This window comes from Oryctolagus cuniculus, chromosome 5 (genome assembly GCF_051225735.1).
Source record: "Oryctolagus cuniculus isolate XC-2025 breed Fujian yellow rabbit chromosome 5, ASM5122573v1, whole genome shotgun sequence".
Classification (NCBI taxonomy): domain Eukaryota; kingdom Metazoa; phylum Chordata; class Mammalia; order Lagomorpha; family Leporidae; genus Oryctolagus; species Oryctolagus cuniculus.
Genome location: NC_142871.1, coordinates 87,775,300 through 87,847,388, shown reverse-complemented (window position 1 = coordinate 87,847,388; position 72,089 = coordinate 87,775,300). Strand labels below are relative to the sequence as shown.

Here is a 72,089-nt window from a genome sequence, read left to right as displayed (position 1 = left end):
AAATAAGCCAGGCAGAGAAGAACAAATGCCACATGATCTCACTGTTGATGAAAGCGTATGCTGCTTCATTTAGCTAGAATGAAAAATTTCATGAGACCTATTGCACAGCAAGGTGGCTGTGGTTCATAACAACATATTATATATTTCAAAGTGTTAAGAAGGTAAATTTCAAATGTTCTCATACAAAGGAATATGAGGTGATAGCCATGTTAATTAGCTTGCTTTAATCATTGCACATTGTAGATATATAGTGTCCATCTGCACTCCATATACACACAATTATAATTTGTCAATATACAAAAAATATAAACAGACTCAGAATATTTAAATAGACAATAAAATAAAATTGTATTTATTTTAGGAATACCTTGAAAAGGGGGGAGAGTTTTTTCAAGTGAAGTCTGTTATTTTAAAGCAGTAAAGAAAATAATTTTCATATTCTTTTATCTGTTATGACAATAAAAATATTGCCATAACTCTAATTTTGTGATAGGAAAATTCAACCAAAATTTGACAAATCTAGTTTTAAAAGAAAGTTACAGATTAATTTATCTTTTAAAGGTAGTTATCTTAAAGGGGTGGCAAATGTTACTAAAACTGGTAAATTAAAGGATCAGTTACCCTCACTACTAAATTTTCCCTTAGGAATGCAAAGATTATTCACACTAAAAATTAATACATTGCATCAATAAATCTGGTAAGAATGTCTATGTGATTACTTCAATAGGTTTTTGAGAAGTCTAAAATGGCATCATTTAATATCCATTCCTGATTTAAATGTGAAAAAAATAAAGTTGGAAATTTGGATATTTTCTTGGGTCGGAATATCAGCCTTGATCCAGAAGGTAATGCCCTATATTCAATGGTGAAACAGTATAAACTTTCTTAAACAGCATGAGGAATAGATGTTCATGATCATTATTGTTAGCATTTTCTAAATATCTGAATAATAAAATGATTTTAAAAGTGAAATGATCAATTATAATTTAAAAAGTGATTGTATCTTTATTTCAGACTATAAGATTCTATGCTTTGCAAAAAAGAAACATTCCTAGAAATAACGAAGATATTAGATAAAATTATCAGACACAAAATAAACTGCTACAAAATAGTGAAAACATTACATTATAAATAGCAATGAAACACAAGCTCTACAGGGGGAAATAATCCTGGAATACCACATAGCAGCTTAAAGTTATATATATAAAATGCATAAACACACACACACACACACACACACAGGGTTACTTCAAATAAGATTTATAGGGACTCAGCATTGTGGACTAGTTGGTTGAAGTGCCACCTGGGATGTGGGTGTATCATATCAAAGTGCCTATTGGAGCCTGGCTGCTCAACTTTTGATCCAGCTTCCTGATAAAATGCTTGGGAAAACAGCTGATGATGGCTCAAGCATTTGGGCCCCTGACACCCACATGGGTGACCAGGATGATGGGATTCTGGGCTACTGGCTTTATACTGTTCCAGTGCTGGCAGTTTGGACAATTTGGGGAGTGAACAAGTACACAGATTTCTCTCTCTCTCTCTCTCCCCCTCACTTTCCATCACTCTGCTTTCAAATTGATAAATAATAATAAATAAAATGGGATTAAAATATCTATTTTAATGCAAAAAAACTTTTAGAAGACAGTTCAATTAAAATGAAAATAAAAATTTACATTTTTCCTGCCTTTAGTGTAATGTACTTTCATCATGATGTATCTAGGTATAGATTTCTATATATAATTCTGTGCTTATAGCCAGGCCTCCTGGATAAGAAGCTTCAATAATACCATTTATGGAAGATCCTCAGTCATTATCTCTTCAAACGTAGCCCTCACATCTAACTCACTTCTCACTGAGGAACTCTGATCTCTTTATATCTTCCATTACTTCGACTTCTGCTTCATAGGTTTTATCCCATTTTCATTCTGTGCTGCATTATATATATTTCTTTAGATTGGCTTTTGCGTTCATTAATTCTTTACCTCTATTTAAGCTCCATTGAGTTTTTTAACTGTAACAGGTATATTTTTACTTTCTTGAAGTTCTACTGCTTTCTAAATATCTAGTCATTTCAAAACTCTTTGTCTTCATTCATAGTTTAACATCCCCATACTTTATTTCATTACATGTATAAAACATACTGAATTTATAATTCGCCTGATGATACCAATAGATGATGGGTACATTTTTTTGTGTTTTTTTGGTGGTGGTGGTAGGGGAGTGTTCATGGTACTTTATTCCTCATGTCTATTAATAATTTTATTAAATCATAAATATCAGTTTATGGAAGTCACATCTGAGTAAATTCTTTGAGCGTTGGTTTGAAGGTAGATTTCTCCAGAGATGACCTGCATTGTTCTTCAGGTCAATCAGGGATGCTAGCAATTATTTTAAATAAATTTTGGATTTGAGATTCTTCATATAGTCAGAGTAGAGTGAATTTTGGCCTTAACTCAGATAAGGGAAACTTGTTCCAAAATTTCAAGGGAGTTTTTTTCTCCTCTCCTAGCACCAACATCTGAGAAAATTTCCCTTGCTCTTCCTTAGGGAGCAGAAGAAGGATGTGTTTATTTATAGCTCACCATAACACAGATGGTATGACTTTGCAGGACATCAACTGTGTATGAGGATGGGCGGGCCCTGGTCTGTGTCTTCTGTCTTTTATTGCTTAGCAGACTTTGAAAACTGAAGCTCCAGTTAACCTGTGGAAAGCAAACCATTCTGAGTTCTTGGCTAATCTTTCTGTATTTCCTCTTTCCCTTAGTTGTTGGAGTCTGACAATTTCTTACTTCCTTAACAGGTTATAGATATGTTTAAAAGTGTGCTTTTAAAATTACCCTTCATTTGAAGTTACTGTTAGCTGAAATGTCTGTCAGGATCTCTATTTAACCATATGGAAACAGAAGGTCTGAGATCTGTTTTACAGAAAAGATGCTTCCTAGTATTTTACATCTTCTGGATACTTGTACAATTTTTGGCATGACTTTGGGTTATGTTTATGATGTTGGTGTTCGCTGTTGTCTCATTGTTTTTGACTTATACTATTAGTTACCAAATGTGAAGTTAAAAGCTTCTTGGGAATTTGACTAAGTTCATTCTTTTGGTAATTTGTTTGGAGTCTGCTGAGATAGACATAGCATCAAAATACAGAATCGGTGTTGTGAAAATCTGGGAGGAAAAAAGTAGCTTGGACATATACAAGATGACCTTGGGGTATTGTCGCTCCCCCTCTTCGCGGAGGAACGACACTAGACCCTGTGCTGTTCTTTTGTCTGCTCAGCCCTTCCCGGGTTTGCTGCTGGTTCTTCCCGGGTTGGCTGCCGACCCTCCACCTCCGTGGAAGGGCGGTTCCCCCTGCCACTTTCCCCACTTCCGCGGGGGAGTGGCACACCTCCGGCCGGCTCTCTTGGGGGCTGCTCAGATGTTATCCGGATGTTCCCCTTAGATGTTCCTGGTGCATGTTGTCTCTCTCCTCCTTTATAGTCCTCTTCCACCAATCCCAACTCTGCTACCCACACGCCAAGTATGCTGCTCTCCTCCAATCAGGAGTAAGTCCCACAGTTTATTGGTTGAACTGGAGGCAGCTGTGTAGAAGCTGTTTCCTCCTCTCCCAGCGCCATATTGTGGGAGAGCAGATGCATAGAATAAGTCTTAATTCCAGTAACTCCAGTAATTCTAGTCCGAGTTGCTCCCCACAGGGTATCTTATAGCATCAGAAATTAAGGAAGTACCCAGAAAATAGAATCCACAATGATGGAGGTATGTTAAAGGAACTCGGGAATTAACTAAAAATCTTCAAGTGGCCAAAGTGAGACATCTTGAACAATAAAATAAAGTAGTATCAGATTATAACTGAGAGTATAAAATAAATATCCTTGCATACATGCTGATATAAGTAGATGATTACATCATCTAGTGAATAAATAAGAGAAAATAGATAGAATAATTTAAATGAGTACTCCTCCCTCATGGAAGTAAGCCTAACACTCATTTCTTAAATATAGTCAGCACAAAATGACTCCTTTCTAAAGTACAAAATGAAAAGGGGGAGAGGGTAGTCATTTTACAGTGGAGAAACCAGAAACTTCAATAGATAAGAGATCCTCACTGGACAGCAGTGAACACCAGCAGTGTGGAAAGGAGAAAGGAAACTCCATACAGAATCCTCCCCCATGTTGAAAGAGGGGAGAGGAATGCAAACAGCATTATAAATGGCTTCTTACTGCTCCACGCTGCCCACACCTTTTTTCTTTTAATAGCCAAGTTCAGGATAAACCAAGTCCTGTAAAAAAAGGCCATCAACTTATGAGGTGATTGCTAACTCCTGTGTGAGGGCACATCAAAAAGTCATGGAAAATGGCATTAGGGGCCGGTCTGTGGCATAGCAGGTAAAGCTGTCACCTGCAGTATTGGCATCCCATATGGGCACTGGATTGAGTCCCGGATGTTCCACTTCCTATCCAGCTCTTTGCTATGGCCTGGGAAAGCAGTGGAAGATGGCCCCAGGCATTTGGGCCCCTGCATTGTGTGCGAGACCTGGAAGAAGCTCCTGGCTTTGGATCGGCACAGCTCTGGCCATTGTGGCCAGTTGGAGAGTGAACCAGCAGATGGAAGGCCTCTCTCTGTCTCTCTGCCTCTCCTTTCTCTGTGTAACTCTGATTTTCAAATAAGTAAAATTTAAAAAAAAACATATTAAAAGATAAATCTATTTTTATGAGAAAAAAAATAAAATCCATGCAGTGTTTTCATAAAATGCAATTTTCTTGAACTCTCTGAAGACCCCAAGTATATGCAGCCCAAGTAGACACGGTTTCAATTTTTTTTTTGCATCAGAACAAATACCTTTTCATTCAGTTTTCCATGAACTTTTTGAAGTCATTGGTATGCAATTCTGTTCTTTGATTCTAGCTCTGTTCATCCTATTTTCTAAGACAATGAAGTGGACAATTTATCCATTCTCCCAGGCTTTGAAATGGATCACAGAAGGAATTTTAAGCTAATGTCTTATACCCTTAGCCCCAAATTCATCTTCTGTGGTAAAGTCATGCTCTTCAGATACCTCCAACAAGTTTAAACAACACAATGAAATAATTCTCTAAAAATAAAATCACTTTTATTGTAAATCATCTTTCAAAATTCCTATCTCCTCAGTTTTGTATTTTAGATTTTTTCTCTTGGATTTTATGTTTAACTCAGTATCAGACCACACTCCCCATTTTCTATAGATAAGTTCCCAAAAACAATTGAAGTCACCACTTAAGGAAGAGGGTCTATCAACTTCATATGCCAAACCTCTTGCCATATCTGTACCATTGTCTGTTACTTTTTTTTTTAAGATTTACTTATTTATTTGAAAGGCAGAGCTACACAGAAACAGAGAGAGAGAGAGAGAGAGAGAGAGAGGTCTTCCATCCACTGATTCACTCCCAAGATGACCATAATGGCTGGAGCTGTGCCAATCTGAAGCCAGGAGCCAGGAGCTTCTTCTGGGTCTCCCACGTGGGTGCAGGGGCCCATGGACTTGAGCCATCTTCTGTTGCTTTCCTAGGCCACAGAAGAGAGCTGGATTAAAAGTGGAGCTGCTAGGTCTTTAAATGGTGCAGTGAACACCTGCATTGAACAGGACTAATACCTGCTAACACTAACTGAAAGAATTAAAAAGGGGATGGTCCAATATTTTCCAATATTGGAAAATATTCCAATATTTTCTTTAAATATTTTACTTATTTATTTGAGAGATAAAGTTATGGACAGAGAGGGAGAGACATAGAGAGAGAGAGGTCTTCCATCTGCTGATTCACTCCCCTAGTGGATACAATGGCCGGAGCTGGGCCTATCTGAAGCAAGAAGCCAGGAGCCAGGAACTTCTTTTAGGTTTCCAATGCGGGTGCAGGGGCCCAAGCACTTGGGCCATCTTCCATTACTTTCCCAGGCCATTAGCAGAGAGCTGAATTGGAAAAGAAACAGCTAGGACATGAACTGGCACCCTTAAGGGATGCCGGCGCTGCAAGTGGAGGCTTAGCCCACTATGCCACAGCACCAGCCACCTGTTACTTCTTATGTTTGTTGTATCTATCTACCCACCTATCTCTCCAATTATTATTTAGAATCATTCATTTCCTAATTACTCTTTCTTATGTATAGTCAGCATTTTCTGTCATAGTGATAGGTGAAAAGGCAAGATATCTCTTATTAACTTACATACATGTACATACTCATACCCCTTTCAGCTTTCAAATTATTATTCTCTTTCTGTTAAAAAGATTATCACCTCCACTGTCTCAACTGACTCTTACTGGGCTTCCTTCTTAAATAAAACCCTCTCTATCTGGTCAAAACTGACCTCCACGTTAATAAACACAAAGGGCAATTTTCAATCTACATCTCATGTAAAATATCAGGAACATTTAACATCAGAATCAACTTTCAATTTAAAACACCTTGCACCAGGAAAACCAAGCTCAGGAGATTTGGGACCCAGATTCCTTTGGTTCTCATCTCTCTCTGGCTCCTCCTTCTCAGTCACCTGGAAGGAAAGCTCATTCTTACCCTTTTACACATTAAAGGTTAGAGTTCAATGAATTGCAGTTCCATCGCCCCTTCTCCCACTTTTTAAATTTCTCCTTGGGAAATATCATCCATGATGATGGCTTAATTTCAGACTTAGAAATACTGCAACCGCATGTTGCCAATGTATTTCTCAAGCAGATACCTCTCATCCAAGGACCTGGCTCACTTATTGTGACTGCTTGGCTCATCTATTAGACATAGCAAACATTCCTCAAACTCAAGATTGAATTTATGATATATACTCCAAACTTCCTCTCTGTACAGTGTTCCTGTTGTGATGAATTAATTATATGAGATCTCATCCATCCAATTAATAGATTTATAAATCAAAGAGTAATGGTAACAACAGTAGCTGGCAATCATCAAATTCTTGTCTTGGAGCAGATATTCTGCCAAGTCCTTTACATTCTCAATTGTACTCAGTCCTCAGAATAACAAGTTAGACACTTGATATTATTTTTTCCTATTTTATATATGAAACAACCAGGAAATAGGAAAGTCAGATAAATTGTTTGCTTTATTCTGATTGCTTATGTTTCCCTAAAACTTGTATATATATATTTTATTTAATAAATATAAATTTCCAAAGTACAGCTTTTGGATTACAGTGGCTTTCCCTCCTCCATAACTTTCCTCCCACCTGCAACCATCCCATCTCCCGCTCCCTCTCCCATCCCATTCACATCAAGATTCATTTTCAATTATCTTTATATACAGAATATCAATTTAGTATATATTAAGTAAAGATTTCAACAGTTTGCACCCACACAAAAACATAAAGTATAAAGTACTGTTTGAGTACCAGTTATACCATTAATTCACATAGTACAACACATTAAGGACAGAGAACCTACATGGGGAGTAAGTGCACAGTGACTCCTGTTGTTGATTTAATAATTGACACTCTTGTTTATGGTGTCAGTAATCACCTGAGGCTCTTGTCATGGGTTGCCAAGGCTATGGAAGCCTTTTGAGTTTGCCGACTTCGATCTTATTTAGACAAGGTCATAGTCAAAGTGGAAGTTCTCTCCTCTGTTCAGAGAAAGGCACCTCCTTCTATGATGGCCAGTTCTTTCCACTGGGATCTCACTCGCGGAGATCTTTAGTTTTTTTTTTTTTTTTTTTTGCCAGAGTGTCTTGGCTTTCCATGCCTGAAATCCTCTCATGGGCTTTTTTAGCCAGATCCGCATGCCTTAAGGGCTGATTCTGAGGCCAGAGTGCTGTTTAGGGATCTGCCATTCTGAGTCTGCTGTGTATCCTGCTTCCCATGTGTGATCGTTCTCCCCTTTTTAATTCTTTCAGTTAGTGTTTGCAGATATTAGTCCTGTTTATGTGATCCCTTTGACTCTTAATCCTATCAGTGTGATCAGTTGTGAACAGAAATCGATCATTTGGACTAGTGAGATGACATTGGTACATGCCACCTTGATGGGATTGAATTGGAATCGCCTGGCACATTTCTAAGTCTACCCTTTGGGACAAGTCCAATTAAGCATGTGCCAAACTGTACATCTCCTCCCTCTCTTAGAAAACTTATATTTCGAAATCCTAACCCCAAGATGGCATTAGGATGTGGGGCCTTTGGGAAGTGAATAAGTCTTGAGGGTAAAGTCCTTATGTTTGGGACTAGTTATCCTACAAAAGAGACTCTAGAGAGCCAGCTGGTTCTTTCCAATGTGTGAGGACAGAGAAACAAGGGGTTATCAATGAACCAAGAAATGGGGCCTCACCTTATATTGACTATGATGGCACCTGGATCCTAGGCTTCCCAGCCTTCAGCACTATGAGAAATAAATTTCTGTTCCTTTTAAGTTGACAACAACAACAACAACAACAAATAAATTGAAGATTAATTTTGGATAACTTCTACATTCTCACCTATGTCAAAAATCAAGTTCTGTCAACATTACTTCTTTAAAATATTTAATGTTCATTGTCGCTCCCCCTCTTTGCGGAGGAACGACACAGGACCCTGCGCTGTTCTTTTGTCTGCTCAGCCCTTCCCGGGTTTGCTGCTGGTTCTTCCCGGGTTGGCTGCCGTCCCTTCCACCTCCGTGGAAGGGCGGTTCCCCCTGCCACTTTCCCCACTTCCGTGGGGGAGTGGCACACCTCCGGCCGGCTCTCTTGGGGGCTGCTCAGATGTTATCTGGATGTTCCCCTTAGTTGTTCCTGGTGCATGTTGTCTCTCTCCTCCTTTATAGTCCTCTTCCACCAATCCCAACTCTGCTACCCACACGCCAAGTACGCTGCTCTCCTCCAATCAGGAGCAGGATCAGCTCCTGCAGGTTACTGGTTGAACTGGAGGCAGCTGTGTAAAAGCTGTTTCCTCCTCTCCCAGCGCCATATTGTGGGAGAGCAGATGCATAGAATAAGTCTTAATTCCAGTAACTTAGTCTAGTCCGAGTTGCTCCCCACAGTTCATCAATTTATCTCACTTGTATAGCCCCATCCAAACTTCTTTCATCTCTCAGCTGTGATGTATCAATAATCAATAAATTCAGCTTCCAGTTTCTTCTCTTTTTACACCCCCAGCTTGTGTTTTTGGAGTGAACTTTCCAAAAGCAAAAGTGATCCCATCACCTCATTGCTTCAAACCTTCCAATGACTTGACAATGCTTTTAGATAAATACCAAAATCTATAGCATGATTCCATCTGTGTCTCTTTGTCCAGCTTCACCTCTCATCATCTCTGCCTCACTCTAAATTCCAATGACACTGACTTAATTCCTGTCCTTGTAGTGTCAGGCTGTCTTGGTGGCAGTCTCTGTCTCAAACACTTGTCCTATCTCCTTTAATCCTCATTGAATTCTACTCTCCTTGAAGATTACAGTTCATGTCATTTCCTTAGGAAAGTTCTTTCCTGATGAAAGTTTTTGTTAAAAGCTCTCACCACAGATGTTTCTTCCCTCTAGAACTCTTATTTCTGTTAGAAATTATACATTCATTGCACCATTATTTATTGTCTCCCCAAGCACCCAGTATTTTGCTCAGTATTATATATAACCAAAATGTAGGACAATTCCTGGTAATTCATATGTGTTCAATAAATATTGCTGGATGTGTGAATAAATAAAGAAGGTTCCCACTCAAATGCTTGGTTCCTCTTGTACCAGTGGCATGGACTGGAATAGGTAGCAGTGAAGGAATTTTTGCAGTATCACCAAAGGCTGGCTTTACAAATTTCAAGTTTTGGCTTTTCAAATTTTGAAGTATTGGTAGAACATACATAGCAGAAAACCCAATTGAAAGCAAATATGACTCTTTCAGTAAGAGTATTTTCCACACAGGGATATGGAACGTCCAGCCCACAGACCCTCATGGCCCTGCCAAGGCAACCACAGGTGGGATGTGAAATTCAATAGATCTATAGCAGACTAATTTTTAATTTGATAATTTTGTATGGCCCACAAATGATGTTATAAATATCCAAATGTCCCTTGGCAGAAAAAAGGCTCCCCACCCCTTGAAAAAGAGAACAAAGATGGAAAAATTCTTTTAGCTTTATTGAGATCAATTAGTTTGTTTTAGTATTCTGAATTCATGACTAAGAAATTCAAATTCATTTACAAGAAATTCCCATCAATAAGTTAAATGTGATAAATGTGACCCTACTGAAATTCATATGCATGAAAACTAACCCCCAGATTATATGGTATTTTATATCAAAAGAGGCATTTGTGGGGCTGGCATTTTGTCTAATGATTAAGATGATGACGTTACCATATCAGAGTGCCTGGTTTGGATATCCGATTCTAGCTCCTGACTCCAGCACATCCTGGGATGCAGAAGTGATGGATCAATTAAATGGGCTCCTTCCACTTACTTGGGAGACATGGATTAGTTCCTTGGTTTATGGTCCATTTGGTCAAGCCCTCTCTTCTCATTCTCTCCCTCATAAATAAAAAAATTAAGTAAGTAAGTTAAGTAAGTCAGTCCTACCTTTCCTGCTACTGGAAGAAAGACTCTCTTTCTCTTTTTTTTAAAGGAGCATTTGAGATAAACTTGTCAACTTACAAAATGCACCATTAACCATATTCAAGTCCCAAGGTTTCTACTTTCTCTTAGAGGTAAGGTAGTTAGGTAGATTTTAGCCTATGTTTGTAACAGGTGACCAAAGCAAATGGGAATCTCTGTGCACTGGAATGAGGAAGAATGTAGAAGCAAGCCAGACCAGCAACTACGTGTCTACAATTGTTTTTGTTTCATAACTTCGTTAGGTGAGTTGCAGCCGTCTGCTGGGAGCAACTGAAGGGAATCTTCCCTTCCCTGCATCAAAGGGATGATATGACCGTTGTGAAGTTCTTGAAGAGATTTTAGGAATTCCACACCCAGGAATCCCTTTATCTGAAGAGATAACCCAGAAGGGGAGGAGGGAGGAGAAATAGCAGGAGGGGGCATATTCATATCCATTAAAACTCCAGTCTGAATACAGACTGGGCTCTCAGTTCTTTCTTGAGATGCCTGTCTGTTGTCAGGTGTATTTCTCTCCACTAAACTCTCTGCTACTCTCGGTCCCATTTCTGAATTCTTTCTTGCATGAAGACAAGAACCTCGAAGCAGCCACCTTCTGTAACCTATTTGGCAGAGCCAGCAAGGAGACAACTGGAGCAGCAGTAAGTCCTGAGCAACCTCGCCCCGAGGAATGCTCCATTTTTAGCTTTCTTCTATCCTTCCTCCTGCCTTGTCTAGTGGCAACCAAAGTCTCCTTGCCAATCTCATGGAGACAGAGGCTTGCCTCTTTTCTTTTAATCTAGTCACCTTGGCCTTTCCCTGCTCTGTCTCTTTTGGCCAAAGTCTCTTTGCTGCTCTCATGCAGGAAGAGTTCCCAACAAGAGACTGAAGCCAACTTATCCTCTTTCAACTCTCTACCTGGGTCCGCTTGGCCCTCCCTGTCTTTGCTGAACTGCCTAGTCTCTGTTCACTACCCACTCTCCTATATCTGAGATGTTGAGAAGCAGGGGAAATGTTGCATCTGGCAGCCAAGGGCCAACGCCTGGTTTCAGGCAGTCCTCCTTACTGAAGGAGACCATGTGCCTTGTTTCCCCTACCTCCTTTGCTGCTGTTTTGAAAAAAGAACTGATCATAACATGGTTCATATGAAACTTTTATTTTTACCACTGCCCAAACCCCCTGCAGGGCCATATTTTCCAAATCCCCCTTAAATCTTTCTCTAGACTAGCAAGAGTGGATCTCATAGTCCAACTGACCCAAAAGGTTCCCATTTTATCACTTGATAAATTATGAGTTTTCTGCCCACCTATTTAAGATCCCTCTGTTTTCGGTTGAGGTTAATACAACCTTGTTAAACTCAGAGTTCTCCATCACCACTGCCTCTCCACTTAGTAGGTGCTGAGGCCTGAAAGGATAAAACAGCCTGTGAAACTCTGCTGTACTTTCCAAACTGCTGTAATTTGTTGTTGCTACTGTGATCATCTTTTTTAAGTCTTTTTTGTCATCCAACTGTGATTCTCTGGAAATATTTGCAATTATATTTATGGAGCTTTCTTTTAACAAAACACTGTTGGTTCTATATTAAATGTTTTGTCTTCCAGGCTAAAGATTTTTCCAAGATTCTTAAGGTTAGCAAAATTTTGGAAAATATAATTGTGTAAAAGCATGTATGTGTTTCCGATTTGATTCCTCCAAAATTCAAAAACTACTTTGATGCAACTATGGGTTAAAATTTTGTATGTTCTTATTATTAAAAAATGGTTTTCTCTTAATTTAGGTGTTAGAGGATTGTTTCAGAATGTGAATGGAAGGAAACAGTAGGGAGGAAAGCAGTGGAGGAAGCTATAAGCATGAGAATGCATTCTTTGTAACATAAGGGTAACAGAATTTTTTGATAGAGAAAGTTTTTTGGGGGATAGAAATTGAAGCAAGAGCTAAGTATGTTGTAGAAGATTTGTGAAAATTGAATGCTGTGTAAGATTATGTTGGATGAAATTAGAAGGAAACTATTTCAAAATTAGCTCCTGTATTTTAGAGAAGTTCAGATAAGAGGATTACCTGTCTTTCTACCTCTTTGTTCATGATGTATGTGACTGGCCTAAGTGATGGGTTCATATATTGATATCACATGCTAATCCTTTTTAATCAAGGATTTTCTGTGCCGTTGTAACTGACCTCTGTAGTGAGAATTTTATGCACGTTGGGGAAAGTTTCTCATGTTTTCTGTTTGTATTGAGTTTTGACTGCTTGGAAATACTGAGCCTTAAAGGAGTTAACGTCTGCCTATTTTATACTTGAGGGATTATCTTGTTTTTTAACTTTTACTTAGTAAATATAAATTCCAAAGTACAGTTTATGGATTACAATGGCTCCCCCCTCATAACTTCCCTCCCACCCACAACCCTCCAATCTCCTGCTCTCTCTCCCCTTACATTCTCATCAAGATTCATTTTCAATTATCTTTACATACAGAAGATCAATTTAGTAAATATTAAGTAAAGATTTCATCAGTTTGCTCCCACACAGAACGTAAAGTGTAAAATACTGTTTGAATAGTAGTTACAGCATTAATTCACATTGAACAACACATTAAGGACAGAGATCCCACATGAGGAGTAAGTGCACAGTGACTCCTGTTGATGACTTAACATTTTGACACTCTAGTTTATGGCATCAGTAATCACCCTAGGCTCTAGTCATGAATTGCCAAGGTGATGGAAGCCTTCTGAGTTTGCCGACTTCGATCTTATTTAGACAAGGTCATAGTCAAAGTGGAAGTTCTCTCCTCCCTTCAGAGAAAGGCACCTCCTTCTTTGATGGCCCATTCTTTCTACTGGGATCTCACTTGCAGAGACCTTTCATTTAGGTGTTTTTGTTTTTTTTTTTTTTTTTTTTTTTTTTTTTTTTTTTTTTTTTTTTTTTTTTGCCAGAGTGTCTTGGTTTTCCATGCCTAAAATCCTCTTATGGGCTCTTCAGCCAGATCCGAATGCCTTAAGGGCTGATTCTGAGGCCAGAGTGCTGTTTAGGACATCTGCCATTCTATGAGTCTGCTGTGTATCCTGCTTCCCGTGTTGGATTGTTCTCTCTGAGGGATTATCTTGACTCTGATTAGATTTGGCCCACAGATTTGGTTAAAATGCTCAGATGAAATGGATTATTACTTTTATTTTGACCAAATTGTTTGAACCTCTGGCAAAAATTCTACATGGAATCTTCTGACTTTGGGGCTTCCAGTTGGAACTCCCAAAGGCAGAGATTCTCAACTAGGAAAGATAATATTGTCTAAGTTATTTAGATTGTGTAAAATGCATTGACAGGTTATAAAATGATGTCAAACCTATGTTGTGTTTAAATAAAAGTCTGCTCTTTTACATACTATAATGAGACATAGTTCCAGAGTGGACCCAAACCCCATGGATTTAGATTTGATAGTTTGTCCTGCACCTTATGTTGCTTGTGTGATAGTGAGGGTAACAGGGATGAATGTTCTCTCGCTTATCTCCAGCATCTGATCAGGGCATGGGAGGTGCTGAGATAGGCAACGGCTGTCCCTCCATACACATTCTTGTTAGAACCCCCAACCCTCCATCCTTTCCAGGTATCTAGCGTGTCCTGGCATTAAGGGTTAAAATCCTTGGGGGGGGGTGACTGTTGCCCTCCACATAGGGGTCAGGGTGATACACCCATGGGGAATCTCAATCCTTGGACACAGCGCCCACATGAAGGACAGGGAGATGCCCAGCAGGCATGCAAGAGGTGCATGTGCTATCTTTCTGGCTGTAGCTGGCTAAAGAGAAAGGAAAAAAGGGTAAACAGGCACTTTTGCCCTGCCAAAGCTGGCAGTTTCAGCAAGCAAGCTAGATCTTAAAGGGGGTTGACAAAGGCTTAGGCAAGTTAAACATTAAGTAGTCAGGCACTTTCTAGTTAAAATATGGGTCAAAAAAGGGAGGTCCAGCCAAAAAGAGGAAAGGTTCCAAAAAGAGACTCAGAGATTGGTTATGTGGTCAATACGGATACTAAATTCACAGTCTATGCAATAGATAAATTTATGGATTACACAGTAATCCTAGTTAAGCCTGGAAACCCATGGACCATAACCCACAGGTTATAGGGTGGAAATTTGGAAGTCCAGGAAAGCAGGATGCACGGTGAGCACTGGTTGAGTCTGAAAGCTAGGAAAGTGGGTTACATGATGAGCACCATTAATTCTAAAAGCCTGGGAAGACAGACAGTCTATATGGTGAGCAATGGTTAAGTCCAAAACCCATAGGAAAGACATCAGCTCTTTCCTTTGGGGGGAGATGCTTAGGAAAAGCTGACTTGTTGCCCCATTTCTTCTCTACTCACTTCTAGTTGGGAGATCAATGCTCTCTACCAGGTGATTCTCCACTGGGATGCTTGGTTTGAACCCTCGACTTTAATCTTTCTCTTTAACACTGCCTGGCCACAATATAAATTAGAGGAATAAAAATCATAGCGAAAACAAGACCCTAAATTATAAGATTTTTTAGCTACATTTATTCTGCTGTGGGTGCAGTAAAAGGCAGACCAAATTAAGGAGGAGATAGGACGTTTTACTGATGACCTCAGCATTTATATACAGGTTGTGTAAGGTGGCCATCATGTTTGATCTTACCTAGAAGACATAATTCTCACAGGCAACATCTTAACTCAGAAGGAAAGACAAATATTTTCAGAACATACCCATGACTATGAATTTCTAGCATCTGCCACCCCTGGTATTAGGAAAAAAACTTTAAAAATCAGAAATGTGACTGAGAACCTCCTTAGCTAACATCATAAAGTAGCCTCCATGGTCTACTTTAACAGAGACTAGGAGCAAGAGGCGTGAGCTACATAGAAGGAGGAACATAGAATAGATGGTGTGCACAGCTGATAGCTGCTTTACACAATGATCTGTCCTCAAAAGTACCTACCAAGGCCAGTAACTCCTCAGGAAACACCTGATATCAACGTGGAAAACCAGAGCCCTGGGCAAATAGTGGTTGTGACAGAAGTTGGCTTCTGAAGAAGTCCTGCCAACTCTCAAAAAGTAGGCCATTAGAAATGGAATTGACTTGCACATCAAAGGACTCCCAGGTCAGAACTAGAGACTGTTGACTCTAAACTAAAGAAGTCCTTCCCTCTGCCTGACTCCCAAGCTGACCATGACCCAAGGGGCAGAGTCTAGGGTTATTGCTGATGCAGCAGGTGAGACTGAATTCTTTTTTTAAGATATAGTGGCCACCTACTCTGCTAGCCTCCTATTCAGCTCAGCTCTCCTCCTAGTCCAGTCAGGTAATGGGAGTCAATGTGACACCTTGCCTAAGGAGAGTCAAGAATGCATTGTCTCCACATGCAAATACAGATCCACAGGTTAATGAACAGATCTGGACCTCACACACACCCAGCCAGGCATTTAAAGCCTGTCAGAGGGGCTGGCGCTGTGGCGTAGTGGGTGGAGCCTGCAGTGCCATCATCCCATATGGGTACTGGTTCGAGTCCCAGCTGCTCCACTTCCAATCCATCTCTCTGCTTTGGCCTGGGGAAGCAGTGGAGGATGGTCCAAGTCCTTGAGCCCCTGCACCCATGTGGGAGACCCAGAGGAACTTCTTTGCTTCACATCAGTGCAGCTCTGGCCATTGAGGCCAACTCGGGGGTGAACCAGCAGATGGAAGACCTCTTTCTCTCTCTGCCTCTCCTTCTCTCTCTGTGTAACTCTGGCTTTCAAATAAATAAATAAATCCTTTTTTTAAAAAAAAAAAAAGCCTGTCATCTTATTATTAAGCCTAAAACCCCTCTTATTGGCTCCTATTCACATTTAAATGGGTTAGAAAATAGGAAGTAAAGTAACAGCTAACATGGACATTGCTGCACCTATCTGAGCAGGCCCCTATGGAGAACTTAAATGATCTATCTCTAGGGGTGGTGGGGAGATCAATCTAGTAGGCAGATGACTTGTTCATCTGTTTCCCCAGCAAGGACTCTGATCTTGGGCATTGAACTAACACTCTTAGTTTCCTTGAAGAACATGACTACTGGGTTTCCAAGGAGAAAGCACAGCTTATCTGTTAGGAAGTTAAATATTTAGGGCTCATCCTTACCTCTGGTGAGCAAAGCCTAGTTCTAAAGAGTATACAGGCCATGCAGCAAATTCCTACTCCTACAACCTTAAGAGGGCTCTGACACTTTTTCTAACAGGTTATGGGTCCTTAAGTATGGGGAAATAGAAAACCCTTATATTAGACTCTCAAGAGCAAGCCAGGGGCTGTGCTGTGATGTATTGAGTTAAGCTGCCCCCTGTGATGCTGACATCCCATATGCGCACCCATTCAAGTCCCAGCTGCTCCACTTCTGATCCAGTTCCCTGCTAACATGCCTGGAAAAGCAGTGGAAGATGGTCTGAGGTGCTTGGGCCCTTGAAACCCACGTGGGAGACCCAGAAGCTCTTGGCTCCTGGCTTCTGCCTGGCCTAGCCCTGGCCATTGCAGTTATTTGGTAGTGGACCAGCAGATGAAAACTTTCTCTCTCTCTCTCTCTCTCTCTCTCTCTCTCTCTCTCTCTCCACTCTGTGTGTGTGTGTGTGTGTGTGTGTGTGTCTTTCTCTGTAATTCAGCCTTTCAAATAAATAAATAAATCTTTAAAAAAAGATTCAATCACAGTGTGGCTGGCACTGTGATGCAGAAGATTAAGCTGCTGCCTGGGATTTCAACATCCCACACATGAGTGCTTTTTCAAATCCCAGCTGCTCCACTAGCTCTCTGCTAATGAGCCTGGGAAAGCAGTGAAAGATGTCCCAAGTCATCGGGCCCCTGCACCCACATAGAAATCCCAGATGGAATTCTAGGCTGCTAGCTTCGCCCTGGTCCAGCCCTGAATGTTGTGAACCAGCATATGGAAGACCTCTCTCTCTCCCTCCTGCCTCTGTGCTACTGCCCTTCAAATATATAAACAACTCTTTTTTACAGAAACATTCAATAATACAGCCTCCACTTTAACAACCCAATCCAATCAATTTCCAAGGCCTCAATTCATGGTATCATAATGTGATTATGTTCTATCCTTACTCATTAATATAAGAATGTAGGATTAAAGCCTTTAATGCATAGGCCTTTTTGGGATACCCAATCTATTATCCAAACCATAGCACATGAATAGGGCAAACACTGTTTGAACTGGATACTTCCCTTTAGATTCTAGCCACTGGTTTTCTATCATACTGTGGATTTGCTCTAATGGGATCTTTGGTGAAAAGTAGGAAGTTCAAATGGTTGTTTCAAATACTTCTTTTTTCTAATCTAGATGCATTTTATGCAATCAATAAACTTATACCAGCTTGAGGACACATGATGGGATGGGGACATTGAGAACTCCAGGAGCCTGTGGATATCAAGATGATTTCAAGAACTACCAAAGGTCACCTACCTATGTATGAAGTACTTTATTTAGGAAACCTTGAAAGTTCCTGAATATCAAACTCTGCTGCCCTGGACTTGCTGTGGAATTTAGGTACCTGATACCCCTGTCCATTTTGGCATTCACTTTCTGTTAACCTAATGCCAGCCCACAACAGCAGTTGTGACAATATGAACTATCCCAGCTCATAGGAGCTGAATCAACTGTGGAGCAACTGTCTAAATCCAGGAAAGTCTCTGGTGCCACACCTGTCTATATCAAGTGAAAGTTCTTATCTCCCTATTGGATATTTTGGCTCCAAAATGTAGGTGTCTGAATGTGTACCCAGGGGACTCCATGTAGCAAGTCAACAGTTTGAGAATGGAGATAGCACCAGCTTTCTCCTCATTGTGGTTTGGCTGATGGTAGATATACACAGAAATTGCAAAAAAGGAAATGAGTACAAATCTTACTAATTTGTGTGCAAATGCAGTTACTGCCCTGAAGACTGAGAAAATGTGCTTTAGCCAACACACCAATTAGGTACTCAGATTAATTGCTCCTTTTCCTTGGGGATGTGGAAATAAACAAAGATTATTCAAATAAGAATAAGCAAAGGTTACTTTTTCAGTTTGCCATGGTAGGGGAATCAGCCACTGACACCAATGTTTTTGCAGAGACTCAAAGGCAAATAGAGGAGTAGGGTAAGCATTATAGTGGAACAGGGATGACTTTAGGCATGCTCTGCTCAGAGGTTGCTAGCATGGAGATGCTGTGGGTGTGATAACTAGAAATAGGGTATCCTACAGGACTGGTAGTGATACTATTTGGTTTTCTCTAGTAGGTCCTAAGTTGGAAGTGAGGACAAAAATTAGGGAATTGGTCAGTTATTAATCAAATCCTGGCCATTTGGAGGTCACTTGTTTTGCCTTTCTGGAATGTTCCTACAGATAGCTGTTTGACTCTCTAGAAGTCTAATTAACCATATATTGACTTCCTTGCTAGTTATTATATATAAGAGGGTTGGTTTACTTTGCCAGTCACTACACGTGTGGGTCAGAGTTCTATCTTTACATATTATCTTGGCATTATGGTTTTGATATAGTCTAACCAGACAGAGTTCAGGCAAGATGGAAGTCTTGTACCCGTACAATGTAACACTCTTTTTCCAGCTATTGATTTGATATGCTCACGTTCCCAGGACCAAGTTATAAGCTAAGACTTCACTCTGTTAGTATATCCAATTGAAGTACCATCGTCCTTCTTATAAAAAGAGGTGGAAGGCAGTAGACACTCCCTGTCCACCAAGGGTTGTACTCTCTCATTTTCTCTTTCCACTATGGAATGCACCTAGATGTACTGCTTGCTCTCATTTTCTCTCTTCTAGAGTAGGGTGGTCTGGGACAGACCTACCCCAGTATCACACTCTCCCACTCCCAGATGGTCCTTTCCAATTATAGGAACCATGTTCAGTTTGTTCTCTTTCTCTCATTTATGGACAATTCTTTGGCCCACTCATGCTGGATATTTCTCTGTGTGGGGCTACACAGAGAGTGTGAATGTACATTTATTCACTCACTGCTAAATAAACTCTGTCCCTATTTGCACATGAAACCAATCTCTGCTTTGTATTTCCATCTCTCCAAGAGTTAAGAACCTGGATTACAAGAACTGATATATTTATTACCCACATCAGCTTTGTGTGTTCAGTATCTCAGAGAGGACACACCCTTTTTCTACTGCTGCTCACACTCTCAGAGAAAGGCAGAAGCTTAAATATGAGGAGAGGTTGAGGTAAACTCCTCCTTGCCCACTAATCTTGAAAATTCTCACTGGGGAGTTGTCTCACAAATAATTAAGAAAAGTACTGTACACAAACAAAGAACCACAAAGTGAGCTCAAATTAAAGTGTGTATCTGGTACAAAGAGGATTTCTATGTGGAATAACTTTTGCCATGAAAACACTGACATATTATTTTGTAACCTCTAGTGATTGACTTAAAAAGTACAGTATACAAACAAGCATATATATAGAGAGAGAGAAAGAGAGAGAGAGGGAGAGAAAAAACCTAAATGCAGAGAGAGCTTGTGAGATGGGACTCCATCCATCAGTGTGTATTATTCAGAGAGATTTGGGGAAAGCCACAGTTAATTTTGCTTTGAAATAGACTATACTGGTTCAGATGCAAATATGATGGTTATTCCAAGGATAGACAATGAAACTCTTGAGCCTTGCTTGTTGATTTGTGTTTCTGATCATTCTGTTGATGGGCTGGTTTTAGCAGAGTGTGCCCTGGTTAATATTCATCGTGATTGATTTTACAGTCTGACCTCAGTCTCAGCAGGCTGATGGCAGGGAAAATGAAAGGTATTCAGGAGACCAGCCAAAATATCTGTACTGCACCTATGAAAAATGGAACCCCAAATGCCCTGATATCCATTCTAGTTTGCCTATTTTACCTGGTGTTAATTGCTTCCTGGCCTTACCCCTTAGAATGAACCTTTAAATTTCATATCCTGTTCACTTGAAGTCCAGAGTTTTAACTCTTTCCACAGTACGGAAGTGGATACTTTTTCATTTTCTTCATGGGGCTTTACTAAAGACAATTCAATTAACCTCCAAGCTGGAGGTTTGACAATTTTGATCTAACCATTTTCTTGAATTTCCTTCTTTACTAGGCTGTTGGTGGTCAGATCAGGAAATTATCATGAATGATTTACTTCCTAAATGAAATCAAGCCATGAGAGTTTGTTCAAGAGCCTTTTGTGTGTATGTTCTCAGAACTAATTTTTAAGAGAACTGATTTTTAAAAAAATATATTTTAAAAAATTTCTCTATAAATATTGTATAGAGAAATATAATGGATCTTAACATAAATTATCTATAGTTACTTTACTTTGCAATGGAACCCTAAAATCTCTTATTCTGTCTAGTACCCATCAATCAACCTTTCCCAAGTCTTCTCTATTTCTCTCCCCAGCTTCTCATAGCCACTACTTATATTTTTCACTTCTATAAAGGAACTGATGTTTTTTAAAGAATTTTTTTCTGTTTTGTTAATATACTATTGCCTTTTTGGCTCTAGATGCACCTTACACAAAATTTCCCACTGTAAATTGAAAAGAAGAAAAGTAAGTGAGCAAGTTAGTTCAAGGGCCTCTGGACCACCCTTTTATTTAGAAGGTTTGTTCCCCCAAGAGTATTTTGAAACTGCACTCCTGCCCTTCCCTGTATTTAATGAGACCTGTGGGCAAACACATGATTCACTGGAAACTAAGAGGCAGCGTTTAAATATGCTCCGATGACAGCTGGCTTACTTGTGCGAGCTGTTGCAAAAGAACTTTGCTAATGGCTCAAGCAGATGGACAGAGGGAAGAAAGCTAAATGTTAGAATGTGTGAGAGGCCAAAGGTCAAGGTGAATGAGCCTGGTGATTTCCTGAGGTCTGTGGGTGTTTTGTGTTGCAGCCTAAATTGAGGATTGTTTTTAATTTGATGCATTTTTCTAAACTTTAAGTAGGTCCATTAAACCAAAAAACAAAAATAGTCTCAGCTCTTCATTTACTTCTCAATTAAATTTTAGGTTTTAATTTCTAAGATAATAGAACAACTACTTGTAAAATATTGAAATTTATAATACATGTTTAAGGATAAGTTCAAAATATAAACAAATTAGTTTACAAAATAATCTCTTGAATTTTAAAAATACCAACAATGCCTGTACATATGTTTATTATATCCATTTGTCCTTTTCTAACTTAAAAATAATTTTTCTGTTGGGGCAGGGGAATTACAAACAAGTTTAAATATATTGCATCAAGAATAACTACATTTTGGTTCTTTCTAGAAAATCTTACTTTCCATATATTTGCTGAGATTTAAGTTAAAAACCCAATGCCATTTCTCTATTTCTTCTGATTTTGTAACTCCTATATCTTTCAGCTTTAATCAAGTTTTATTGAAGCCAAGACATTAACTAACTTTTAGTTTGACAATCAAGTCCTTTAAAGGAGATCATAAATTTTAATCGAAGATTTGTTTTTGTTTCAGAAAAGAAATTATTTTGAAAGCTAAAATACATGCACCACTTATGGAAAGAAACAAAGTAATGCTTTGTTGCAAATGGTACCTTCCCTTTTGCTCTGGCTGGAAGAAAGAAGCAAGTCTCAGGAAGAAGCAGGGAAAGTGCCTTTCTGGCTGCCCAGGTACCATGTCTTTGTTCCCACAAGAATGCCATTGGCACTGGCAGTGACATTGGGGTCAATTATTTATTTATTTTTAATTAAAATTTTAAACACCAAAACCAAAAATTTAAGGGTGTATAAAATATTAATTAAAATATTAATGTAAAATATTGATGTAGCAGTTATATATATGTGTGTGTGTATACATATATGTGTGTGTGTGTGTGTATATATATATATATATATATTGTTTACCACCTTGATTTCTGAGCACATTCAGTCAGAAATTCATTTGGGAGTCATAAAGAATGGCCAGGACTGGCCATTAAAAAGGATACTCCAAGTCACAATTAGCAACTCTGTGTTTGCAGTTTTCATACATATGGGGAAGTGCTATTTGTGCTGCCATTTCAGGAATAATTCACTATAATGAACTACATTTTCAACAGGAATGCAAAAGTGGAGGTCCAGGTCATGTAGAGCTGAACACATTCAAAATTTAAGGTAGCATCTTTTGGTAGACATGCCAATTTTCTTTACTTTGGTTTCTGGAGCTGTCGACTGGGTGTGGTTTGGAAAGCTGCAATTCATTGTCAAAGGAGCTCTTTAGAGGATGATTAGGACCCCAACAGAAACTGAGAAAAACAAAATATAACACCTGCAGAAAGGAAAAAAAAATACTAATAAAGTAAGTCACTGCTTTCTCATCATGTTCTTGTTTTTAAGCAAAAGACAATGACTGGAAACATTAAAAAAAATATTATATTTAGGCCCTGCACCGTGGCTCACTAGGCTAATCCTCCACCTGCGGCACTGGCACCCCAGGTTCTAGTCCCGGTCGGGCCGCCAGATTCTGTCCCGGTTGTTCCTCTTCCAGGCCAGCTCTCTGCTGTGGCTCGGGAGTGCAGTGGAGGATGGCCCAAGTGCTTGGGTCCTGCACCTGCATGGGAGACCAGGAGGAAGCACCTGGCTCCTGGCTTCAGATCGGCACAGCTTGCAGGCCATAGTGGCCATTTTGAGGGTGAACCAATGGAAGGAAGACCTTTCGCTCTCTCTCTCTCTCACTGTCTAACTCTGCCTGTCAAAAAATATTATATTTAATAAATGATATACAGGAAAAGAAATATGTCAGATCTGCCTATTTAATACTTTTTGCCAAATGACTTTACCCAACTACTCTTGTTAATAAAGAGGCACAGGAGAGTTGATCAAGAACTACAAAATAAAAGGAAGAAAAAATTTCAGTAAATAACTTATTTTTGACTATAATAAATTATGTTTTTAATATGTAATACAAAATACATGTTTTAAACTACTGTTACCTGGGGTGGGCTTTTACAAGAATGTTTAGTTATTGCCTTTTAATGCTTGTAAAAAGTATGTGTTCATAAATCTCTCCTGTAGGGACCAGTTGTGTTGTGAGTTGTGGGTTAAGTTGCCGCCTCCAACACTGGCGTCGCATATGAGCACTGATTTGAGTCCTGAATCCTCTGCTTCCAATCCAGCTCCCTGCTAATGTGCCCAGGAAAGTAGTGGAAGATGACCCAAGTAGGAGACCTTGCTGGTGTTCCAGGTTCCTGGCCTTTGCCATTTGGGGAGTGAACCAATGGATGGAAGGTCTCTGTCTCTCCTTCTTTTTCTGTTACTGCCTTTCAAAATATATAAAAAAAATCTTTTAAAACCCACACAAACCACATGATGCAACAGTTATTCAGAAACTATGCTTTCTAAATGATTTATAGTCACTTTTCATTTATCTTAAAAACAAAAAAAATCTCACGAGGTAGGTATCTAATCGTTGCTGTCCTGTAGTAAGGAAACTGAAGCCGAGAAGCCATCCAAGTGATTCAGTGCAGGTGTGCTGGATGCTAAAGCCCAAGTTCTCAGCCATCGAATATGCCATGGAAAGAAAAGGCGAGGCAAATATAGAAAATAGATTAGTAGTGATGCAAATAAGAAGGATCTAACATTTTTATAGCTCTACTCCTAATTTTTTAAAGATTTATTTTATTTTTGAAAGACAGAGTTACAGAGAGAGATAGAGCCAGAGAGAGAGAGGTCTTCCCCTACTGGTTCACTCCCCAGATGGCAGCAATGGCCGGAGCTGAGCTGATCCAAAGCCAGGAGCCAGGAACTTCTCCTGGGTCTCCCCGATGTGTGCAGGGGCCCAAGGACTTGGGCCATCCCCTACTTCTTTCCCAGGCCATAGCAGCTAAATCAGAAGTGGAGCAGTGAGGACTTGAACTTGTGCCCACATGGGATGTTGGCGATGCAGGCCAGCACTTTAACCCGCTGCACCACAGCACCAGCTGCTCTACTCGTTTAAAAACAAGAAGGCAAACAACCACCACCGCTATCACCAAACAATGTTGTATGTGCTTGGCCATAACACACAGATCCAAAACAGAAAAAGTTATCAAGAAAAGGAGCAGATAGAGCTCAAATGGACAGACTGTTGGTGAATCTGCTATAATGAGTTCCTGTGAGGTGGCGTATTGTAGCAGTCAGGCTATGCTAGGTTATGATGAAGCAACAAAGACCACTTATCTCTCAGGAGTGTAATGCAACAAAGGATTTGCTTTTTATTTGTGTTGAGTATGTTGTAAATCTACTTGCCTCCTCGGGACAACTGTGGTTATTTTTAGACTGTGGCTTTTATGACAATTTAACTGAGATGTCCACAAACTAAAACCCCTGACTAGTAGAGAAGTGTCAATTTCAATGCAGCCACTTCAGATGGAAACATTAAAATACTTCAAATGATTTGAGTGGGAGATGTTATCTGGAAGTGATTTTGAAAACTGAATATCCATTGATCTTCCATCAGCAGGGATGAAGTAATGTTTGCTGTGGTTTGTTTCAAGCAGTAGAATGTAATTTAACAGTTACAAACCTGTAAATCAAAGATACAAAATATCACAAAAGATGGCTCTTTTATGCTGTCATTCTGGGATGGTTGGGGGAGGAATTTTTATGTTTATGGTTCACTTATCCTAGGGCCATTGAGCGGAAGGAGTGGTGAGAGGGGTGTGAGGATTACGACACTCTCAGGGCACACCCCTTCTTAGTACTCTTCCACTACGTGACAAGAACAGCAAAGGGGAAAGCCTTGACTTCTTTCCTCTGAGAAGATGACAGCAGGTTACCATGGCTTCTGTAGTACCATAATTAAGTACAGTCAGCCCTTCATATCCATGGGATCCACATTCATGAATACAACCAAACTTAAAAATTAAAAAATACTTGGAAAGAATGCAGTTGTATTGAACATGCACAGTTTTTTCCCTTGTCATTTTCCCTTTAACAATGTACTCTAACAATAAATTCCATAGCATGCATGCTGTATTAGGTATTATAAGTAATCTAGAGATGATTTACATTATATGGGAGGATGTGCATTGTTTATATGCAAATGTTATACCATTTTACATAATGGACCTGAGTAGCCATGGATTTTTGGTACCCCTTGGCATCTTGAAATCAATATTTTGTGGAGGATTAAAATTCCAGGCAACATACACCCTATTTCAGTAATCCAGAAAGAAAATCCATCTCATGATAACTGGTAATATATAGATGTATTTTGGTCTGGATTTTTAAAACAATTGCTGTTCATGGTGTTTCTTAGGAGATTATTTTATTGCTTCTTGAGGACACAGAATTTACTTCTCTATTATAAATTTAGTGAAATGATTGGCACAAAAGAGCACAGCAAAAACTTTATGGTAGTTTAAATCAATTGTTTTCTTTGGATTTTTTAACAGGTAAATTGTTATATCTATTAAAAGTACTAAGTAGACAGCAAAGTCATGTAGCTCAAAAACTATCAGTTAGGGGCAAGTGTTGTGGTGCATTGGGTGAACCCACCACTTGGGATGCCTGCACTCTAATTCAGAGAGCTACTTGGAGTCCTAGCTCCTCTGTTTCTAATCTAGATTCCTGCTAACATGCCTAGGAAGAGAGTGAATGATAGCCTAAGTATTTGGGTTCCTGCCATCCACATGGGAAACCAAGATGGAATTTCTGGCTCCTGGCTTTGAGCCTAGCCCAGCCTCAGCTGTTGTGGACATTTGGAGAGCTAGCCAAAGGATGAACTCTCTCTCTTTCTCTCTCTGTCACTCTGCCATTTGAGTAAATAAATACATAAATAAATCTTTAAAAACTGTTAGCTAAGCACATCTACTGAGTGCTACCTAGTTCCAAGCCAAACATGGAAAAGTAAAAAAAAAAAAAAATCAGTTAACTGGACAACAAAGCAAGCTACTCCTCCTCAGGCTTTTATTTTTGTCCCTAATTTGGTGGCATCTTAATCTGTGTATGTGGAGATTTATCCTTGTGGATTTGCTTCTAAAATGCCATCTTCCCAACACTTATCTCTTTGAAGTATTCCATCATTAAAAACATTTGGGAGCCACAATTTCCTGATTCACTCTGGGGTGGGGCTCTGAAATCCATATATTTTGAATGTTTCCTGAGCGAGTCACATACTTACCTGTCTTGGGAATCATGAATTTAGAGACTTCCACATTGGTGGCATGTAGGATCGAGGAGAGATGTAACAACAGCAACACGCTATAGAAACTATTTCAGAAGAGGATGACTTTAGGCAGCCACAGTCGGCTTGGCAGGTGACAGCTGCCCAGGGCTTCTGGCTCCCACCTTCCTGCAGGAAACATGGATGAAGCACTGGCCAGCAAGGGCTCCAGTTTATGTCTTCAGCCTTTGACTTTTGTGGCTGCATGATCTTTGGAAGTTTTGAATTTTGAGCTCCTTCTGCAGTTTTCTTGTTTGAAAAGGAGCTGACGTATCTGCTTGACATCACTGTAGAGTGGACAGGTGTTGCTGCCCCTACCTGAAGTGTGCTTCCCTGCGCTGCCTGCAGGCTTGCTTCCTCATTTCCCACTGCCTAAAGCAAACTCACTCTCTTAGTGAGGCTCACTTTCATTCTCCCAATTTAATCCAAAGGGGCTCTTTTTACTCCCTAGTCCCCTTTCCTGCACTTATCACCTGATATGAGCACTATAATCCTTAGCATCTCCTTTATTTAGCTTGTTAATTCTCTCCTCCGCCTGAAGATAAGCTCCAGGAGGGGAGGTTTTTGTGGTTAGTTCCTAACTTCAGACAGCAGTAATGGTCCCTGACACACACTAGGTGTTCAGTAAATATTTATTGAATCAGCTATTGTGAACAACGTAGGTCAACTTTTGGGCTTTAACTGACACAGGAACATAGTTTTCAGGCCAGAGAAATCCTGGGTTAGGTCTGAGTCTACTTTTGCTTTCTGATTGCCTCGGGTTTTGAATCTCAATATTATTTGGAGTGGACAAAACCACAGCATGGTCCCTGTGAACACTCCAGCTTCCTGGGGACTTTTTTTTTTTTTTTTTTCAAAACACTTGTTTATTTGAGAGACAGAGTTACAGACAGAGAGAGGGAGAGACAGAGAGAAAGGTCTTCCATCCACTGGTTCATTCCCCAAATGGCTGCAACAGCCAGAGTTGGGCCCATCCAAAGCTAGGAGCCAAGGAGCTTCTCTGGGTCTCCCACATGGGTGCAGGGGCCCAAATACTTGGTCCAAGTTCCACTGGTTTGCCAGGCACTTTATCAGGGATCTGGATCAGAAGAGGAGCAGCCAAGACACAAATCAATGCCCATATGGGATGCTGGTGCTGCAGGCAAAAGCTTAACCTACTACACCACAGCGTCAGTCCCCCTGAGGGCTACTTCTAAGCAGAATGACTCAGGGTTGTTCTAGATCCCATTTTCTTTCCCTGTCTCTGCATCTGGACTCATCCTGTAAGGTTCAGGTGGCTCTTGGTCTGCCTTCGTGAAAAGGAGAACTGGGCAAAGTACAAAAGTACAAATTCACAGGTGTTGTGAGGCAGCTGTTTCAAAATGTTTGCTGATAAACGATATCTCATTGATACTCTTGATTCACCCCTTTTGCTAGTCAAACTTCTGTGGGTCCCTGAGAATCACCCTCATGGATATTTCAAGCCTCCTTGGACCCATGAAAGGAGAAAAAACAATTGAAGCCTCTCCTACCTTCTCTGTTTTGAAGACAGATGCAGAGAGATTCCTGGGGCTTTGTTGTGCCTGGGAAAAGCACCTCCCACTTCCCCCTGAAGAAAGAGATGTCCACATGGACAGAGGTCTCCCCCTGTCTTCTCACTCCCCCACTCACAAAAGTGTTTCCCAAATGGAGTGAAAAGAAAGCTGGGAATTATCGTTTATGACAGAAACGTCAATTTTGTGAAAAAATGCTGGTTTTACCAGATGCTTCTGGTCTTGGCTGCCTAATCCAATATTCTCTCAACAGCTGCAAGCCCTTTGTCGGACCCCACACCTCCTCCCACGTGCTGTCTCTGTCAGTTGGAGCCCAATTGGTGCCTGCTGCAGGCACTAAACTTTAGGCAAATAAAATAGCAGGGGTGACTCATGAGCAAGACCAGTAAAAGTAACCTTCTGTGCCTCTAAATTACAGGGTTGCAATTACGTTTCCAAATGCTCTGAGAAAGCTGAGTCAATGGTTTGGAGGATAATTTGTTTTCAGTTGGAAACCCAAGGATTTGCAGAAAAAAGAAGGAACTCATATTTAAGGAAGGTGCAATGCTATCACCTGTACCACACAATATTGAGTTCCATGCATTTTACTTAATCCTCACATGCCCTGTGAGTATTAGAGCCCCCAGTTTACAGTTGCAGAGACTAAGACTTGGTGAATTCAAGTAAGTTAGCCACAGTCATGCACCTAATGAGTGGAAGATTCTAGATTTGTATCCAGGTCTGATTGATTCAGAAATCTAAACTGTTGCTGGCCTCCTATTTTGCCCCATGCCAAGCAAAAGACCTGCAGAGTACAACAAAGATGCGTGCTTTGACCCTGACTGCTCTGAGTATTTCCAAGTACCCTGAACTTACAGGATCCAATTAAATGCTGTCATTGAAATCAGCCCTGATGGAAGTTTGTGTACCTACAAGAGGGTCTGACGTTTGCACACACTCTATCTTTAGAATTTTCAAATGCCAGTGTTCCGAGGGCACTGTGGTATACAATTTTCTCCACAGCTGCCACCATGCTGTCCTGAAACTGGCGTGCAGGACAGTCAGGCTGCATCCCTGGTTGTGTGGTAGGCCCCTGCAAGCAGGTCAAAGAGCCTCAAAATCAAGCCCTAGGATGACTGAAAACGATGACAACTGGAAAATTGAGTGCTGATAGTGAGTAGATGTTAAATCCAGCAGCCTGGGGGCTGGCGCCATGGCTCACTTGGTTAATCCTCATATGGCTGCCGGGTTCTAGTTCTGTGGCTCCTCTTCCAGTTCAGCTCTCTGCTGTGGAGGAAGGCAGTGGAGGATGGCCCAAGTGCTTGGGCTCCTGCACCCACATGGGAGACCAGGAGGAAGCACCTGGCTCCTGGCTTCTGGCTTCGGATCGGCGCAGTGCACCGGCTGTAGCAGCCATCTGGGGGGTGAACCAACAGAAGGAAGACCTTTCTCTCTGTCTCTCTCTCTCACTATCTAACTCGACCTGTCAAATAAAAAAAAAAAAATCCAGCAGCCTGCTGCACTGGGTCAGAGCTCTTAGAGCTGATGTTAGAATTAATAGCACAGTGGTTAAGAACAAGGGTTGGCCGGCACCGCGGCTCAACAGGCTAATCCTCCGCCTAGCGGTGCCAGCACACTGGGTTCTAGTCCCAGCTGGGGTGCTGGATTCTGTCCCGGTTGCCCCTCTTCCAGGCCAGCTCTCTGCTATGGCCCGGGAGTCCAGTGGAGGATGGCCCAAGTGCTTGGGCCCTGCACCCCGTGGGAGACCAGGAGAAGCACCTTGCTCCTGGCTTCGGATCAGCGTGGTGTGCCAGCCGCAGCACGCTTGCCGTGGTGGCCATTGGAGAGTGAACCAATGGCAAAGGAAGACCTTTCTCTCTGTCTCTCTCTCTCTCACTGTCCACTCTCTCTGTCAAAAAAAAAAAAAAAAAAAAAAAAAGGTTGTGGAGACCACTCTGTCTTGAATCTGTGGCTCTATCTACTCCCTGTGTGGCAGCAGTGTTAGTGTTGTGTTTTCAATCTTTGTGCCTCAGTTTCCTTAACCTTAAAATAATGAAGACACAGTCTGCATCTTGCACTTAGGTATGAGCATCTCATGAAACTATGGTTGTCAAAAGTTTAGGACAGAGGCACTTGGTAAGAATACAAGAGGTAGCTCCTTTAAACCACATATCACAATGCAAATTTTCTTTCATTTTAAAGATCTTAGTTATTTATTTGAAAGGAAGAAAGAGAGATAAATTGAAATAAAGAGATCTTTTCATCTGCCAGTTGACTCCCCAGATTCCCACAATAGCCAGGGATGGGCCAAGCTGAAACCAGGAGCCAGGAACCTCTTCAGGTCTCCCATGTGGGTGGCAGGGATCAAGTGTCTGGGCCATCATCTGCTGCTTCCCAGGGTGTACGTTTGCAGGAAGTTGGATCTCAAGTGGAGGAGGCAGGACACTGTAAAATGGGATGTGGTCCTCCCTAGTGATGGCTTATCTTGCTATGTCACAAAGCCTGCCCCTCCAAAACTATTTTAAACTTTCTTCACCCTTAGTTTTCTTTAGCACACAAGAAAATCACAGAAGGAGGACTGACACAATTGCTTCTGAGACAAGATTTTTTTTTTTTTTACTCAGAAGCATGTTCTCATGTTTCCACACCAGCTGTATTAAAAACTAAAGTTTCATAAAGCTTGTGAAAAAGTTTGCACTCTGATACAATGTTATTCACAAAGACAAATGATTTGGTTGTTATATATTTCTTTCTTTTCTTTTTTTTTTTTTTTTTTTTTTGACAGGCAGAATGGACAGTGAGAGAGAGAGAGACAGAGAGAAAGGTTTTCCTTTTGCCCTTGGTTCACCCTCCAGTGGCCGCCGTGGCCGGCATGCTGCGGCTGGCACATCGTGCTGATCCGAAGCCAGGAACCAGGTGCTTCTCCTGGTCTCCCATGCAGGTGCAGGACCCAACCACCTGGGCCATCCTCCACTGGACTCCCGGGCCACAGCAGAGAGCTGGCCTGGAAGAGGGGCAACCGAGACAGAATCCGGTGCCCGGACCGGGACTAGAACCCGGTGTGCCGGCGCCACAAGGCGGAGGATTAGCCTAATTAGCCACGGCGCCGGCCTTGTTATATATTTCACAATTAAAAATTATTCACTGGCATGATTCATTTTGCATGTTCCCTAAGACTTTCCTCTGAAAAAGGGAAAGTAGGGGAATGTAGATGTGACAAATTTTTGTTGCTACATGTTGGCTTTTTGGTCATACTACTCAAAACTAGAGAAAGAAATTTGCTTTTTATATTTTCTGGTTTCTAGTTTTAATTCCCTTCTCCATTTTGCCCCTATTGTAATTTTTTTTTCCTTTGGATGAGATCTACTTGTCTGTTTCATATCCCATTTGGTAAGAGATTTAATTGCCCTGATATTCCAATGTTACCACAGTGCTTCTCATCCCCCACCCCCCAAACTCATGGATGTGCAGTAATCATCTCTAAAGAAAACAGGAGGGGGCCAGCTGTGTGGCCCAGAAGGTAAAGCTCCTGCCTATGATGCTGGCATCCCATAAGGGTTCATATTCAAATCTTGGCTGCTTCACTTCTGATCCAGCTCCCTGCCAATGGCCTGGGAAAAGCAGTGGAAAATGACCCAAGCCTATGGGCCCCTGCCACCCATGTGAGAGACTTGGATGAAGCTCCTGGCTCCTGGTTTCAGCCTGGCCCAGTGCTGACTGGTGCAGCTGTATGGGGAGTATCTGAGGATGGTAGATCTCTGTCTCTCCTTCTCTCTCTGTAACTCTGTCTTTCAAAATTTTAAAAAAAGAAACTTAAAAAATGAAAACAGGAGCAAGACACATAGATTTATTTAACATGTATGGAGAAAATCACAGAAGGAGGATTGACACAATTGCTTTTGAAATTAAATGATTTCTCCACATATGGTTAATGGCAGTACTAGCTAAGTGGGTTGGCTCTTTAGAGTGGTCATGGGTATAGTTCATATACCCCACAGACTGTTTCTGTAGGAGTATTTTCTTTTTCTTTCTTTCTTTTTCTTTTTCTTTTTTTGACAGAAAGAGTTAGACAGTGAGAGAGAGAGACAGAGAGAAAGGTCTTCCTTTCGTTGGTTCACCCTACAAATGGCTGCTATGGCTGGCGCACTGCGCCAATCCAAAGCCAGGAGCTCAGTGCTACCTCCTGGTCTCCCATGTGGGTGCAGGAGCCCAAGCACCTGGGCCATCCTCCACTGCCTTTCTGGGCCACAGTAGAGAGCTGGTCTGGAAGAGGAACAACTGGGACAGAATCCGGGATGCTGGCACTGCAGGCGGAGGGTTAGCCTAGTGAGCTGCTGCACCAGCCTATTTTCTTTTGAATTGAGAACTATGGAAAAAAAAAGTCTAATAAGGAGGAATGAGCCCTGTGTGAGGCCTGGCTGCATGTGGGTCTAGATGGAGAGTTCCTTTCCTGAATTCTCTTGGCCATTCAGTGGGTGTGGTGTGTACGTGTTCACATGGGAGAGGGGTGGACAGAGAGGTGCACTTGCATCCTTTGCTGACAAATGAAAACATTTACATTGCTGGATTTTAGGAAGCTTATGTATTTTAGGAGCTCTATTTTATTTGCTAAAACAAATCAGTGAATCAAAAATTTGGCTTCCTATGTAGTTTGAAAAAGGAAAAAAATGTGGAAATAACCTGGTTTTGCCTGGAAGCTATGGAATTTGAGATTCCATAAAGAGTGCTATTCTAGACTTTAAAAAAATGATTTATTTATTTATTTCAGAGAGAGAGAGAGAGAGAGAGAGAGAGAGAGAGAGAGAGAGATTGAGAGATGGCTCTTCCTTCTGCCTTCTGCTAGTTCACTCCTCAAAGACCATAACAGCCATGGCTGCTCCAGACCAGAGCCTGGAACTTCATCAGGTTATCTCATGTGGATGGTAGGAGCCCAAGCACTTAGGTCATCTGCTGCTGCCTTCCCAGGCACATTATAAGGGAGCTGGATGGGAAGCAGAACAGCGGAGACCTGAACTGGCGCTCTGGTATGGGATGCTGGCGTCACAAACAGCAGCTTATCCCACAGTACCACAATACCAGCCCCTATTCAAGACTTCATTAAAAATTTTTCATCTTAGTTTTTGATAGAAATGTAAACACGAAAGAATATTAATTCCCTGAAATTTTTCTTAATGTTATTTCACAAGAGGAATAGACTGTACCTTTTAGGTATTAAAGAAAGGCAATGAAAATATTTTCTAACATAGTGGCAAAATCTGGTTGTTAAATTTAAGTGTACATCTTTAAGCATGAATAATAAGATCAGTCCCAGAAGGAATAAGAATATGTTTTGAAATAGTATTTTAGATTTGATTTACACAGAGCATTTTACCAAGTAATACTACTAAGAGAATGATTTTATTCCATGTCTCTTTAAATAATGAAACTGAATAAAAGTGTCCACATCATGGTATATAATATCCTTCCATTAGAGCCTTATTTTCTTGTCAATATTTTTATATAGAGTCTAATCTTTTGATGTGATGGAGGTTTCAAATTAATTCACAGACAGTGGTGTTTTCATTTTCTTACTTCAACATGACACACATGTTTCTAGCTCTAAAGTGATTGCCAAGAAAATACTTAACTCCCTAAATTGAGTGTTCGAAGCACCACAGTAGCTTTCCCTCTTAAATCGTGTGTACAGTTGAAGTTCACCTTGCAGAGCAATTGAAATAGGTGCTCTGTTTAGAAATGAAACTGTAAAACTTTTGGTTTTTCAAGTTTTCTGACTCCAAGTTAGCTATTTTCCTTTAATACCAGAAGAATTAAAGATATTAAAAACCGGCTGTTAGTGCATATAATTGTGGCCGCCCATCTCCCCTTTTTCTTGGAAATGAAAAGAATGTTGAAAGTGTTCCTGTTTTAAAATGTAAGAGGTGTCCAGGCATTTACAACTGTATATACTCCTCCAGTTGAATTCTTCTAAACCTCAGACCTGGCCAGCAGGTTTCTCCCAGACGATTTTCATTTTCACAACATTCACATCCAATAAACTGCACGAAACATAGTGTGAGAGAAAAAAGGGGGACAGGAAATGGTTCTGTTGCATGGTTATTACATCCTATTGCCTGTGGGTTGCTTGTTATGAGTTTTAACTATGTAAATATGACGTATATGACATCAGAATTTAATCTTAAAGCTTCTATGTGGGAGATAGAGTGTGATTTTATTGTTAGGGCTAAAATCAACTGGGTGTTGACAGGTTTCAAAAGTCACTGAGTAGAAGCTTGAAAAGAAAAAGCTCAGACTGATAAGCTGTTCTTTGATTGACAACTTCAGGCCTGACTGCCACTATTGAAAACAGTTGGGCAAAAGGTTTTTTGGGGGGAGAAAGTGTTATTTCATAAGAAGCTATACTGGGAAATATAGGAAGATTTATAAGCTGATACGGCACAAACCCCAAAGAAAAACAGGTGTGAGGTTTAGAAAATCTGGAAACTGGGAGAAAGGCCACTGTCCATGAATGATTTAATTAATATTGTAAGAGGATTTTTCTCTAAGAGAATGCTGACTCAAGTACAAAAATAAAACATCTCTGTTCACCAGCTTTGGGTTTCAACAAATCGTTTGTCAACAGCTTGTGGTGAAATAATCAGTGTTGGGGGTTGGAACAAAATGAAAATGCGCAAGCAAAAGATTAAAATGGAAAATAAACGTAGGAGGGAGAAGAACGTGTTTCTGTTGTTCCTGTTTTCATCTTTCTAGTACAGTAGACCCAATTCTAGTATGGTAAAATCCATTATGGAGACAATAAAGTAAATGCATGCTAAAGTGGCCATCACTGCTTGATTGAAATGTTATGATTGTTATACACACCATATCTTGTCAAATCTTATCCATAAGGAAGTATTCAATTCCTGTTGTGCCAATTATCCTACTATGTGCATCATAAACTTTTATAGCTTGTTATGGAATGTCGCTTGGCTATTTCTCCCTTCAAATATTGCATCATGTGATTCAGATGGAAAACATATTCTAATGTGGCAAAGTGTTAAAGAAATTTAATACTCTAGGGCTAAATGAAACTGCTATGGTTCATCTCCTGGATAAGAACAACAATTTATGAATGCAATATTCATTTCCTGAGGTGAGCACAAGCAAAAACCTCATCTGAAACTTAAGACCTAGATGTTTGGCCTCTGGAAGTTTCCTCATTTAACTCATTGATGTCATCTATGAAGGCCACTGGTAAGATCACATCTGGGGCGTGCTCACTTCTTCAACTTCCCTAATTACTTTTACAGGGAACTCCTGGCATAATTGCATCAGACATGACCAGACCACAAAGTCTATGAGGTCATCTTTTACTTTTAATATATAGTTAAAAATGTCAAAATAACCTATTTGCTTTCTCTCCATCATGAAAACTGATTAACAGTTTGGCATTTTAATTCCCAGAGGAGTCCATTCAGATCCCAGTTCTAGAGCAGTGCATGTGAAATTATGAACTTTGCATGTGTATGCTTTTAAGACCAGGGAACCCAGAGATTGTTCCACAGTCATTTTTGCAGAAAGAGACAAATAACAATGACCAAGAACCATAATTTTTATCCTTGAAAGAGAATATAAATTTTAGTATGCTAAACAAAATAAATTGAACTTATAAGAAAACTCATTTGAGTTTTATCTATGAGTACCACGGAGTAGTGGAGAAGCAAACTAGAGGACACTATTTTGAGCTTTTAATGCAACCTTATTTCATTAAAAACACTGATATTTAAATATTCAGGAATTCACAGAAATCCTATATGATAGGGTGAGATGTTCAAATAAATATCTGAAATGTTGATGTGTCCCTGTGGGATTCTTATAGAATAGGAGCCACTGCCAGCCACTATGTACACCTACAACTGGGGGAAAATGAGAGAATAACAAAGAGAAATACATTGCATGTTTTCATACAGAAAGCACCTGCTACCTTCCATAAACTCATTTCTTCTGATCACCAAGCCCACCCAAACACAGAGCTGAAAGATGCTTTGAACTTGTTAAGATCCAGTACTTAGAAAATTCAAGGGCCAGTGCTGTGGCACAGCGGGTTAAAGCCTTGGCCTGCAGCGCAGGCATTCCATATGGGTACCAGTTTGAGTTCTGGCTGCTCTACTTCTAATCCAGCTGCCTGCTAATGCTCCTGAGAAAGCAGCAGAGGATGGCCCAAGTTCTTGGGTCCTTGCACCCACGTCGGAGACCTGGAAGAAGCTCCTGGCTCCTGATTCCAGATCAGCTCAGCTCTGGCCATTGCAGCCATTTGGGGAGTGAACCAGTAGATGGATGACCTCTACTTCTTTGTAGTTGGCTCTACTTCTTTCTGTAACTCTCTCAAATAAATAAAATAAATCTTTTTTTAAAAAATGAAAAGATTCAGATAAGCGATAAGTATGTGAGAGGAAGTAAGGCAGACAGTACTATAAATCCCATATGCAGTGAGAAATGTGGGTTCCCAGTAGGTTGGAGAAGAAATTCTGAGCACAAGTAGCTTTTCAGGGTTTGTACACCAAAATATGTATCTGGGATATGGCTCACAAGATAGTAGGCACCAACCTGGTAAAATCCCAGGCTATTCTCGGAATTGTGGTTGAGGGTCATACAGCTATACTCTCTCTCTACACCCTTGAATAGAGGATGCCTTTTGTTTCCCAAGAATGGTTGGGCTTTTTGGCTGAAGATGTAACTTCTGAAAAGGTGTACCACAACCAGGTGATAATGCAAGAAGACATAGGTGCTTTTGATGAGAAGCAGTCACATCAACCATAGTGATAGGTGAGGCCACAGATGTCAAAGTTAGGTGAACTTTACATCCCTGAGGGCAGCTAGAAAGCCACTGCCTAACTTACTAGTTCCCCAAACTTCTGGGAAAGAGAATGGTGTAATAGGTGCAGTTATAGCATGAACTCAGGAGGTTGTAAAAGAATGCAAGATTTACTGTAAAAATAAGATTTTTGATGCAGCTGAAACAGATTAATAGGGGAATTTATTAACAGAGTAACAATAAGCGATGAACCAAAAAAAAAAAAAAAAAAAACCAAACAATAAAGCAAAGGTATAGTAAAGTAAGAGATGTTCTGCTTATCCTTGTCCAACATGATACAACCAAAGCCTGGGTCTTCTAGGACCTTACAAAGAAAGAGTACAACGATGCAGAACATAATCTTGACTATGTGTTTTGTTGGGTGTAGTTATTGCTAAGATAGATAAAGGGCTTTACATGCACCATCTTATTTAAGCCTCATACAATCTGATGAACATATTATTTTCTCCATTTTATTTATGTGGAAATTCAGTCTTAATGATGCAGATATCCTCCCTGGGTAGAAATAAATGTTTAAGAGCTTAGAATGCTTAGAATCCAGAATTAGAACTCAACTCTACTGAATTCCAGAGACTATGGTCATTGCCAATAGGCAATGCTGCTTCTTACTTAGCTACACATGGGTAGATGTAACTCAATTTAATATATCAGAGGGTATTGAGTTTCAAATAAATAAAATAAATCTTTAAAAAATTACAATATATTTAAATCATTCAATGAAAAGTGACTATATGCTTAACACTGGGCTAGGTTATTTGGTTAATGAAAGATGCACATCATTAATCAAATGTTTCCATATGAATGTGTTAGCTAAATTTGGTGTCCTAGTTTGAAATACAAAGTCTATGATATTTAAACATAATTATAGAATCAAAAGTATATGTGTGTTATTATTGCTCTATTATCAAAGCAGACAAAGCTTTTCAGAATTGAAGTTTACATACAACATTATTTTCAAAATTGATAATTAAGAGTCCATACTTTAGTCAGGATCCTGGACTTCAGTCATGAGGTAGCTACTGGAATCAGATGCTTGTATGTGTGTTGGGGGGCGGGGAAGGATGGGAGTGTCTCATAATTGAGAAGAATATTGGAGAGACTGGCTGAGGAAGGCAAGCAGAATGAAACACCAAATCAAAGGCAAGAAATCTATTGTGTGCTGTATTGCATAAATCAAAGAGGCGCCAGATGATATTGCTGTGGTTTTAGTTGTGAAAATAAAGAGGAAAGGAAATATTTTAGGATATAGTATGGAAAATGGACTGCTTAATAAAAAAAGAATAATATCATTTTTAAGGGTGTTTTAAATAGGAAGAAAATTACAAAATTAAATATTCAATGAAGCTATTGAAATAGTTATTTTCCCAATGAATATTGACTCTCTTAGAACTTACTAAAAGTTGAATGTTTTTTGATTATATTGTATACATAACCTATTAACAACTCTTCTACAATTATTCATAAATTTTTTCATCAAAGGCTTACAACTAATGAAATCTTAAACTTCAGTGAAGACTAACATATTTACATGTAAAATTCTTATTTAGCCATTAATATGTTTACTGTTTTAGCTTTGAGTCCTTGCTTAAAGAAAACTCATTTTCCCTTCTGCTTGATTGAAAGCATTTAACTACCCGCCTCCAAAATTTACAATAAGATCAAAATGGCATTTTATTTGCCCATCTGGAGATAACCAAATGTGTAAAGCTTGTCCGTGTGGAAGCCATCTGTTGTGAATGGATACACACATGGAAATGTAATCCTTGAACTTCTTTTTCAACTTTCTCTTTTGCTTGCCTGAGTAAAAAGCAAATCATACCCGTGACTTGTGATACAAAGTATAGGCCAGGACAGGTTGCTATCTTTTCATGTCACAAACACTTTCGTTCACCCTACTGTGAACATCTCTTGGTTTTCCCTAGCATCATGTCAGAAATTGGAGGTTAGAGTCAGGGCTCTTCCTAACGAGCTATCTTGGACTGTTCTTAGAAGGGGAGAGTCTTTGGGAATCATACCCCGTTCTTTTCCTTTGAAGGTACTTGTGGTCTCTCTAACCAACTCTGTATGTCTCAAACATGGAGAAAACACTTTCTGGCTCAGTGTTTTTTAACTTTACATCCTCACAGATTCCATTTCAAGTTGGAAAAAATCCTTTGGGTTAGAAATAATTTCAAAATGATGTTACTTGCTGAGTAGCACAAATGGATCACAAGAGACTGGACTTCTCAGAGACACTTCAGAAGCAGAAAACATTTTGCACACTTACACTGCTTTTGCCCTACTTAGCTTAAATGCAAGTACAATGTCATCCCTGCAAATAACATAAGTCAGTGTGTTAACTGGGCTGGCTTAATGCTAAGACCTACTGCACAGCAGTGAGAGGCCACATAGTCTATGCCCCCAGGCTGTTTGTATCACACTGTCTCACGGCCCTTACATAAACTTTAGTATCTGACTTTTTTGCCATTAAAGTAAAAAAAGTTGTTTCTTAAATAATTTTCATATCAGCCTTGGATTCTATGTTTTAGTTCTTCAGTCCTCTTTTCAACATTTCTCTGTGTAGTGCTCCCTTCTCTTATAGTCTTAGACCAAATACTGGTCCTCTCTCCCCTTACTGATTAGCAGCTCTTCCTGAAGACAACTTTCCCTTGACTTAAACAGCTTCAGCTCTAAAAATTCTCAGCATGGCTAACACAGTGTGCCTCTCTTTCTGACTTTTTCACTCCTTGAACTGTGTGATTTCAATTTCCTTACTGCACTGAAAAGTTGCAGTGATAATGGCAATAGCAATTTATTCTTTACCTTGTTTAAAGAAAATCATGTTCTTGGTAATAGCAAAAAATTAAAAATAATTTAAATGTTGAACCAGAGGGAATTGGACTAATGGATATTTGTAAATACAACTGAATCTGGAGCAACCAATGAGAACAATTTTGGAAGAGTAGTTAATGACTTGGAAAATATCTATAATCAATTAAGGCAGGGAAGTGTGTTAGAGGATGATTTGTAAGGCATAACCACATTTTTGTAATAAAAATTCACACATTGGCTGGTGCCATGGCTCAACAGGCTAATCCTCCGCCTGCGGCGCCGGCACCCCAGGTTCTAGTCCCAGTCGGGGCGCTGGATTCTGTCTCGGTTGCCCCTCTTCCAGGCCAGCTCTTTGCTATGGCCCAGGAGTGTAGTGGAGGATGGCCCAAGTGCTTGGGCCCTGCACCCCATGGGAGACCAGGAGAAGCACCTGGCTCCTGGCTTCGGATCGGTGCAGTGTGCCGGCCGCAGCGGCCATTGGGGGGCGAACCAATGGCAAAGGAAGACCTTTCTCTCTGTCTCTCTCTCTCACTGTCCACTCTGCCTGTCAAAAAAAAAATTAACACCTTTATTTAGAGATAAAGACTGAAATTTCACACATCAAAATGTTGATGGTGGCTACCTCTGATGATTGAATTATATGTGATTTTATTTTCTTAAGTTTTTAAAATGTATTTTTAAAATATTCTACAATGAAATTACTTTTTAAAGAACCAGATAAAACTATTTTAGAAGTCCTTGCTTAAAGAAAGCTCATGATCAAAACTGATGATTATCAAAATGTGTCACTGAAGAAGTGAAGCTTGTCTTCTATTATTCTGAAGCATTTATCTAAACACAGACCTAAAATCTGGGCAGCTAGAGTGGTGCCACATCACCATACCAAGGAGCTAATGAGAATTCCATATTATATGTAGTAGATGAGCCAAATATTGAGGGTTCCAGGATATTTTCCACTGCTTGAAACCAGAGGGTGACTTGATGACATTTACATCCATTTTTTTTAAAAAAATGCTTGGTGAAATGTTAGCATGTTCTATATGCATCTCTTCATCACTTCTGAGACTGTCTAGAAGTATCTTGCATCAAAGTACATGTTCAAGAACATCAGCTCCTCTGTGGAAATCCTTTAGCAGAGCCCATCTCCTTGAACTTCCTCAACATTCCACCCTGTCCTTTCCTTACCTCAGTATCCTTTTTCTTGAGACATCTCACATCAACTTCAGAACCTATTCACAAGCCATGACATAGACAAAATGTTCTATCTGTTCTTTAAGGATATGTCAAAACATGTCCATGGCTACTTCCACTATTTTATTTAGCTCTCAGAGCAAACTGAGTGAGTGCAGCACTCCCCTCCACACTATTTCCAGACTTGCTGGGCATGGAAAAAATGAATAAAAAAGTCTATGCCAGTATCCACTGGTAGATGTTCCTGAGGCACCCCCAGAGATCTGCATGCTCCCTTGTGGAGGATGGATGTGGGGAAGGAGAAAGAAGAACAGAGTGGTTAAAAGGTGTGCAGACATCGTCGAGGACTCTGGTGGTCCTGTCTGCACCTCTCAAATGGTATAAGGAAAATGCAGCAGGGATCTGCAAAATGATGGGAATTCAGGATGACTCTGCAAGTAGAGACAACAGTAAAATACAAGGCACTCCCCGTCAAACTCCCGATATCTTGCCTCTCTATAGGCATCTGGGAATTTGTAGGCATGGACTTTTACTCAAGGACTTTCTATGGATTCTGATCAACTTAAAAGACCCACTCGTGAACAAAAACTGAATGGACTGAGATTGAGTTTCCTTCATCTGTGAGAATGGTGTTGGAAACATATAATAAATTGAATTATGCTAAATACTAAGAAATGTTCTGTATGCCTAAGGTCAGGATTCATGTTTAAGTAGATATTATCTTAAATACATAAACAGTATATCTAATAAAGGTATATATGTAGATAAAGGATTCAAGAGATATGATAGATAAGATTGATTTCCATGTCTCAATTATTTATATTTCATTTTTTTCTGGCAATTTAAAATTCACCCTCTGTGAGTAGTGTATAAGACTAATGTTATCTACAAATAAGGACTTAACAATGTTTTCCTTTTAGAGGAAAACAAAGAAGCAGAAAATACTAATTATATATCTTTATTATTTGGAGCCCAAAATGAAAGAACAGAAGTCAGCATTTTCTTTGGTGTAAATGGAATTACTAACTTCTCCTATAGAGTGAAAAAGAAAATGGTTTTTATTCATTTATTTGAAAGGCAGAGTTACAGACAGAAAGAGGATAAGACAGAGAGAGAAGTCTTCCATCCACTGGTTCACTCCCCAAATGGTTGCCATGGCCAGAGCTTGGCCAATCCAAAGCTAGGAACCAGGAGCTTCCCCTGGGTTTCCCATATGGGTCAGGGGCTCAAAATCTTGGGTCATCTTCCACTGTCTTCCCAGGCCATTAGCAGGGAGCTGGATTAGAAGAGGAGCAGCTGGGACATAACTGGCACCCATATGGGATGCTGGCATTGCAGGCAGAGGCTTAACCTACAACACCACAGCACCAGCCAAAAAAACCTGGTTTTTGAGTTTCTAGGTCTTAGGAAGTTAGATCATATGGAGCACCATGCTATAAAATATCTATTAAATTGTACCCCATTGGGGAGTGAACCAGCAGGTGGAAGACCTCTCTCTCTCTCTCTCTCTCTCTCTCTCTCTTTCTGTAACTCTGCCTTTCAAATAAGCGAATAAATGTTTTAAAAAAAATCCTACCCTAATTGCAAATATAGAACCTCTGGAAATCTTTTGGTTAGTCCCTTGGTTGGTCCCAGGGTCACAAATTTAAAAGGCTTCAGGGACTGGATGGATGACAAAAATGAGTCAAGGTATATAGGGTAGATAAGGAATAGTGGGGACTCTTACAAATGGGTCCAAGATAAAACCTGAAAGATAGGGAAGCTAGTGTTGGGTCATAGCAGGTAAAGCTATCATCTGCAACATCAGCATCCTGTATGGGCACCAGTTCAAGGCCCAGATGTTCCATTTCCTATCCCACTCTTTGCTAATGACCTGGGAAAAACAGCAGAAGATGGTCCAGGCACTTGGACCCTGCCACTCACATGGGAGACCTGAATGAAGCTCTTGGCTCCTGGCTTCAGCCTGGCCCAGCCCTGGCTGTTGTAGCCATTTGGGGAATGAACCAACCATGAACCAAGATCTCTGTTTCTCCATGTGTCTCTCACTCACTCTCTGTAATGCTGACTTTCAAATAAATAAATCTTCATTAAAAAAAAAAATAGACCTGAAGGATAAATAGCAGCCAATGCGTTACAGATGCTAGAAGTGCTTGGGTGCCATTTTAGGATGAAGGGGAAGGAGGAGAAGTGCTTAAAGTACCGGGAGTGGATGCGGGAGTGGGGTTGGGCCCAGGGCTGAGGCAAGGCCCCCCCTCCCGCCTCAGTGGGTCATGCCCAGGGCAGCAGCGGTGGTTGCCGTGCTGGGGGTGGGTGGGTAGTTGGGGGTGACTGGTCAGTGCTGGCACAGGAGAGGATGCCTTTGTGCTGATACTGATGTATTGTGTGTTGCACTAAGACATGTTGATTGAAGTGCTTTTTCTCCTCATTCTATGATTAATTGAAATTACAAAAATAAGTAAACAGCACTCTGGCCTCAGAATCAGCCCTTAAGGCATGCGGATCCGGCTGAAAAGCCCATGAGAGTATTTCAGGCATGGAAAGCCAAGATACTCTGGGGAAAAAAAACAAAACAAAACAAACAAACCTAAATGAAAGATCTCCACGAGTGAGATCCCAGTGGAAAGAACGGGTCATCAAAGAAGGAGGTACCTTTCTCTGAAGGGAGGAGAGAACTTCCACTTTGACCATGGCCTTGTCTAAATATGATCAGAGTCAGTGAACTCAGGGGGCTTCCATAGCCTTGGCAGCTCATGACAAGAGCCTCGGGTGATTACTGAGGCCATAAACAAGAGTATCAATTTGTTAAGTCAACAACAGGAGTCACTGTGCACTTACTCCTCATGTAGGATCTTTGTCCTTAGTGTGCTGTACATTGAGATTTAATGCTATAACTAGTACTCAAACAGTATTTTTCACTTTATGTTTCTGTGTGGGAGCAAACTGTTGAAATCTTTACTTAATGTATGCTAAACTGATCTTCTGTATATAAAGAGAATCGAAAATGAATCTTGATGTGAATGGAAAGGGAGAGGGAGTGGGAAAGGGGAGGGTTGTGGGTGGGAGGGACGTTATGGGGGGGAAGCCATTGTAATCCATATTCTGTACTTTGGAAATTTATATTCATTAAATAAAAGTTAAAAAAAAAGAAGTAAAATATTTAAGAGCTGTTGAAGAAGTAGTTGTTCCAGTTATCAAACTCTGTTTTGATGGGATAGAGATTGATATTTTGTTTGTTTGCACTGCAAACTATTCCAGAAGATTTGGACCTATGAGATAATAGTCTGCTTAAAAATTTAGGTATAAGATGCATAACAAGTCTTAACAGTTTCAGGGTGACCGATGAAATTTTACATCTAATAGCAAACATTGACAACTTCAGGTTAACTCTGAGAGCTATCAAACTGGGGGCCAAACGCCACAACATCTATTCCAATATATAGGTTTCCTCGGTGGTGTTTCCTGGGCTATGCTAGTAGCAAAAACTTGCCAGCTTTATCCAAATGCAGTAACATCAACTCTTGTACATAAGTTTTTCTTGGTATTTTCTAAATGGGAATGGTCAAATCCAGTGGTATTGAAACAGCCTGAAGAATACAATCTTAATTTGCCTGTATGTGACCCAAGGGTAAACCCCAGTGATAGGTACTATCTTATGCCTATAATTACACCAGCATACCCACAACAGAACTCCATGTACAATGTACAATCCAACATAGATTGTCACGGTTGAGGAATTTAAACAAGGTCTTGCTACCACATATGAAATTTTGCTGAGTAAGTCAGAGTGGCCCAAACTTTTTGAAGCTCCAAACTTCTTTCAAAAGTGGAAGCATTGTATTGTACTTCTAGCAAGTGCACCAACAAAAAAACAGTGCCTAGAATGGGTAGGTTTGGTGGAATAAAAAAATCCACATCCTGGTTGGAAGCTTAGAGAAGAATGATTTTTTTACCCTGGCCCAGTTATTACCCCCCCCCCCCCCAGTTATTTCCAGCACCCAAAGAAAATCCTGACAAGGAAGAATTTTGAATGATTTGAGTGATTGGGTTAGTGTTTAAAAAAACAACTTTGAAAATCTCAGTGTTGATCTCACCTATGATATTCCATCTTTTACTGATTGAGTTTATAGGCAAGCAATAAACAGCAAGATGTTTGAGGTGGATATGAAATTTTTTTTTTGGTATTCTTTTTTTTAAACTTTTATTTAATGAATATAAATTTCCAAAGTACGACTTATGGATTACAATGGCTTCCCCCCCATACCGTCCCTCCCACCCACAACCCTCCCCTTTCCCACTCCCTCTCCCCTTCCATTCACATCAAGATTCATTTTTGATTATCTTAATATACAGAAGATCAGCTTAGTATACATCAAGTATGGATTTCAACAGTTTGCTCCCACACAGAAACATAAAGTGAAAAATAATAGATGATTTTTTTTAAATGATGATGAAATCAGAGCAGACCTATTGTCATGTTTAATCCCAGTGAGAGTCAAGTTGGGAATTGATAGTTTCTTTTCTTTTTTTTTTTTTTTTACAGAGGATCAGTTTAGTGTGCATTAAGTAAGGATTTCAACAGTTTGCACCCCCATAGAAACACAAAGTGAAATATATTGTTTGAGTACTCGTTATAGCATTAAATCTCAATGTACAGCACATTAAGGATAGAGATCCTACATGAGGAGTAAGTGCACAGTGACTCCTGTTGTTGACTTTACCAATTGACACTCCTGTCTATGGCATCAGTAATCTCCCTATGCTCCAGTCATGAGTTTCCAAGGCTATGGAAGCCCTCTGAGTTCTCCAACTCTTATCTTGTTTAGACAAGGTCATAGTCAAAGTGGAGGTTCTCTCCTCCCTTCAGAGAAAGGTACCTCCTTCTTTGATGACCTGTTCTTTCCACTGGGATCTCACTCGCAGAGATCTTTTGCCAGAGTGTCTTGGCTTTCCATGCCTGAAATACTCTCATGAGCTTTTCAGCCAGATCCGAATGCCTTTAGGGCTGATTCTGAGGCCAGAGTGCTATTTAGGACATCTGCCATTCTATGAGTCTGCTGAGTATCTCACTTCCCATGTTGGATCACTCTCCCCTTTATTTACTCCATTGGTTAGCGTTAGCAGGTACTAGACTTGTCTATGTGCTCCCTTTGACTCCCAGTCCCTCCACCATGACCAACTGTGAACTGAAACTGATCACCTGGAACAGTGAGATGGCATTGGTACATGCCACCTCGATGGGATTGAATTGGAATCCCCTGGTATGCTTCCAACTCCACCACTTGGGGCAAGTCAGCCTGAGCATGTCCCAAATTATACATCTCTTCCCTCTCCCATTCCCACTCCCAGGTTCAACAGGGATCACATTTCAGTTAATTTTCAACACTTAAGAATAACTGTGTATTAATTACAGAATTAAACCAGTCATATTAAGTAGAACAGATAAAAAAACTACTAAGAGGGATAATGTATTAAGTTGTTCATTAACAGTCAGGGCTATGCTGATCAAGCCACCGTTTCCCATAGTGTCCACCTCACTCCAACAGGTTTCCCTCTGAGGTGGATATGAAATTGCTGCAATGCATGTAAAAAGAAAGCAGCTCCATCAGCTGCCACCTAATCATGTGCTTCAGATAAAGAAAAGGCATTCAGCAGAAGGTGTCAAGGTGACAGCTCTAAATGACAGCAGCCTCGACTTCTCTAGACTTCTCTATGAACAGTGATAACAGCACGTCTGTGCCTTCTCCCACTAGTGCTATGAAGATCAGTCCATTGACAGTTCGGGCAGCTCTCAGGGCAGAAACAGTCCTGCTCCAGCTGTGACAGCAGCCGCTGTGACCAACAGACAGCCTACTGAAGTTTCTGTGCCATAAATAAATTCCAGTGAAAGCTCAGGGTGTACATCAAGTGAAAGCGTTCCTCAAACTGTCACACAACCAGCCATTTCTCCAGCACCAAAGCCTACAGTCTTCAGAGTTGCTTCTTCAATACGGCTGGTAAACTCACCACCTAGACTTTTAGGAAATGCAACAAAAGTACGTAATCCTATAGCAGAGTCAAGAGGACATCTATAAGGAAGAGAACCCTAAGAAAACCAAAATAGAAGAGGGTGAAACAAGTGAAGATGCTAACTGTCTTGCTTTGAGTGGACATGATAAAACTGTAGCAAAGGAACAACTTGATACAGAGACAAGTGCATCTCAGTTGGAAACTATTCAGACAGCAGCTTCTCTGTTGGCCTCTCAGAACACATCCAGTGCAGACTTTTCAGATATCCCTGCTCTCCCTGCAAATCCTATTCCTGTTATCAAGAATTCAATAAACTGAGATTGAATCAGTAAAAACAGCTTCAGAGGGTCCATAAACAATATCTGTGAACTCAACCTGTTTTCTTCAAATGCTAAAAAAGGAGAATGATGGGTACAAGACTAGACATGACTGAAAATGGATTCAGGTTTTTTTTGGTGACCTCCCTTACTGGGCTAATCAGCACTTGATCAGAAGTCCAGGTGAGTATGTAAAGCCAGAAGTACTATTATTGTTGTGTTAGCAACAGTTGCATTAACTATTTCAAAAATTACTGCCTTTAAAAAAAAACACCTCATACTATATTTGTATGCATATTGACATCTGAATTGAGTTTATGTTTGATGCATTGTTTGGAAAATTTGCAATGCAACCTGGCATAAGAATTGCTGATTCTGATGATGCACTTTTATGTATTTTTTTATTAGACACTAGAACTAATTTTAGATTCTCAGCTTGATGGATTCCTTTTTTTCCTGAAGAATCTCCTTTGCCATTAGCTTCCAGTTGGATACTAGTGTGCGGTGGTGTGCCATCACACTTCAGAGAGAGGATGTGAGCAGGTCTAGCTTCGTCTCTCTAAGAGGTAGCTGTACCCCAGAAGGTGAAATGGCAACTCTAGGGTTTACATTTGACATTGAAACAATAATTAATACATACTTGGTTTTGATGGGGTTGTGATTAAGAAATGATATACTGGTTTTATTTATAGAATTGTTTTATAGTGAATACAAATCAACAAACAGCAAGTATTTTTCTTCAAGCTTATCGAAGTTCTGTATTCTTTTGCCTTCAATCTGTTTTATTCAAAACAAAAACAAGAAAATTTTCTTATACTCCTTATCTCTTTTTCTTATTTTCCTTTTGCACAAGGTAGGAATTACTTCATAGAAAAAAATTGCCAGTATTTTTTTTTAATCCATGATGTGAAACCAGTAAGATGCTGTAGCTATATGACAGAGAACATTTTGGTCCCATGGCTGAAACCTTTAGAGTGAGTAAAAATAATGCCTGTGAAACATGATATCTATCTTGGATGGTCATTTGATTTCTAAATAAAGAAAAATTTTGTACACTCCTGTCTATAGTAAATTGACTTTCAATTTTAAACATGTAGGCAAAAAGGCATTTTCTCCAAGATTTTTAAACTGACTTTTATTTTTAATTGTTTACCAAAATTTGTCGGTGCATTTTACATACAGAAACATTTTAAAAATCATTTCTAGCAAGTACTTGACATCTAGTCAGCTTTCCTTTTATATTTTTTTAGTCTATCAAAAGATTAGGAATTCCTATCTTTAAAGAAAACAATTTCCATGATTAGGCAGAAGATCTGTCTTTACAAAGTGTGAGCACTTAAACTTAATCTTTAACTGGACAAAGCAAACCTGATGAGCATGCTTTATGAATCTTCCATTGTGCTCCATTCTATCAAATGTGTGTTTTTTCATGTTAAATTGCAATTAATTAAACTCTTCCCTTAACCTTCTAAATTAATTTTCCAAAGCTGAGTGTAGTCTTTTCCTCCTTAGGCTATACATTAATTGAAGCTTTCTTTTCAATATGACTTTATGTCTAGTATATAATATTTCTGCTTCCTACCTCTTTGATCTGCACAGTTCCCTTGCCTTTTCTTCCACCACCTACAGAAAAAAGATGGTCATCCTAACAGGTGAAGTGTACAAGGTATCTGTGGGTTTTGTGTAGCTTTACAATTAGATTGAAATTGCCAGGTGCAGATTTAGTCTCGTCATTTTGTTTACACATTGGGGAAAAAATTCAGTTTATTAACATTTCATATAACTGCATCCAAGTTTTGCCAAGCTGGAAACTTGGACATTTTCTCTGTAGTGACTTTTTAATTCTAGTTTTCATAACCTGGAGATCAGACGGTTGCTTTCGCATGATGTATGTAGTGTCTCATGATTGGGTTTGCTTTGTTTTATAGTATCTGAACTCCTTGTATTTCTCAAGAGATATTTTCTAAACAGATGATGTATTTCTCCATTGAAAACACAATTAAAAAACAGATAAAGAATACTACAGAAGATTTCACAGGAAGATGGAGGTGTGAGTAGAGGATAAATCCAACTGAAGATTGAGATATTCCAGAGGTGAAAGACATAGCAGGAGGATGGCAAACTGAAAACCTAGGTATTTAGGTCAGAGGACAATATAGTAACATAGGATCCTGCTAAATCGCTTAGAAAAAAAGATTGTAGATTAAGAATAACTTCACTCCTGATCCCCTTTTTCTGCCCTCATCCCCAAGCCTTGACAAAATAATTCCATTTTGTCAGATTTGTTGATATAATTAGCAAACAAAAAAGTATAGTCATCTTGCTGTCCACTAACTCCCCAGAACTTCTCATTCTGCATAACTGAAACTTTTTTACCTTTGACTAAAATCTCCCCATCTCCTCTATTGCCTATCCTCCTTCTTATTTGCTTTGATGTTTGAATTGTTTTAGATTCCACAAGTAAGTGACATCACATAATATTTATCTTTCTGTATCTGGCTTAATCTCTGTTGTCACAATGGCAAGATTTTCTTCTTTTCTTGACTGAATAATATTCTGTTGTATGTGCATATACATGATACATATAAAAATAAAAATAATATTTATACAAATATACAGGAAGTATTTTTTGCCATTCATTCACTGATAGACACTTATGTTGATTCCACATATTTACTATTCTGAATAGTGCTACAATGAACATGTAAGTACAAAAAGCTGGATATTTTCAAGCAAGAAAATGAAGCTGGGCCTTTATTTACACAAATACACAAAAAATGACTCAATATAGATTGAGACTTAAATGTAATATCTAAAATTGTAAAATTCCTAGAAGAAAATAAAAAGGAAATTCCTTGGTGTTGATCCTAGAGATGATTTTTTAGATATGACCACAATATCACAGATAACAAAAGCCAAAGAAGTAGAACTATATCAAAGTAAAAATATTCTGCAAAAGCAAAGAATTAACAAACTGAAAAGGCAACCTATGAAATAGGAGAAACTATTTGCTTATCATATATCTGATAAGGAGTAAATATTAAACAAATATAAGGAATATATTCACATTAGTAGTATAAATCAATGGGTTAGATTAAAATATGGGCTCCCTTGGGCAGTTGATTCACCTTGGCAGAGAGGCAGCAAATCTGTGGTCATGCCAGCCAACATGATCATACCCATCCCCTCTGCCAAGAATGTAGGAGAACTACCACACCCAACATGTGTGTCACTCGGAGTCTTCCCCCACCCATGAGCACTGGCCAAATCTCCATGTCCCCACCTAGCACACACCTCTAGATATCCATGGAAGAAGCAGGCACTCCAGATAGAGATATATTTAAAAGATAAAAGTGTTCAGAGGTGGGGAAAACTAACAAGCATTTCAATAAATGCCTAACAAATTAGAAATATAAGAAACAGGAACAAGGAAGACAATATGGCTACCCAAAAGGAAGATAATAGCACTTCAATAATAGAATGTGAAGAAAAAGAGATTGGTGAAATATCTGAAAAGGAATTCAAACAATGACCATAAGCAAATACATGAGGTCAAGAAATCTATACCATGACATACATGAGAAATTCTGCTGGGTACAGAGATATTGAAGAGTACTCAAATTGAAAGAAATGAAGAATTCAATGTCAGATAAAAATAAGGTGGAAAGCCTTAACAACAGACTCAGTGGGGCAGAAGAAAGAATACCTGAGCTAGAAGAAAATCCTTGGAAATATCTGAGACAGAAAAAAAGAAGAGAAAAAATTTGAAAAATTAAAGCAGTGTTCATGATTTGTGGGATACTTATCAATTGACCAAACATATATACCTTAGGATTTCCTGAAGGTGTGGAAAGAGAGAACAGGTTAGAAGAACTATTCAGTGAAATAATAGCAGAAAACTCCCCTAATTTGGAGAAAGAAAGGTATGTGCAAGTATGAGAAGCACATAAAACTCTCAATACACATGATCAGAAAAGATCTTAACCACAAAACATAAAACTTTCAAAAAAGCAAAACATAAAGAAAATATCCTAAAGTTTTACCTCACCCCAGTTAGAATGACTATCACCCAAAAGTTAAAAAAAAATAAAATAAAAATGATGGGGAGGATGTGGGAAAAAAGTAATTCAATACAATTTTTGTGGGAATGTAAACTAGTAAAACCATTATGAAAGACAGTATGGAGATTCTTCAGAAATCTCAAAATAGATCTGCTATTTAACCCAGTCATTCCCCTATTGGGAATTTACTCAAAGGAAATCAAATCAGCATATAAAAGAGTAATGTGGTTAAAGTTTTCCACTGTATTTTTAATTTGATAAAAGATCAAATTCAAATGGCCAACAGACACATGCAAAAAAATGCTGAGGATCACCAGCCATCAGGGAAATGCAAATCAAAACCACAATGAGGTTTTAGTTCACCCCAGTTAGAATGGCTCTCATACCAAAAAAAAAAAAAAAAAAAAAAACACACACCAAAAAAACTATAAATGCTGGTGAGGATGTGGGAAAAAGATACCCACCCTAATCCGCAGTTGGTGATAATGTAAACTAGTACAGCCATTGTAGAAGACAGTATGGAGATTTCTCAGACAGCTAAAAATAGATCAAAGATATTACCCAGCCATCCCACTCCGGTGAGTTTACCCAAATGAAATGAAATAAGCAAATGAAAGAATTATCTGTTCCCCTATGTTAATGTAGCTCAATTCACAATACCTAAGATATGGAATCAGCCCAGATGCCCATCAACCGATGACTGGATAAAGAAAATGTGGTATATATACGTTATGGTATACTATTCAGCCATAAAACAGAATGAAATCCTATCTTTCACAAAAAATAGACTCAATTGGAAACCATTATACTCAGTGAAATAAGCTAGTCCCCAAAAGACAAATATCATATATTTCCCTGTTCTGTGTTAGCTAATTGAGTACAAACAAGTAACAAATATGGATGGAGTTGATATATTGATAATTGATTATAGCCTTTGTCTCTACTGTTGAAGAACAGTGTTTTTTTCTTTTTACTATTTGTTCAATTGTTTATGTAGTGGAGGATTAATCTTATGATTATAAAATGAACTAAAAGTATGTCATTATAAAAATTAAAAGAATAAGAAAGGAAAGAGGAGAGAGGGTGGGAGTGTGGGCAGGAGGGAGGGTAGGGTGGGAAGTATCATTGTGCTCCTAAATCTGTATATATGAAATACATGAAATTTGTTTGCCTGAAAAAAAAAAAAGAAATTGACTAACAATACCAAAAAAAAAAAGTTTTGCTTAGGCCATAATTGTCTGCAATCAGTTACTCACCCCTCCTCTCTTGCAGAAATGAAGATAGCCAGCCAAGACCTCCAGATACCAGTTATACTTTATGCACTTTATCACCTCTTATGAACTTATTGAAGTTTCTTTTCTACTTGGTAATCAATTTCAATATCTGAAATTTCCTTGAATTAATTTCTTTTTAAAACTTTTAGAGCTATGAAATTCCTGTGATGCTCCTTTAGTTTCTCCAAGATACTGCTAAATTTTGGACATGTGCTGTAGTATGGACCATTCACCTAAATACCATATTTGAATTTCACTCAGCAAAGGTGTGATAAGTAGGAAGTAATTAACATCTCAATCAGTTGAAAAAAAAAGGTGTGACTACAGATCTTAACACAGAGAATATATGTTTATTTTTGCTTAAAGTTTCAATCTTTTTACATAGGTTTATTTGTTTATTTTATGGCCAGAATGGCAGAGAGAGGGGGAGGGAGATAATTCTTCCACCCAGTGGTTTACTTCCCAAATAGCCTCAATGGCTGGTACTCTGCCAGGCAGAAACCAAGAGCCTGAAACTCCATCTGAGTCTCCCAGGTGGTTGGCAGGGACCCACGTACTTGGCTCATTGTCCACTTCTTTCCCAGGGGAATTAACAGTAAACTGGATCAGAAATGAAACAGCCAGGGCTTAAACAGTCACTCCAATACCCAGCATTGCTAGTGGTAACACCTGCTGTGCTATAATGCCAAACCCCAAAAAACTCATTTTTATCAGGGAAAACACATTTTTTCTAGTTGATAAACACCCCCAAGAGTTATGTGTATCCCTGTGTTAATAACAGCTCAATTAACAATAGCTAAGATATGTGATCAACCCAAATGCCCATCAACTTATGACTTGATAAAGAAACTGTGGTATATATACATGCTGGAATACTACTCAGCCATAAAAAGAATGAGGTCCTGTCTTTCACAACAAAATGGATGCAGTTGGAGACTACTAAGCTTAATGAAATAAGCCAGTACCTAAAGGACAAATATGTTTTCCCTAATTTGTGGTAACTACTATACTGAGTAAAAAAAAATGTAATGTATATGAGTGAAACTGATATTTTGAGATTTGATCATTTTTTGTAGCCCTTGTCTGTACTCTTGAGGAACAGTGGCTTTTATACTTATAAACTGTTTAATTATGTCGTGGAGGGTTAAGCTTATGATTACAAAGAAAATTGGAATCAGGTCATTGTAAAAATTAAGAGAGAAATACTAGAAAGAGGATGTAGGGTGGAATTGAGTGAGGGAGTGCAGGAAGGTACCATGGGAAGCATTATGCTCTTAAAATTGTATATTTGAGAGGCTGGCCTTGTGGCATAGTAGGCTAAGCCTCTTCTGCCTGTGGTGCTGGCATCCTATATGGCCGCTGATTCATGTCCCAGCTATTCTTATGATCCAGCTCTCTGCTATGGCCTGGGAAAACAGTAGAAGATGGCCCAAGTGTGTGGGTCCCTCATGCATGAAGGAGATCTGGTTACTGGCTTTGCATTGGCCCAGCTCCAGCCTGGGCAACCATTTGGGGAGTGAACCATCAGATGTAAAACCTTTCTTTCTGTCTCTCCATCTCTGTCTGTAACTCTACTTCTCAAATAAAGCAATCTTAAAAAAAGAACTATATATATGAAATACATGAAATGTGTTCCCTTTATATACACAAACTGTATATGTAAAATACATGAAATTTGTTCCCTTTATATATAAAAAGTAAAGAAATAAAAAGTTATTCCTAAGTATATTATTTTTGATGCTAATGTAAATGAGGTTATTTTATTGATTTATTTTTAAATAGTTGATAGTGTGTAGAAATACAACTGATTTTTATATCTTGAATTTGTATCCTGCAACTTTACTGAATTCGCATATTAGTTCCAATAGTTTTTTGATGGAATATGCAGTGTTTTCTACTTGTAAGATCATGTCACCTATAAACAGAATAATTTTACTTTTCCAATCTTGGGTGCTTTCAATTTTTTTTTCTCTTGCCTACTTGTTCTGGCTGGGATTTCTAGCACTAAATTGAGTAGAAGTGATGAGCATGAATGTCCTTGTTTTGTTTTTGATCTGAAAACTTTTCAGCTAAGTATGATTTGTTTTCTATTTCAGATGTTCTTTCTTTTGCCTCACTGAGTCTGTTGTTAAGGTTTTACACTGCATTTTTAATTTGACATATTGAATTCTTCATTTCCAATTTTTCAGTTTGATTTCTCAATATCTCTGTCTCTAAACAGAATTTCTCATCAATATAATGTATGGATTTCTTTTTTCTTATTTTTTTAAAAAATTATTTGTTTATTTGAAGTGAAGAGTTACAGAGAAGGAGGGAGGGAGACAGGGAGGGAGAGGGAGAGAGGGAGAGTGGGAGAGAGGGAAAGAGAGAAAGTTCTCTGTATACTGGTTCACTCTCCAAATGGCCACAACAGCTGGTGCTGGGCCAATCTGAAGCCAGGAGCCAGGAGCTTCTTATGGGTCTCCTACATGGGTGCAGGGGTCCAAGCTCTTAGGCCATCCTCTGCTGCTTTCCTAGGCACATTAGCAGAAAGCTGGGTCATATGTGGAGCAGCTGGGACTCAAAGAAAATAACACAAGTATTTGCTTCCCTGAATTTTTGAGTAATCTTATGATAATTCTTTTGAATTACTTTTCAGGCATTTAATTGCTCTTTTCATCTTCACATTCTAATATTGAAGTGTTGTGTTCATCTTTTGGAGTAATAGTCTTCCTTGTTCATATTTCTTGTATTCTACATTTATTTTTAGGCATTTGTAGAAACACTTCTTGATTTTCTTTGAGGGCTTGTATCTTTGAAATATGCCTCTATGACTTAGTGGCGTGTCTGCTCCTTCAGTGAATATCCAGAGGCGTGTGCTGCATTGGGCAAGGGGGCTCCAGCCAGTGCTTGAGTGTCAAGAAAGAATACAGAGTGACATCCTGTGACAGATCTCTTCTATCAGCAGCAGGTGGAAGTATGATCAATCTGTATGAGCATGGCCTTATACCCTCTCAGATAAGGTGAACCAACTGTGTAAGATGAGCCACCAGGGACTACATATCCCACCCATGCATGCACAAAGGATCTGAGCTTTCCTCAGTAAGAGTGCAGAACCCTATGCAGTGTATCACTCTAGGCACTCAGGGGGCTCTGAGCCTCTGAAGCCAGACACAGTGATTGCCCAGAGACCCATCCATACCCCATGCCTTATTGTGCAGTCACAGACTTCCCAAAGTCATACTGCACAGGGCTTCCACAGTCACAGGGAGCAGGAGATTCACTCTTAGACTTGTAAGACTCCCCCATAACCAGAGAGAACCAAGGCATTTCTAGAGCCAGTTGCCTGCCTGATAAAAGTTGGCTGGTGATCTGCCTTGGAAGGTAGAGTCTGTATGCCTTGATAGAGTGAGGGCAAGGGAGCACTTCACATGCCTAAGAGGATGCTCCATCCCCCACCAACCCTTGGGACACAAAGTCAATAGCAATTGGATTTATCCCTGCTATAAAATCCCCTAGTCATGGGGCCAGTGCTGTAGTATAGCAGCTTAACCTCACGGCCTGCAACACTGGCATCTGATTTGGGTGTTGGTTGGAGTCCTGGCTGTTTCCCTGTTCCAGCTCACTGATAATGCACACAGGAAAGTAACAGAAGATGGCCCAAGTCCCTGGGCTCCTGCCCCCAGCTGGGAGACCCAGAAGAAGCTTCTGGCTCCAGGGTTTGGCCTGGCCCAACCCATCACTGAAGCCATTTGGGAAGTGAGCCAACAGATGGAAGATTCATTCTCTCTTTCTCTCTCTCTCTAACTCTGCCTTTCAAATAAATAAATAAATCTTAAAAAAATAAAAAACCCTCCCAGCCATATGCCAGCCATAGCAGTCTCTACTAGCCTTATTAAGATGGAGCTTCAAGGCTGGCACTGTGGGGCAGCAGATTAAAGCCTGGCCTGAAGTGCTGGCATCCCATATGGGCGCCAGTTCTAGTCCTGGCTGCTCCTCTTCCAATCCAGTTCTTTGCTATGTGGCCTGGGAAAGCAGTAGAAGGCGGCCCAAGTCCTTGGACCCCTGTACCTGCATGGGAGACCCATAAAAAGCTCCTGGCTGCTGGTGAGAATGTAGGGGGAAAAGGATAGTGTTTTTTTTTCCTTCATACTATTTGTTGAACTCTTTACTTCATGTAGCATTAATCTTATGTGTACAAAGTTAACTGAATATAAATTTTCATAAAAAACAAGAATGGGAATAGGATAGAGAGGAGAAAGAAAGGTGAGAGTGTGAACAGGAGGGAGGGTGGGGGTAAAGTATCACTTTGTTCCTGAATCTGTACATATGAAGTACATGAAATTTATACACCTTAAAAAAGGGGGGTGGTGGTGCTGTGTCATAGCAGCACCAAAAAGAACAAAACAAAAGAAAGAACATCTGAAATAGAAAACAAATCATACTTAGCTGAAAAGTTTTCAGATCAAAAACAAAACAAGGACATTCATGCTCATCACTTCTACTCAATTTAGTGCTAGAAATCCCAGACAGAACAAGTAGGCAAGAGAAAAAAAAATTGAAAGCACCCAAGATTGGAAAAGTAAAATTATTCTGTTTATAGGTGACATGATCTTACAAGTAGAAAACACTGCATATTCCATCAAAAAACTATTGGAACTAATATGCGAATTCAGTAAAGTTGCAGGATACAAATTCAAAGCCACTACCTGCACTGTCAGCATCCCACATGGGTTCTGGTTTAAGCCTCAGCTATTCCACTTCTGACCCAGCTCCCTGTTAATGTGTCTGTAAAAGTAGTAGAAGATGGTCCAAGGTCATGGGCTCCCCCACATCTATGTGGGAGACCTGGAAGAAGCTCCTGGCTCATGGCTTTGGATCAGCCCAGCTCTGCCTGTTGCAGACATTTGGGGAGTGAACCAGCAGGTGGAAGATCTTTCTTTCTTTCTCTGTCTCTCTCCCTCTCTGTCTCTCTATCTCTCTCTCTGTAACTCTGCCTTTCAAATAAATAAATAAATCTTACAAAAGAAAAAAACTAGAGAAGAAATAAACTTGAAATGTAAAAAACAATACAAATGATCAGTGAAATGAAGAGCTAGTTTTTTCAAAAATAAAATTGATACACCCATTGGCCCAACTAATCAAAGAAAACCAAAAAAGACCTAAATTAATAAAATCAGAGATGGAAAAGGAGATATAACAACAGATCCACAGAACTAAAAAGAATCATCAAAATTACTACAAAGAGCTATATTCCAACAAACTGGAAAACCTAGATATGTTATCCAATGGATAGATTCCTGGACTCATACAGTCTACCAAAATTGTGTAATGAAGACATAGAAAACCTAAATAGACCAATAATCAAGATGAAGAGAAAATCAGCAATAAAGACCTTCCCAATAGAGGAAAACGAGGACCTGATAACTTCACTGCTGAATTCTAATAACTGTATGAATAGCTAATTTCAATTCTTCTCAAACTATTCAAAACAACTGAAAGGGAGGGAATCCCCCTCCAAACTTTTTCTATGAGGTCAGCATCTCCTTAATTGCAAAACCATAAAAAGGTGTAACAAAGAAAGGGAACTATACATCTATACCCCTGATGAACATAGAGGCAAATATCCTCAATGAAATAATAGCTAATCAAATCTGACAATTCATCAGAGAGATTATTCACCTTAGTGGAATCTATTCCCGTATTCCGGGATAGTTCAACATACTCAACAATAAAAAAAAAATAATTACCTCAATAGATGCAGAAAAAGCATTTTATTAAACACAACATTCCTTCTTGATGAAAAAACCTCAAGCTAACTGGCTGTAGACAAAACATACCTTAACACAATCAAGGCAATATATGACAAACCCACAGCCAAAATCATATTGAATAGGGAAAACCTGGAAACATTCCCCCTAAGATCTGGAACCAGACAAGGATGCTCAGTCTCTCCATTACTATTCAATAGTTCTGGAAGTTTTAGCCACACTCATAAGGCAAGAAAAAGAAATCAAAGGGATACAAATAATAAAGGAGGAAGTCAAATTATCCCTGATTGCAGATGATATGATCCTATATATTGGGGAACCAAAAGACTCCATAAGAGATTATTAGAACTTACAGTTTTGCAAAGTTGCAAGATGTACAATCAACACTCAAAAAATCAATAGACCTTGTATAAATAAAAAATACCATGGCTGAGAAAGAACTTGTAAGTTCAGTCCCATTTGCAATAGTCACAAAAAATTTAAATATCTTGGGGTAAATTTAATGAAGGATGTGAAAAGTCTCTACAATGAAAATTACAAGGAGAATCCAAGATGGCTGAACAGTGAAAAGACATCTGGATTTTGACCAGGGGAAGATAACAGAAGATAGTGGAGGAAATGGATTCTCAAGGGAGAGTTTCGCAGTGGAAATTCTATGGAAATAAGAGGGACACTATGTTGCAGCATGGGAAGTAAAGATGCACAGCAGTGAGTGGGGATATCATGCTTCCCACAGCTAGGGACTGGGACTGGGGGAAATGCCACCTTCTGAGAGCAAGATGAGAGCAGACTGCAGAATCCTGTGCCACAGGTGCTATTGCTTGAAGAAGAACCTTATAGACAACATTGATTTTAAGTCCATCCTGGAGCCCTAGCTGGGTGGCAAGGTGACCACCTAATCCAATGAAGGAAAAGCACATTTCTTTCTTCCCATCCCCCACACTGGCTGTCCAGTGACCAGTAGGGAGACTGAGACATCTTAATGTCAGTGGAGCCTGCAGCAGCTTTCTCTTGCACAATCAAGGCATTTTCAAGAAGGAAAAATCTGCACTCCCCACTGACTGTGAATCTGGCTAGGAGGTTTGGCAGTGAGCTGACACCCGCTTAGGACTGTGAAGTGCTCCCATCCCCTCAACCTATCACAGGTTACAGGGCTCAAACTCCCAAGGCAAAGCAACCACAGGCAGCAGGCTCTGGGAATGGCTCTGCTGTCTCTGTGGATAGGGCAGGTTCAAGAAGCTGAGAGTAGATTCTCTGCACTCCATGACCATGGGAGTCTTGTGCACGGTGACTGTGTTGATTCTGTGATTGTACAATAGGGCATGGGGTATAGCTAGGTCTATGGGCAATCACTGTGTCTGGCTTCTGAGACTCAGAACTTCACAAATGCCTAGGTTGGGTCACTGTACAGGGTTCTGTGTTCACACTATGGACTGTACAGACTCTTTGTGTAGTACAAGTGCCCGAATGAGGGGTTATACCCACTGTGGGCTAACTTTGGGCACTGATCACTTTGAAGAGTCAAAGTGTGGTTGTGATTAGCTAACAAGCATTATCATAACCTCTTTCATGATGACAATAGAAGATACCTAACACATCAAATTTAGGGGTGTGTCGCTCCCCCTCTTCGTGGAGGAGCAACACAGGACCCTGCGCTGTTCTTTCGTCTGCTCGGCCCTCCCCGGGTTTGCTGCTGGTTCTTCCCGGGTTGGCTACTATCCCTTCCACCTCCGTGGAAGGGCAGTTCCCCCTGGCCACATTCCCCACTTCCGCAGGGGAGCGGCACACCGCCGGCCGGCTCTTCTCGGGGGCTGCACAGGTGTTCCTTCAGCTAGATGTTCCCCATAGATGTTCCTGGTGCATGCCGTCTCTCTCCTCCTTTATAGTCCTCCTCTGCCAATCCTAACTCGGCTGCCCACACGCCGAGTACGCTGCTCTCCAATCAGGAGCAAGTCCTACAGTTTATTGGTTGAACTGGAGGCAGCTGTGTAAAGGCTGTTTGCTTCTCTCCCAGCGCCATATTGTGGGAGAGCAGATGCATAGAATAAGTCCTAATTCCAGTAACTCAGTCCAGTCCGGATTGCTCCCCACAGATCCCCCTTTCTTTTTATTTTTTGGCGTTGATACGCGCCTGTCTTCGGTGTCCCACGGCACACACTCTGCTCTACTTGCTAGAGTTGCCACAGGCTCTTACAAGTCCTATCAATCAGGCAAACCGAATCCGGGTCCTCTCTTCGCCATGTTGTGAGGAGGTTTTTAGGCGCTGATGCGTGCCTGTGTTCGGTGCCCTGCAGCGCATGCTCTGCTCTGCTAGAACTGCCTGCAGGTGTTTACAAAACCTATCAGGCAAACCGAATCCAAGCCTTCTCATTGCCGTATTGTGGGGGAGACTTATTAGTGTTGGTTTGTGCCTATCTTCGGTGACCTGCAGCTCATACTCTGGTCGAGCTTTGCTGGCGCTTACCGCCTTAAATCAGGCAGACCGAATCCAAGCCTCCTAATTGTTGCATTGTGGGGAAGCTTTACTGATGTTAATTCGTGCCTGTCTTCGGTGACCTGCGGCTAGCCGCCCAGGTGCTCATCGCCTCACTAATCGGGCAGACCGAATCCAAGCCTTCTAATTGGCATGTTGAGGGGAGGCCTTATTTTTCTCTATTTCTCTATCTCCGGGCATTCCTACCTCTCCCATTTCACTTCTATCTTCCAGCATTCCCATTTCTCTTTTACTTCACTTCCAAACTTCTGTTTCTCTTATCCCCGCAGCTTCCCGGCACCTCGCCGCTTCAGCCCGCGCGCCTCTCTCATCTGCGCAGCTTCCCGGCTTTGCGCGGCTCGGCTTCGCGCGCTCCGCGGTCTCCACGCTTAACCCTTTCGCGTCTGAACCACGGCCTACGCCAGCGTTCCCTATCTATTCACGCCCCGTGCTCTCTCTGCACGCGGCGGCTTCCGCGAGTAACACAGCGTAGCTTGCGTCTCCACCACTAGCATTCAATCCAAGTTCCCCGGGCTAGCCTGGCGAATTCAACCCAGCGTACGTCTCCGCCCCACGGTTTGGCTTCCCGTCCTTTGCTCCCCGGGCTAATCAGACGGATCCCAATCTGGCTTACGTCTCAGCTTCTGGTTTCAACTTTTCGCCCCCTATTCCCGGGCTAACTTGAGAATCCCAAAGTGGCTTTCGTGTCCGCCTTGGCCTGCCCCCCACGGCTTCAATTTCCCTAACATTTTTCTCTACCCGGTATGTTTCCCTAAGTTTTCTTCCAACAATATTCCTCCCTCATTTCTCCTGGCCTCTCCCCACAGTCCGCGTCCGAGTCTGTTTGTTCTAGCTTTCACTTTCGCTTTCGACCTTAGAGATTTCTCCCAGCTTCCCCCCGTAGTCCGTATCTGAGTCTATGCCTAGGCTTTCAATAGCTTCTTCCGGCTCCTTTTTCGTCCGGCTTTTCCCTAGGCTGTTTGCTAGTTTCTCTCTCCGATATTTTCCCAATTCTTCCCGTTTCTTCCCTCCTAAGTTTGCTATCCGTCCCAGGTTTCCTATCCAAGCTAGGTTTCCTATCCGAGTCACGGCACCATTATGTCGCTCCCCCTCTTCGTGGAGGAGCAACACAGGACCCTGCGCTGTTCTTTCGTCTGCTCGGCCCTCCCCGGGTTTGCTGCTGGTTCTTCCCGGGTTGGCTACTATCCCTTCCACCTCCGTGGAAGGGCAGTTCCCCCTGGCCACATTCCCCACTTCCGCAGGGGAGCGGCACACCGCCGGCCGGCTCTTCTCGGGGGCTGCACAGGTGTTCCTTCAGCTAGATGTTCCCCATAGATGTTCCTGGTGCATGCCGTCTCTCTCCTCCTTTATAGTCCTCCTCTGCCAATCCTAACTCGGCTGCCCACACGCCGAGTACGCTGCTCTCCAATCAGGAGCAAGTCCTACAGTTTATTGGTTGAACTGGAGGCAGCTGTGTAGAAGCTGTTTTCTTCTCTCCCAGCGCCATATTGTGGGAGAGCAGATGCATAGAATAAGTCCTAATTCCAGTAACTCAGTCCAGTCCGGATTGCTCCCCACAGGGGTGTCACCCTGGATTCTTGCCCACCCATGAAGACTGACCAGAGCTCCCTGGCCCCACTCAGCATACACATCTAGATATCCACTGAAGAAGCAACTGCTACATTAAACCATAGAGGCATAATTCAAAGACAAAACCCATCAGAGAAGAAAACCAACAGATGTTTCCACAAGTGCCTAAAAATAAATGCAGAAATATAAGAAACAAGAATAAAACAACATGACTCCCTAAAAGTAACACAGCAACCCTTTAATCTTAGAATGTGAAGATGAAGAGATTGATGAAATATCTGAAAAGGAATTCAAAAGAATGATCACAAAATTACCCAGAAACATAGAGAAACAAATTCATGAGACAAAGGAATTAATACATAATATGGATGATATTTTTTTGCTGAGACATTGAGATACTGAAGTGAACTGAAACCGAAATATTTGAAGAATTCAATATGTCAAATAGAAAATACAGTGGAAAACCTCAAGAACATACTTGGTGAGACAGAAGAAAGAATATCTGTCGTGCTAGAAGATAAATCCTTGGAAATAGCTCAGACAAAAAAAAGCAGAAATTAGAAAAACTGAAAATAGTATACTACATTTCTGGGATATTATTACGTGACCAAACATACATGTCTTAGGAGTTTCTGAAGACATGGAAAAAGAAAGTGGATTAGAAGGCCTATGTAGTGAAGTAATAGTAGAAAACTTCCCTAATTTGGATAAATAAAAAGCTACCCAAGTACAGGAAGGTCATAGAACATCCTAATGGCAAGATCAGGGAAGATCTTCATAATGACACATTGTACTCAAACTTTCAACAGTAAAACGGAAAGAAAAGGTTCTAAAATGTGCACAAGAAAAAAGCTAGATTACATTCAGACGAACCCCCGTTATGCTAACAACTGATTTCTCATCAGAAACTCTATAGACTAGGAGAGAATGTAGAGATAAATAAGTTCTAAAGAAATTGTCAACCTGGAATACTGTACCCAGCAAAGCTCTCAGTTATAACTGAAGATGAAATAAAGACCTTCCAAAAAAACCAGAAATTGAAAGAATTTGTTATCAGTTAGCCTGCCTTACAAATGATTCTTAAGATGTGCTACACATAGAAATAAATATAGAATGATAGTCAATTATGAAAGAATGTGAAGGCAGAAAGTCACCTAGTAAATGTATAAAGGAAATTCAAAGTAAACAATAGGAATATTTACATAAAAATGATAGGATGAAATCATTACTTATCAATAATAACCTTGAATGTAAATGACCTAAATTCTCCAATTAAAAGATACACACTGGCTGAAAGGATTAAAAAAAAAAAAAACAAACAAACAAACAAAAAAAAAACAAGACTCATTTCTTCCTGCCTGCAAGAAACAGTTCTCACCAACAAAGATACACACAGACTGAAAGTGAAAGGATGGAAAAAGATACTCCATGCTAATGGAAAGAAAAAGTGAGCAAGAGAAGCCAAGTTAATATCAGACAATATAGACTTAAAAAAACTTAAAAGAGACAAAGGAGGGCCTTATGTAATGATTAAGGGATGAATTCACAGGAAGATGTGACTAAATAAATGTATGTGCACCTAGTCCCAGGGTGCCTGGCTATTTAAAACAAATGTTAATGGATCTAAAGGTAGAAATAGACTCCAATACTATTGCAATTGGGGATTTTGATACCTCACTTTCATCAATGGACAGATCAACCAGACAGAAAATCAACAAAAAAATAGCAGAGATAATCTATACCATCGAACAAATGGGCATAACTGCTATGTACAGAACTTTCATCCCACAGTTGAAGAATACATGTTCTTTTCATTGGTGCATGGAACTTTATCTAAAACAGACAACATGTAGGACATAAAGCAAGTCTCAGCAAATTCAAAAAATTGAAATCATACCATGTATCTTTTTGAGCACAATGGAATGAAGCTGGAAATTAACAACTTCAGAAACTCCAGAAAATAAGCAAACACATGGAGACTGAACAACATGCTCCTGAATGAACAGTGGGTCATAGAAGAAATCAAAAGGGAAGTAAAAACCCCTATAAACAAATCAAGATGAAAATACAACATATCAAAACATATGGGGTATAGTAAAAGTGCTAAGAAGGAAATTCATGGCGATAAGTGCCTATATAAAGAAATTGGAAAGGTATCAAATATATGATCTAACAATGCATCTTAAGGACCTGGAAATAAAACAACAAACCAAACCCACAGTTAGTAGGAGGAAAGAAATAATTAAAAATTAGAGATGAAATAAACAAAAAAATTAAAAGATCAGCGAAATGAAGACATGGTTTCTTGAAAAAATAAAATTGATAAACCATTGGTCCACCTAATCAACAAAAGAAAGAGAAGACCTAAATCAGTGAAATCAGAGATGAAACAGGAGATATAGCAAAACATACTACAGAACTAAAAAGAATAATCAGGAATCACTACAAACAGCTAAATGCCAACAAACTGGAAAATCTGGAAGAAATGAACAGATTTCTGGACATGCACATTCTACCAAAATTGAGGCACAAAGACATTGAAAACTGAAACAGACCAATAACCAAGATGGAGATAGAATCAGTAAAAAAGGCCCACCCAACAAAAAAAAAGCCCAGACCAGATGGCTTCACTGCTGAATTTTACCAGATGTTTAAAGAAGAAATAATTCCAATTCTTCTCAAACTATTCAAAACAACCAAAAGAGAGGACATCCTCCCAAACTCTTTCTATGAGGCTAGACCCTAGTTCTAAATGAGAAAAAGATACAACAAGGAAAGAGAACTATGGACCCATATCACTGATGAACATAGATGCAAAAATTCTCAACAAAATACTGGCTAATTGAATTCAATAGCACATCAGAAAAATCATTCTCCTGGACCAAGTGGTATTTATCCCTGGTATGTAGGAATGATTCAACATAGGCAAATCACTAAATGTGATTTATTACATTAACAAATAAGAATAAAAACCATATGAATACCTAAATAGGTGCAGAGAAAGTATTTGATTAAAACAACATCCTTTCAAAATAAAAACCTTAAGCAAAATGGTTATAGAAAGAACATTCCTCAACACAATCAAGACAATATATTACAAACATACAGCTTGCATCATATTGAATGAGGAAGAGTTGGAAGCATTTACACTAAGATCTGGAATTGGACAGATGCCCATTTTCACCATTGATATTCAATATAGTTCTGAAAGTTTTAGCTCAAGCCATTAGGCAAGGAAAAGAAATCAAAAGGATATAAATTGTAAAGGAAGTCAAATTATCCCTGTTTTCTAATAACATCATTCTATCTATAGCAAAACTAAAGGTCACTACTAATAGACTACTGGAAATCATAAGAGGGCTTGGTAAGGTTGTAGGATATAAAATCAACATACAAAAGTCAATAGATTTTGTGTATACAAATAAACATGGCTGAGAAAGACCTTGTAAGAGTTCCATTCACGCCGGCGCCATGGCTCACTAGGCTAATCCTCCGCCTTGTGGCACCAGCACACCGGGTTCTAGTCCCGGTCGGGGTGCCAGATTCTGTCCCGGTTGCCCCTCTTCCAGGCCAGCTCTCTGCTGTGGCCAGGGAGTGCAGTGGAGGATGGCCAAAGTGTTTGGGCCCTGCACCCCATGGGAGACCAGGATAAGTACCTGGCTCCTGCCATCAGATCAGCGTGGTGCGCCGGCCGCAGCGCGCTGGCCGTGGTGGCCATTGGAGGGTGAACCAACGGCAAAGGAAGACTTTTCTTTTTTTTTTAATTTTTTTTAACTTTTATTTAATGAATATAAATTTCCAAAGTACGACTTATGGATTACAATGGCTTCCCCCCATACCGTCCCTCCCACCCACAACCCTCCCCTTTCCCACTCCCTCTCCCCTTCCATTCACATCAAGATTCATTTTCGATTATCTTAATATACAGAAGATCAGCTTAGTATACATTAAGTAAGGATTTCAACCGTTTGCTCCCACACAGAAACATAAAGTGAAAAATAATAGATGATTTTTTTTAAATGATGATGAAATCAGATCAGACCTATTGTCATGTTTAATCCCAGTGAGAGTCAAGTTGGGAATTGATCATTTCTTTTTTTTTTTTTTTACAGAAGATCAGTTTAGTATGCATTAAGTAAAGATTTCAACAGTTTGCACCCCCATAGAAACACAAAGTGAAATATATTGTTTGAGTACTCATTATAGCATTAAATCTCAATGCATAGCACATTAAGGACAGAGATCCTACATGAGGAGTAAGTGCACAGTGACTCCTGTTGTTGACTTTACCAATTCACACTCCTGTCTATGGCATCAGTAATCTCCCTATGCTCCAGTCATGAGTTTCCAAGGCTATGGAAGCCCTCTGAGTTCTCCGACTCTTATCTTGTTTAGACAAGGTCATAGTCAAAGTGGAGGTTCTCTCCTCCCTTCAGAGAAAGGTACCTCCTTCTTTGAAGACCTGTTCTTTCCACTGGGATCTCACTCACAGAGATCTTTTGCCAGAGTGTCTTGGCTTTCCATGCCTGAAATACTCTCATGGGCTTTTCAGCCAGATCCGAATGGCTTTAGGGCTGATTCTGAGGCCAGAGTGCTATTTAGGACATCTGCCATTCTATGAGTCTGCTGAGTATCTCACTTCCCATGTTGGATCACTCTCCCCTTTATTTATTCTATCGGTTAGTGTTAGCAGGTACTAGACTTGTTTATGTGCTCCTTTTGACTCTTAGTCCTTTCATTATGATCAATTGTGAACTGAAATTGATCACTTGGAATAGTGAGATGGCATTGGTACATGCCACCTTGATGGGATTGAATTGGAATCCCTTGGTATGTTTCTAACTCTACCATTTGGGGCAAGTCAGCTTGAGCATGTCCCAAATTATACATCTCTTCCCCCTCTTATTCCCACTCTTATGTTTAACAGGGATCACATTTCAGTTAATTTTCAACACTTAAGAATAACTGTGTATTAATTACAGAATTAAACCAGTCATATTAAGTAGAACAGACAAAAAAAATACTAAGAGGGATAATGTATTAAGTTGTTCATTAACAGTCAGGGCTATGCTGATCAAGTCACCGTTTCCCAAAGTGTCCATTTCAATTCAACAGGTTTCCTTTTTATTATTATTTTTTTTGACTGGCAGAGTGGACAGTGAGAGAGAGAGAGAGACAGAGAGAAAGGTCTTCCTTTGCCGTTGGTTCACCCTCCAATGGCCGCCGCGGCTGGCGCGCTGCGGCCGGTGCACCGCGCTGATCCGATGGCAGGAGTCAGGAGCCAGGTGCTTTTCCTGGTCTCCCATGGGGTGCAGGGCCCAAGCACCTGGGCCATCCTCCACTGCACTCCGTGGGCACAGCAGAGAGCTGGCCTGGAAGAGGGGCAGCCGGGACAGAATCCGGCGCCCCAACCGGGACTAGAACCTGGTGTGCCGGCGCCGCTAGCCAGAGGATTAGCCTAGTGAGCCGCGGCGCCGGCACAAGGAAGACTTTTCTCTCTGTCTCTCTCTCTCATTGTCCACTCTGCCTGTCAAAAAAAAAAAAAAAAAAGTTCCAATCACAATAGCTACTAAGGAGGTGAAAGGTCTTTATGACGAAAATTATAAAACATGAAAGAAAGAAACAGAAGATGATACAAAATTTGAAAATATTCCATGTTCATGGATTAGAAGAATTAATATCACCAAAATGCCCATGCTACCAAAAGTAATTTACAGATTCAATATGATACCAATCAAAATTCCAATGACATTTTTCTCAGATCTAGAAAAAAAATACTAAAATTCATGTGGAAACAGAAGAGTCCCTGAGTAGCTAAAGAAATCTTAAACAGCACAAACCTTCACTGGAGGCATTACATTACCAGATTTCAAGACAAACTGCAGGGAAGTTGTAATCAAAACAGCCTGATAGTGGCACAAAATTAGCTATGTAGACCAATGGGACAGAATAGAAACCTCAGAAATCAATCTATGTATCTACAACCAACTAATCATTGGAAAGGAGCTAAAATGTATATTTACTAAATAAAAAAATACTTGATTTCAAGACATATTATAGGGCAGTTATAATCAAAACAGTTTTTTTGTCATTGCTACTGATTTTTGCTGCAATAACCCTCTTGTTTCAGTTACAGCAAGAAACAAAAACCCAAACAGAAAAAACCCTCTGAAAGAGTAGAAAATGAAAGGTTTGACCCAAAAAATGAGGGAAGGGGGGAGCAGAGAGGAAAGGGAGGAAGGGGTCTCGGTTTTGTTTTTAAATAGGACTGAAGATTAACATTGAGAAATCAGGAGATGATGTCCAATCCTTCTCACACGGCAAAGCCCTCTGGTATTTCCGCCTCTGTGATTTTTGCTTTAAATTCATTTTTCTCTTCTGGGTGCTGATACTTCTCTCCATCTTCACGTTTGTGGTGTTTTATTGTGCTTTGTGGTTTTTGCTGTTTGTTTGTTTAACTGTGTCACTACCTCAGTTTGCCCCCATGTCCCTTACACACAAGCAGAGTATTCCTTCAGCGGAGCGAAGAGGTGGCGGATCACGGGCACGCTCCACGACCGGCCCAGCAGCCTTTGTCTAGCCAAGCGGCTCACGTTGGAGACGTCGGTATAGTGCACAGGAAAGCCAAACACTCTTTCCATCTCAGTGCACCACAGGATGTCCTCCTTCTCGTTCATGAAGACGGGGAAGTGCTGGTCTTTGCCCTGCTTTATGGAGTTTGACCTGGTAGTGATGGTCCTCACTTTGCTGAACTTGGCTATCCTGCCATGCTCCAGACACTCCTGCAGCTCCAGCTTATCATTCACAGTGGATGCCAACAGCCCGTTCATATCGGGAGGGCTCTGTGTGCGGCCGACACTTCTTTGGCATCAATCATGACGGGGTTGGACTCAAGAAATCGCGAGATGTCCCTCTTGTCACTAACGCCCTTGGCCACCACATTCTCAAAGAGCCAGAAGAAGGGGCGATCATCTCCCTCCTTGGGCTGTGCGTCATGCAGGAGGTGGTAGAACTCAAAGAAGAGCCGGCCAGTGCCCTCATACAGCCCCTTGCGGGCAGGGTTGACAATGGAGAGGTCGTTGCAGGGGCTGCCCCCATCACAAGGTCAAATGGGCCCCTTTCCTGGATGTGCTTCTGTGTGACGCTGCAGACGTCCCCCACGTACATGATATTCCCCTGGTGCCGCACCATGCCCACCGTGATGGAGTCCTCGCACACCTCCGAGGCGATGTAGCGGTCCACCTGGATGCCCAAGTCCTTCAGTACCAGGAGCCCTGTAGCAATTCCATCAAAGAGAGACAGCACCCAGATGGGCTTCCTCTTTTCAGCTGGGACAGGCGGGTAAACCTTCGGAGGGTCAAATTCCTGGTCGTGGTTATTGGCAAAGAACATCTGGAGCTGAGAGGGCCAGTCGTCCCGACGCCGCAGCAGCCCGTAGGTGCCCTTGTGGCTGCACATGTAGCATTTCCAGGGGTCTTCCTTAATGACTGCCTGCGCAGCCCCCGGCCCCACCAAGAGGGCCACACAGTCCACACAGAAGCACCTGCAGCAGTTGTTGTTCCTACACATGAGCACCTCATGTCCCCCACAGCAGATGGTGCAGTAGGACTGATAGCCATCGTCGTCATACTGGTAGGCGTGTTCCAGGAAACAGTTCTTGCAATTTTGGCACATTCCTCCAATGAAGAGGGGGTGTTCCAGGGTGACATTGAGGCTCCCACAAGAGATGCAGATGTCCTTGATGTTCCGGCACTTTTGCGGCACCTCATACCCCAGCCGCTCTCGTGTGCACTCATCAGTGATCTCCTTGACCTTGGGCTTTCCCGTCGTGCTCTTCCGCAGTTTTCACAAGAGTAGATATGTCCACCAATGGAAGAGACTAGAGACCCCAGAAGTTAATTCATGGGCCTACAACCAACTAACCTTTGACAAACTAGCTATAATCACTCTTTGGAGAGAGGACAGTCTCTTCAACTAATAATGATGGGAAAATTGAATGGCTGGATGCAGAAGTATGAAACAAGACCCCTACCTTACACCCTATACAATAACCAAATCACAATGGATCTGGGCTCTAAATCTAAGACCTGAAACATCTACATTACTACAGAAAAACAAAGTGGGAAACACTGCAAGCCATTGGCACAGGCAAAGACTTCTTGGAAAAGACCCCAGAAGCACAAGAAATAAAGGCAAAAATAAACAAATGGGATTACATCAAGCTAAGTAGTTTCTGAACAAAAAGGAAATCCTCAAGAAAGTAAAGAGACAACTAGCAGGATAGAAGAAATTATTTACAAACTATTCATATGACAAAGGATAAAAATCAGAATATATAATGATTTCAAGAAACTCAACAATGAAACAACAATACAGTTAAGATATAGGCTAAGGATATGAATGGGCATTTTTCAAAGGATGAAATACAAATGGCTAACAGATACCTTAAAAGGATCACTAGCCACTGGGAAAATGCTAATAAAAACTAAAATGATATTTCACCTCACAAAAATTATAATTACTGTCATGAAAAAGCCAAAAAATAATAAATGTTGGTGAGGATATTGGGGGTAAAGTTACCCTAATACACTGTTGGTAGCAACGTAAACCAGTACAACAATTATGGTAGACAGTATGGAGATAGTATGGAGATTCCTCAGAAATCTGAAAACAGATCAACTATATGACTAGATGTATAAATTCCTGGGAATTTCCACAAAGGAAATAAAACCAGCATCTTAGTGAGTTATCTGTACCCTAATGTTGATAGCAGCTCAATTCACAATTGCTAAGATATAGAATCAACCCAGATGCCCATCAACTGATGACTGGATAAAGAAATTGTATATATACATGATAGAATACTTGTCAGCCATAGAATATAATGAAATCCTGTCTTTCAGAACAAAATGGATGCAACTGGAGATCACTATGCTTAGTGAAATAAGCTAGTCCCAAAAAAGATGAGTATTGTGTGCTTTCCCTGATTTGTGGTAAGTAATATACAGAGTAAAGAAAATGTAATGTATATGAGCAAAATTGATATTTTCATATTTGATTGATGTTTATAGATTGTCTATACTTTTGAGGAACAGTGGTTTTTCTACTTACTACCTATTGATTTTTTTTTCTTAGTGGAGGGTTAAGCTTGTGTTTATAAAGAAAAATTAAAGTATGTCATTGCAAAAAAATTAAAATAAGAAAATAAGGTGGAAGGGTAGAAGAGAAGGAGGGAGGGAGGGTAGAAGAGAAGGAGGGAGGGAAGATAGGGTGGGAACTATCATTGTACTCTTAAAACCATATATATGATATGCATGAAATCCATTCTCTTTTTAACATTTATTTATTTATTTGAAAGGCAGAGTTACAGAGACAGAGAGGGAAACACACACACACACATACACACACACAGAGTGGGAGGGAGAGAGGGAGAGAGAGATAACTTCCATCCACTGGTTCACTCTCCAAATGGCTACAATGACTGGAGCCAGGCCAATCTGAAGCCAGGAGCTTCCCCTGGGTCTCCCATATGGGTGCAGGGGCCCAAGCATTTGGGTCTTCCGCTCTTGGATTCCCAGCGACATTAGCAGGGAGCTGGATAGGAAGTGGAGCAGCTGG

At 40.2% G+C, this 72,089-nt stretch overlaps 2 pseudogenes; one reads left to right on the top strand and one right to left on the bottom strand.

Moving 5' to 3' along the window:
• The first annotated feature begins 44,336 nt into the window (after nt 1-44,336).
• Nucleotides 44,337-47,324, top strand: LOC108177347 (poly(A) polymerase alpha pseudogene; annotated as a pseudogene).
• Nucleotides 47,325-68,916: 21,592 nt separating this feature from the next.
• Nucleotides 68,917-70,316, bottom strand: LOC149126570 (DNA (cytosine-5)-methyltransferase 3A pseudogene; annotated as a pseudogene).
• Nucleotides 70,317-72,089: the final 1,773 nt, after the last annotated feature.